The 50,493-nt window shown below is 37.6% G+C and overlaps 2 protein-coding genes across 10 annotated transcripts; one reads left to right on the top strand and one right to left on the bottom strand.

Moving 5' to 3' along the window:
• Positions 1-394: 394 nt before the first annotated feature.
• Positions 395-3,734, bottom strand: NDUFB3 (NADH:ubiquinone oxidoreductase subunit B3). 2 transcript variants are annotated; one of them, XM_079311540.1, is made up of 3 exons: positions 3,605-3,734; positions 2,195-2,336; positions 395-648 (listed from the first exon to the last, which is right to left on the bottom strand). In XM_079311540.1, the coding sequence occupies exons 2-3, from the start codon at positions 2,332-2,334 to the stop codon at positions 492-494; spliced, it is 297 nt and encodes a 98-aa protein (XP_079167666.1). In that variant the 5' UTR covers positions 2,335-2,336; positions 3,605-3,734; the 3' UTR covers positions 395-491. The 2 variants fall into 2 exon arrangements, with proteins under 2 accessions (XP_079167666.1, XP_079167665.1); XM_079311539.1 differs by lacking the exon at positions 3,605-3,734 and adding an exon at positions 3,346-3,569.
• A 140-nt stretch (positions 3,735-3,874) lies between these two features.
• On the top strand, positions 3,875-49,185 carry HYCC2 (hyccin PI4KA lipid kinase complex subunit 2). Of its 8 annotated transcripts, XM_079311498.1 has the most exons (15): positions 3,960-4,021; positions 4,512-4,555; positions 16,991-17,097; positions 21,694-21,796; positions 22,689-22,767; positions 23,830-23,931; positions 29,387-29,566; positions 31,243-31,323; positions 31,951-32,066; positions 32,805-32,900; positions 33,770-33,886; positions 34,566-34,653; positions 38,504-38,663; positions 39,828-39,995; positions 44,779-49,185. In XM_079311498.1, the coding sequence occupies exons 5-15, from the start codon at positions 22,717-22,719 to the stop codon at positions 45,381-45,383; spliced, it is 1,764 nt and encodes a 587-aa protein (XP_079167624.1). In that variant the 5' UTR covers positions 3,960-4,021; positions 4,512-4,555; positions 16,991-17,097; positions 21,694-21,796; positions 22,689-22,716; the 3' UTR covers positions 45,384-49,185. The 8 variants fall into 8 exon arrangements, with proteins under 8 accessions (XP_079167625.1, XP_079167622.1, XP_079167621.1 ...); XM_079311496.1 differs by lacking the exon at positions 16,991-17,097 and having other exon boundaries at positions 3,909-3,973; XM_079311495.1 differs by lacking the exon at positions 16,991-17,097 and having other exon boundaries at positions 3,945-4,021.
• Positions 49,186-50,493: the final 1,308 nt, after the last annotated feature.

Raw genomic sequence — 50,493 nt, 5'->3', positions numbered from 1 at the left:
TACTTCGAGGCAGTCTGGAGTTGGTTTTAAAGCTTTAAGCTAATATTTGTTTTTATTTAGAGACATAAGAGTGACTAGTAACAAACACTTCTTAGAGGTGAGAATTCATTCATTACCACTTACTGTGAAATAATAGTTATTAAATCTGTAATAAATATGGTACAAATTTTCTCTTAAGAGCAACAAACTTCTCAGTTTAATTTAACAGAATCTTGGCAGATCTTTGAAAGAATTGGTCTGATAGTTTATCTTGCTCACTCTTTAAAGTATAGTATAGCAAACTCAAGAGCCATCTTGGGTGGGTTTTTTTCCTCCAGATTGAAGCCAATTAAATGGCTCTAGTCATGTTTTTTGATCCTTCCACAAAAGTGTAATAAAATCAAAGAAACACAGGTTAGCCTGTGATAGACTTTAATATGCATAAGTACAGCAGCAGGCTTATGCATGCTTCATCTTATGATTAGTAAGTATTAAGGTGTCATATTTTATCTTCAGTGGTGGCCTCCATTCTCCTTTGGAGGAAACATTGTATATTCAATGCCCAGAGCTATGACAAAAGCTAAAGCTCCCCACTTGAATCCCCTGGTAAAGATCTCTGGTATGCCGATAGGTCTTGCAAAGCCACCGTAGTATCTCCACACTTCATTACTAGAAAGGAAAATGAAACCAAAGGAAAAGGATTAGTGGAGCCAAAATAACAAGAATTAACAGTGATACAAATTAACAAGAATATATGTATAACAGAATGATAGAAGTATTTCAATGAGATAGACATTGGGCTGTACAATATGTTCTGTCATTTAAGTATCAGGAATTGCAAGTGAAGTTCATGATGTGAACTCAAACCCTTACCATGTAACTTGAGATACAGGTACTGCCAGCAAACAACACAATTATAGGAACAGAATTACCCCCCTCAAAATCATTTAATTGTACTCTTCTGTTTTTACTCTGTAAGAAATCAGAGCCCACTAGCACTTGCCTGGATTGGGCTAACTAAAAAGGCTCATCACTGTGCTAGACAGTATGTAGCACAGTTAAATCTCACAATCCAGACATAGATAGCTCATCTTAGTGTGGAGGCACTTTCTGTTTCACAATACAGCACTTAACTATACGACAGTCAGATGATTTTAAAAAGAAAGACAGTGTTTAAAAAAAAAATATGATATTTAGCTTGAGCTACAGAGTATGTACAAACTTCACAGTTTTGTCTTGCTGCTTTCAACATCCATTGTTATTGAAACATTAGTCACTGCTCTGACTACAAATGTTTATTTATTTATGGCACAATCAGTGTAATCTATGGAGATGGGTGTAGTTTGTCTCTTGTAAGGACTCAAAAGAAAAGGAAAGATAACTAAACAATAAAATAAAAACTCATTTTGGTAGATGATACGGGGGTTAAACAAGAGGCAGATATTTATGTTCACAGATAATCTCTTGTGCAGATAGATTTTGTGACTTGGGATGAAAGCATATTGGCATGGAACAGTATCTTCTAGGTGCCAGTATAGGGTTACTCATGCAACCTTTCCAGACTACTCAGCACAAGACATTTGGTATTTTTATTCCCCAAGATGAAAGGGTGGTTGAATGAAGTACTGCATAATTCATGATGTGGGAGAAATGCATCAAGCCTTGTTTTAACAGCTGCCTAAATGCCTAAGAAGGAGATATTCATTGTAGAGTGGTAGCATGAGAGCCAAAAAGCTGATTCTCCATGATGTCATTCACAGTTGAATGCAATCCCACCCTGTATACATGTACATTCCTTCTTTTCAAGTAAAGGCCTCCTGCTGTGTATGAGGAATGGTATTCCTACTCAGAATGTCAGTGCAAGTTCCAACATCGTCATCAAGACCTGGGCACACAATCTCTTTGCAGAGGACAGGATTATTCACATGTGCAGAACCTAAGACTACTCAGGTGTTTTAGTAAATGAGGTGTTGGTCATTGTGCCTGGTCAGTGTCAGCATGAAACATCACAAAGTGCAAGGCTGCCTCGCAAGATCTGGAGACTGGTCAAGGTGATGCAAGGTGTGACCTTCATGCAAAAAGCAAATAAAGACTTAACTGAAATTCTGCCTAATGTTCACTGTTTTTGCTGAAGAAAGAATTATCTACAATGACAAGGTTTGGCTGATGTTACCAAATGACACATCACAATGATTTTTGAGGCTCCTGCACTTACCGAGCCCACGGATCCCTCAGGCCCCGTCTAGCCAGCATTCTCTGCACCTCCTCCAGGGGAGTTCCCTCCACCTTCCACTGCCTGTAGTCAGGGAGCTGCACTTTGTCATGGCCATGGCCATGGCCACTTTCATGTCCCATACCTGGAGGAAAAGTTGGTTACTTGGCAGAGAGAAACATCTTATTTTATACACTTGCAAAGAACAAGCCTCTGTACAGGAAAGATAGGGAGGCAACAAGAAGAAAGAGAACAAAGAGCTTTGTTCTGTAAAACAAAGAGCCAAGGGACTTTGTGCTGTGTTTCAGAGGCTGGTGATTACACACAGTAAAGCAAAATGTGCAGTAAAGCAAACTTAATCATTATTGTGTTGTAAGTCACGACCATCTCTACACTCATGGAGCACCTACATCAACCTTCTGTGCCAGAGAACAGTGTAAGAAAAACAATGGTTTCCACTGTCTGTAAATGCCCTTCAGCAACACCAGCCCCAACAACTTCCAAACTTTCCAGAATAATCACAAGGGTTCAGAATAAAAATTTCTGACTTAGGGGTGGGAAAGCTGTGATGGTTAAGCTCTGAAGAAACACCTGAGAAAAACAGACTTGGCTCCTCATCTCCTTTTCAGCTGCCTCCAGTTCAATCAGATATAGCTGTGCCAGGACAGATGCAGGGACAAGGAGATGCATCTTACCAGTTGCTGGATGAGGCTGAAAAATATATGCTCTTTACATACACCTTGGAGAACTATAAAAATATTAAGTTTTTCTTTAAAAACACGTGTGAAGCTGAACATTTTCAGTGAGATCATGAAGGACTGGAAGAAAATTATGGCTTTTAAGGCTCCATTTCCACAAAGCACCTGAGTCTTCTTTGAGCCAAGGTTTCCCGTTTTAACACATATCAGTTAGCAAAGAATAGATTCACTGTCCTTAACTTCTCGAAATTGACTGGAATGCAGGACACAGCTTCAAAGCCTGTAACTCTTGAAGATGACTCCAGGCCGTGAAGGCAAACAGAGAGATTTCGTCGCATGAGAAATCTTGGAGAGCAGCATTAACGCTGTCAATTACCCGAAAAGCTCCCCCCAAATTAGACCCCAGGCTCCAACCCTGCGATAGAAATCCAAGGCCTCTCTCCTACTAAAATTCACCTTTTACAAGAGAGGAGGTTATGCCCTGTCACGCACACGCCGCGGCCAGCGGGCTGCGCTGCAGGACCAGCCGGGCGCTCTCCGACAGCAGAACCAGCAGAAGCTGTGCCTGCCCAGAGGTCGGACGGAGCGGGGCAGCGAGGGCACACTCCGGAGTGACAGCCACCTCCACTCCCACCCCGCCGCCTGCCCTGCCCTGGCCGCACACGGACACCCCGGTGGCAGCGGCCGGTGCCGGTGCCAGCCCCGCCCGCGGTACCTGCCCGCTCCGCGACCCCGCTCAGGACGCGGCCGCCACCCGGAACCGGAACGCAGGCGAGGACCGGCGCCACAGGAAGCACGGGCCAGCCACGCAGGTTCCGGGAAGCTTCTGTTCCGGCTCTTGCCGCTGGCCTGGTGCGGACACAGAAGCCACCGAGGCCGCGGAGCCACTGCCCCAGCCCCTTCCCGGGCCGCCGCCTCCCGCAGCGCTGCCGCCGCGGCTCAGCGGGGCAGACCCCGCACCAGGAGCGGCGCCGCCGGCTTGGGCTGAGGGGCCGGGAGGGAAGGAGAAGCGTAGCGGAAAGCGGCCAATCAGTGCGCGGCTTCTTGCGGGGGGCGTGGCCCAATGGGCGGGCGCCTTGCTGAGGTGCGGGGCCGGCGGCGGCTGGAGCTGGCGGCGGAGGCGGAGAGCGGGGTGAGGGGGCGGCGGGGCTGGCGCGGCCGGCACCGGGGGCGGCGGGACTTGGGCCAGCGCCGGGAACGAGGATCTCCCACCCTTCACGGGCTGCTTTTCGCCGTCTGTCGCTTCCGGCGGTGCGGGCAGGGACGGGAGCCCCGCAGGGTCTGTGCGTGCGGGGGCGCGAACCGTTCCCGCCGCTCGCGCTCCCTCTCCTGCCGCTGGTGCTCTGCTCCTTTCCCGTGTCCGTTCCCGCTCCCTGTCCGCTCGGACAGCGGTCCCCTGTCCCCTCCCCGCGGTTATGTAAGCCCCGGCCCCCCGCCCTGCCGCGGGGAGCGGTGCCGGGGCCCGGGCAGTGCCCGCTCGCTGCCCGCCCTCGGGGCGCTTCGGCCGGGGAAGGAGGTGGGGGAGAAACCGGAGCTCCCAGCGAGCCCGGCTGGCGCCACGAGCCGAGTTTCGGTTTGCAATAGGTTGCGCTTTAAAAGAACATTGGTGTTTGTTTCCATAGGAGAAGTGGGGCGACGTCCCGAAATCCTGGAAGTGCACTGAAAGGTAAGTGAAAGTGAAGAATTCTTTTGACAGCTGACTCTTGAGTGAGCTGGTGACTTGGTTTCACCGAGCTCTTGTGTCGGGAGCTCGGCGTTTGCATGTGTGGCTATGTGACTGTGAAGTGTCAGTTGCCGTAGTGTCTGGTTAATCACAATTATTTTTATGTTCCTCAAACTTGAGCACATTATCTACTTCATCTGGAAAGAGACTGGTAAAAGTCAACTGTACAGTCAATGACTTATCAAGGCTTAAATTATTCTTTGGTTGTATATAATACAACGCTGTTTCTTTTTAGCAAAATGCTAACTTTATATTAATTTTTGATACTTTTATTAACATAAGAATAAACAGTACATCATGATGCCGACATAACTTTGGGATAGATTGTAGTGCCTTTTTGTAATACATTTTGATGGAAATCTACTTCTGGGTTTCAGGGTTTTTTAGTAGGGATATTGGAAGCGCATGAGAAGATTTCCAGGAGGAATGCCATTATCATGTTATTAACAGTGAAACTGTTCTAAATAGAGTGCCATCTGTTTAATCCAGACTGCCTCAGTCTGGTTTCAGCATTGCATGTTTTTTACTCTGAGATAAAGTCTGGAAGATTCAGAGCAGTCTTTTCTCAGGGTGAAAAGACACACATTTGTTTTTCTATAATGTGTTAGGGGGGGAGATGGAATTGTAGGAGTGCTTTTTATTTGTGAGGTGCTTAAATCCCTGTCTTAATAGAGAATGCAGTTCTTTCAGAGACTTGTAAAGTGTTTCTTGTTTCTTACTGTGCCTGAAAGCTTATGTGTATGTGTCCGAAGTCCACTGGTGTTGAGGAATGTGGATATTTTTCTCAGATTTTTTTTTTTTTTCAGTCACCTGCAGGCATGTCAGATACCAGATACCTTGGCTTTATTCTTTGAGAGAAAGATAAAAAGTCCTAGTTTTATTTATGTTTAGTGCTTTTTTTTAAATTATTATTTGTTTTGGGGGGTTGCTTTTGTTTATTTTGTTTTGTTATCTTCATGGTGATTGGAAGCCTGACTTGAGTATTATGCACAAAACTATACTGGTATTGCTGAGTCTGTCACCAGGGATGTTCAGTTCTGATCACAGAGCACACTGGATTAGTGTGATCTGTTGTGCATGAACAGAACTGTAGCAGAGGAGTGCACTTGCCAGGATTTGTCTTCAGGCACACCATTGCTTTCAGGGTTTAACAAGGTTTGGAGTAGCTGTTTTTACCTTCCCCTTCACCCTCCAAGTACATAAAAACTCCTGTTAAGAAAAGCTTAGTGCAGTCAGTTTATCTGCTCCACCATGTTTTGCTTTTTCTATTTCCTTTTCTTTCAGTATGGACCATATTCTTTTAAAAATAAGACTGCAAATATGAGGGATGTGATATTTTGGCAATCTATTAAGCTCTTTGATGCTGTATCTTCCAGTAAGTGAGTCTGCATAATTTCAAGGGGCCTACAAGTGTTGCTACAATGTGTTTTGAGAAGGAAGATTCCCCATAATTACAGTGTCAGTCTAGAGAAGTCAATAATATGCACAAGGAAATAACATAAAATAAATTTTTGTATCGTGTAAAAAAATCCCCAACAAAGAACTGAATGTCCTCTAGGAAGGAAAGGTCATTGAAACTGTGTACAAATAATCAGTACTTTTTGTGATTTATTCAGTTGGTTTTTGGTTTTCTTTTTAATTTTTTTTAATAAATTAATTCATAGTGGTGATAATTACTGCAAAGATTAGGTGTTCCAGGCTAAAGCTATGTTAGCATGTATGCTGCCATGCTAGTTATGATTTGCTGGGATTCCTGCTTGTGTTGTTAAGCTAGAGGAAGGCTGCAGGGTTTCTTGGATAGCTTTCAAAAGTCCATGTTTCCAGCACTTTGTGTTGCTGTGCATTCTGGGTTAACAGATTGTGAGATACATTATAGGAACCACTCTTCTCTGCCTGTGCATCCAATATTCTCTCTAGCACTGGACCATGTTTAGTGCTGTGCTCTTCATTATAGTTTTCTGGAGTAGAGAGCTGCGTGACTGACACTGACTTGAAGTGTTTTCAGTTTTGAGATGACAAGAAAAGCTTGTGGGGTTGTTGTTTTGGTTTTTTTCCCTTCAATATCAGAATATATATTTGAACTAGTTAAATATTGCATCTTTTTTCCCCCTGAAATTGCATGTTGCTTACTGTGGTGTTCTATTAGGAGTCAGTTATGTCATTGGAAGCCTCTTGTCATTTGAATAAAATGCTTAATGATGCTTTAATTGCAATAAGGATGGAAAAGATCTTTCTTTAGTTCACCTTGGTTTCTTTGAATGCTTTAAAAAATAAGCTGTGAATGGTGGAGAAAGAAATTATCTTCTCAGGCATCATTAGAGAGCTAAATATTTTATGGACAGTGTCATAATCACTGTTACACCTCTATTTTAGAGAAATGATGGGCTGGAGCAGTAGTGTTATTTTCTTTCTGTTTGTGGTGTTTGCTTGCTGGTGTGTGGTTTTTTTGGTTTGTTTTTTTTTGAGGCAATGCAAAGACCTTTCTTGACAGGAACAGCCACACTGGTCTGATCTGTTATTCCCACTTGAAGCCTTAAGCTGAGACCCTGCAGTGTTAAAGGATCATTGTTCTGAGTTCTGCTTGTCTGCCAGAGCTGAGCAGGTGCTCATTTGACAGCAGTTGCTTTATTCTTACACTCTTTTCTAGAATATAAGGTTACCCCTTAGGTCAGCTCTCCCAGTCTCAGTGGGGATGATGTGTTGTATGGATTTTTGTTTCATGGATATACTTCTAAAAATTTTGCAGCTACCATGTTTTCTGTCAGTAAGAGCTGCACTTCATGTGTGGTGTCAATAAGTCATTCATTCCTCTGTTCTGTTGTGAGCCTGTTACCTGAGAACTTCATGTGATACTCTCTATGTTCTGTATGAGGTGAGGCAGACCTGTTTGGTTCTTTACCAAGAAGTTTAATATGAGTTGAGAATATTTGAAATCGGGGTCATGTGTTCACTCAAAAACTTGTCTGGGCTGGAAAAGAATTTTTGATTCCATGCCTTTTCTCGATGCTTGTTTACATGTATTAAGATATGGATGGTATCAGGAAGTGAAGGTGGAGGCTTCCCTGGCTGAGTCTTCTTGAAGGACATCTGTGCTGTAGTAACAGTCATTAAAGAAATCCCTTTCAGGGAAAATTTATCTGAGCAGACACAGTCACAAGTAGTACGGTTTGACTGCTACTTCAGTCAGTTATTTTCATTTCTGAACAGAATAATTGTGAGAAGTGTTTCTTGACTTATTTAATGCTGTTTTCTACAGGGTTTTTTTGAGATCTCCTTTAGTGGTGTCTGTGTTGTATATGGTTTGTGAGTTCTTTAAATAGTTCCACGTTGCTGTTCCTCTGGATTCTGCTTAACTGAAATGTGTGACATGGACATTTGTGCTGACTGCATGACTTTAGTTTGCTGATTCATACGGAGTAAAATTGATATGTTTGGAATAGATTTTTGTTTCCATTCCCTATATTTAGTAGTTTATACATTTTAAATTGTGATTTTATTTAGGGTCGTCTTCTCCTCTTCTGCCTTGCCTTGACCCATGTGTGAGCTGGGAGAATTATTTGGCATCTATCTGGAAAGACAGTGACAAAACTTAAAAGAATAATCTTATTTTTCATGGCCATTCAGCTGAAAAGATATTTGATTGAAAGATAATGAGCTGAAATATGTGTAAAATTTGCTTGAGTTTTTTCCTTCCTGTCTTAATTTTCTTTTTGATTCAAATAATTTAGTTGTTTCTGAGAGTTCTGGAGTCTGTTTCTTCTTTACATCTCCTCTTCTTATTTTCTGTTTTGTGTTTTCTGTTTCCTTTAGGTTTGAGGATATCTTGAGCTTAAGGAGAGGCTGGAGAGCAGCCCCTCTGCATGCCTGCCTCTGTTCTGATTGGGAACAGGGCTACAAGGTAGGGAAATTGATTTAGAAAAGGCTACGAAGAAGTCCATAGTAGTTACTCGATTTTCCTAAATATCTTAAGCACAAGGTCTTGGAGACACACAGGCATAAGTGTAGCAGATTTTGTTGTAAAAATAGCTCAAGTTAGCTTGTATCTCTAAATTTGAATATTGTATTTGCTGCATGTGAAAAATTAGCTAGAATTTTAATTAATTTTAAAAACATGAGCTTTGTGAAGATGTGGTGTCTTAAGACCGCTGTGCCCCATGTATAAGCTACAGTGGTGATTCCACCATCCCAGTTAGCATTGTGATGCCTGAACATGAGGGTCAATAACCTTTTAGACAAGACATGTTTCATACAGTAGGAGGCTTTTATGTAAACTTAGTTACAAGGAGGTGGAGTTAGCAATTTATCAAGTACCCTGGTACATGCCATCAGAGTAGGGCAAAGAACAGAAATCTAAATGCTCAGCTTTGAGTTTTATTTTATTTATTTATCTATTTATTACTCTGGGTTAGAGGTACACCTTTCTGAAAGGATACTTGATGCTTCAGCATATCACTGTGGTTAGCCTTAGGGTTGGAAGCACACATCCAGTTAAAAATGATAATTAAAGAAAGCTGCCTGCATAGAATGGGTGTTGTACTGCTCTTTAGTATCTGCAGCAGTGAGATGGACAGATGATTGGTTAAAGTCCATTTACTGTCGAGAACTTACACAAGAAGTGATTGAGGAGTTGAAATGATAGTAATGTGCCCTTTTACATAGAAATGTAAGGCATGCTCACAGAGGATTTATCCCAGCAGAAGCTCATATTTTTTGTGTAGCAGTGGAGAACTTTCCATTACTTTTTTGTGTGTGTGTGTGTTTTGTTGAGCCGAAACAGCACAGAGTCATAAACTAAATATGGACACAGAGGGGAAAGCAAGGGGAGTTTAAATGTGAAATGGAAAACTTACTAGGTCCTTATGCCTGTGGGTTTGAGTTTTTTTAAGGTGCTTGATTCTTGTTCTTAGCATAAAACAGGACTTGGACAAAATTGCTGAGCTCCCAAGGCTGCTTCTAGATTGTTAATTATGTATTTGTTCTGTTTGGTAGTTATGTAATTGGCAAACCACCATACCCGATGATCTCCACTGTTGAATCTGTGCAATAATTTCAAATAGTAGTGTCCTTAAGCTTCTGAAATTGACTAAATCATATTTGTGGCAATTTCTTGGGAAGAGAGATGCTAATTAGACTTCATATGGGCCATTCTGATAGCTTCCTTCATGTTGGTGGACTGCAGCAAATTGCAGTGCAAATCTTGTCATGTCAGAGAGGCCAGAGCTTCTTGAAAATCTCTGAAACAGTTCTGTGTTACCTGTGGATATACAAATAGAGATAAGAGTCTTGGACTGGAGGGCAAGTTGAATGCAACTAGAAAAGAAATACCTAAAATACTCCATGGATTTAAGCTAAGCATTCATAAACTGCTTATCTGCACTGTTTATATTCATAGACATGAATATGGCAGCAACCTTTCCTTAAAATCACAGGTGGCACATGCACTGCATGTTTCCATTGAACAGGAAGGCTGGGAGCAGGCTACTGCCTTTTGTTTGCTTAGATCTGTGCATCTGCCAAGAGTTGTTTCATGTGTTCTGAGTCTTCAGCTTTGCCTTCACCCGTGTTAGTGTAAACACCACAGGAGTTTGAGAGGACTCTGTGTATCTGTTGAATAAGAAAACTTCCTAGCTTGTTTTTGTTTTCTGGTGGGAGAAGGAGGGAACAGGATTTTCTCCTTGCTACAATTTGTGTTCGAAGTTGAGACAGCAAATAAAAAATTACAGTTTAGGATTGGCTTGTTGTCAATGTGTCTCTAAAGGACCAATTGCAGAAATAGCTGAGATGCCCTTTGGCTTGCACGGGCATTGAGTGGACTTGGACTATGCATGGTCATGTTGCTGCCTTCAGAATATGCACCTTTTCTCCATCAGTGGTGAAAGTACTCCTGCAATCAGTCCTTGCAGAAATGAAACTTTGTGGATGTTGCAATTTCAGACTGTGTTGCGCTTGTCTCCTCAGCCATAGAAAAATGTTACTGAGGCTTCTGGGTGTTTAAGTCATTCAAATGGCAGCTGTGTTCCACACATACCCTGTGTTCCAGGAATCATGGCATTAAACTCTGAAAGAGAGTGCTTTGCTTTTTCCACTCTATAGGTTAAATCCCTTCAGTTAGCTACAGGTTTTATATGGTTTTTCACAGTTAATGTTACAGTTTACATGGTATAACTAAAACTTCACTCATTTTACTTCTTCATTTAAATTAAAATGTTAGCCCTATATATCTAGTTTTTAACTTGCCAAATCAGCCCAAAATTAAGCTCTGACAATTTTAGGGAAATGATTGAAGATGCTCTAGTAAATTCCATAATAACACTTGTATGTTAACTTTAATTTTTTCCCCTAGCTTCTTCAGTGTTTAAACTGAGTAAAATTAAGGATGCTAAGGCAGAAAAATAAATGTGCAACAGTGGGATTTCACGTGTGTTGTGCACAAAGTCCTAATCAGGTTAAGATTGTGGATGGATTCCAGATCAGATTAGAGGTCAGTAGCCAATACTAATTGGCATTGATGCTGCTGAAATTGTGTAATTGAGTATTGTGCTGATTGTCACAGGGTGTTTTGTGCCACCCCTCCACTCCCCCCTTTATTTGGCAACTTAAAATTTGCTAAATATTTGAATGTTAGTTTTGTTATTGCCTCTGTGCCCTTTTTCTTAGACTTGCAGGTTCTGGTGTGTGCTAGAAACAGAAAACTGGGTAGGTTCAACATATGAAAACTTGAAGAAAGCTCAAGAAAATTGAAGTACAGTGCCTGTAGATATTAATTTTGTCTAATAAGTGCAGAAAACTTAAACATTGTTGGTCAGTGGGGAAGTGAGAGTGCTATGCCTTTTTTTTAGTTTTTATTTTTTGTCAGCTGCTAGGAAAGAGCTGCTTCAGCACAGCTTCTTGTCATTTTACTGAAACATATTGCAGAAACCTTATCACACTTGGCTGGTGGAGATGTGTGTGGGTGTGATGGTCCATTGCCCTTCTCTGCTGATGGTACTCCCATGATTGCAAACTACTGTATTTGATGGCTTATTTTGATAATAAATTTTTGGTCTTGTGAGAGAGAGGAGGGAACAAATCTTAAATGGATATTACAGTGCTAATTAGGAAACCTTAATCACTGTTGTCAGCTCCATCAAGTTTTGATGTATTTCAGATTAATAATCCAATGGGTAGCTTTTGAAAGACAAAATCTCTCCTACAGGGTAAGGATGCAAGCTTTTCTTGGCTTTATGCAGAATTCTAGTAGTAGTTATTTTATTGCTATTTCTATGAACTGCTGGGGCATTCTGCTTTAGTAATGTGTGCTGACTTTGAACAGATTGCCATGATTATCTCTTTGTCTTCTGAATGCAGACTTTAGAGCTTCCTGAAATATGTAAGGTTGCTATAAGTAAATGCTGCATTTTTATGCACATGCGTTGCATCCATGGAAAGTGGAGAAGGTTTTTATTAGCATTTCCTTTTTTATTGCAGGGGAATGTATGAAGCTGCCATCTTCTTGGTTTTAATAGTTTAAGTGAAACAGATAGAACTGATTAGGGAATAAAATCGCTAAAATATGTTATAAAAATCTTTTCAAAGTGCCAGTTGGATAGCTGGCAGATAAAGCAAAAAGGGTGAGGATTTTACCCCTGAGTATGAAACCCTTGCTGCTCACTGAGAAGAAAGAATTATAGTGTAATCATCTTAACTTGCAAATCTGAACATAATTGCAAGTACAGGTTGTTAGGTCTGGGTTTGTATTTTGTACAGAACAGTTTTTCATGTGCTGAAGGAGTCACATGTGGACTGTGTGTTGGTTTTGGCTTGTTCCTGGGGGTGTGGGGTTTTTCTTCGGGTTTTTTTTTTCTTTTTTTGTCTTTATACCTGATCAGCCCTACTTTTTGAGAAGTTACTCTACATTCTCTCTGCAGGTCCACTGTGCATTCCAATGACCTCAGTATTTCTAAACCTTCTATATAAGTTGCCCTTGAATGACTGAGTTTTTTGGAGCATGCTGTATGAAAAATGAGTATATTACTTACACCAAAAATGGATAACCTAGCAATTTCAGGTGCCTGCTGCTTGAACTTTGGTAAATGCTGCTGATCCCTATCAGAACAATTGCATAGGGAAACAGAGCAGGCTTTTAATTAAGCTCAAGCTTTGATTAAAAATTTTTGATTAGGTGTTTGAAGAGAATGAACTGAATTTGCTCTTTGCCAGTATAACTAACAAAAAAGTGAAACATCATAAATGTTACCCAGATGGGCAGTACCTGTAAAAGATTAGAGAAACTATTTATGTTTAGTATAGTTCGTGTGGGTGTATTTCCATCTGAAGTGGATGTCATACATGGAATTTCTCAAAGAAGATTAATGTTGCAGAAAGCAGTAGTGTAACTCCTAACAAGTTTGCATGTAAGGCCATTTCTGGTCTTTTTCCAAGGGTAAATTTGTTCCAGAAACTTGAGGAAAGGAAAAGCACTGTTTACCAACTGCTTTTGAAGTTTGTGTTTTTTTAAGCGGGAGAACTATTCAGTATTACAAACAAAAACTCAGAGTATCTCTGTGTATGGATGAGGTTATGTATAAATGGCTGAAGATTGGAACATTGAGTCCTCAGTGAGGTTTTTTTCAATGCAATAAAATATGTTTGAAAACCTAGAACACTGTAAAGTTAACCATCTCTATATAAATTCCATTCCCCTGTCCACACAAAAAAGCTTGGGGAAGCATACCTGTGAAGCTTGCTGCATGGATTTTCAATGCTCCCTGTTAGATCTGTAACTTTCCATGATCTTGAAAGCCTAACATTTTCTGAATATATATGGGGACAATATTTGGCAAAAACTTTAAATTTTGTTCAGGCAATAAATAGAAAATAGTATCGTACATTTAAGATCTTGCTCTTGTTTCTGTGGTGTTGGGGGGAGGAAAAAAGGCTGTGTATTTCAACTGGAGTCAGCAACCACCTGTGGAAGGCTGTTTTCTTTTTGTGTCTGTTTTGTTTTGTTGTTTGTTGTGGGTTTTTTCTTTATTTTTTATCCTGGTCTTTAGCTTAGATAAATGAAAAACATTGTAGAAAATCTTGCCTAACATGGTGCATGAAAGATTGGGTCGATTTAAATTGTTTCTGCAGTGTTTGTATTATGTTCCTAAAGATACTATGTATGAAGTTTTTTTGCCCTAAAAAAATAGTTTAAGTTTCAGATTAAAAAGCATCCAAACAACTTCCCCAAGTCATGTTGGTAACTTAGTGTCCTCACTATTTTAAAAATACATGAAAAATGAATCATTTCACACTAAAATATTCATTAGTCCTTTCTTAGGACTGGTCGGTTTGTATTCTGTTGTAATGTTGGTTTAACAGTAGAGGAATAATGGTTGTAAACAATATGCTTTATGTTTAACTATTCAGCAGTGAGGATTAATTATTAAACTCACACCAAGACAAAGGGGGTACCTGGTGTAGTTGTTACACTAATTTACATTTACTACTGTTTTAATTCTCACACAGGTATTTCACTGAGAAGCAGCATATACTTCCAAGTAATAGGCCACAGAGTGCCAATTATAGTAAGCTGAGTTTCAGAGTTTCATGAGCTCTGTTAATAAGGTGAGGTTACACTTTCTTTAGAGACACTGTTTCTTTGTCTGTTTTCTGTGAAGGAGAGTTCAACAAAGGCCATGTAGTTTCCTGCTCTGGAGGAATCCTAGTGAGGTTAGTAGTAGGGTTGGTCATAAGCATCAAATTTGTAGCACAATCATCTTAATCCCTTGGGTCAAATATATTGGTCACTGATGTTCACACAGCTCTTAATGAATCATGCTATATAGAATTAACATGGTCAGGAACATGTTTTATTTCTTCTGTGTGGAAATGCTGACTTGTGCAGTCTGTCTAATCTCAATATAAAATTAACACTGGTTTTCTCTCTGTTTTGTGAGATTGTTCTTTGCAGTTTTTAAAACTCCTCTCTAACATTCAGAAAACTAGAGTGAGACTGAAAATGACTGACACTGAAATAATGCTGTGATGCATGCCATGAAGAAGACAAGTTGTTTCCTCTGCAGTGACAGTTGGAAGTGATAAAGGCACTTACAGTTTTAACTGTGAAAGTTGAAGCAGATCTTAGATTTCAGAATTCTTGATGCTACTCTGCTTTACCTCTGAATAGTGAGCACCCTCTGTATGTGACTTAAGTCCTACTTGTAAGTGTCTGTAGATTCAACTTGCTCATATATTCCATTAGGTCAAGCAGAAGAGATCTGGGCTGTTCTGAAATTGTCATCTTGATGAGTAGTGGTGTGATCAGTGATGCTTCATTTAACTACATTTGTTGTTCAGTTCGCTTTTTAAAGTCTGGGAACTTGTATTAGAAAAGTGAGACCAGCATATCAATCAGAATTAATTTTATCCTGGAAAACTGTACATCTTAAATGTGAATGAAGCATCTGAGTCACATATGAAATTCATGGCATAGTGCAATAAAACATTATGTCTTAATTCTTAAGTATCTTTATTTTAACTCTGCCATTTGAAAGTTTATTTTGGAACTTTGTATTCATACTGCATCATTTTTTTTCAAGTCAGCAGGATGACATAATTTTAGCTATAATTGAGGTAAATTCAGATAAATTTGGAGATTCCACTCATTTGAGATTTTGTGAATGTGTAAGTAAGTGTGTGGATGGGGGGAAATTTGTCACTTCAGCTTAATCTATTTACACTCCTCTTCCCGGAGGTGGAGGCTTTACCATCTGGAAGTTGGAAAGATTAGAATAAGGGATTTCATTACTTTCAGCAGAGGATCCTCTGGGTTAGATCGCTCTGAGAACAGGGTAGAAGAAAGGAGGTTAGGTAAATTAATTAATGAATATGTAACCTAAATTCCATTTTGTGTGAATTACAGTTGGCAGGGAATACTGCAGTGAGAAATATATACTGATATTGGGATTTAGATATTGGTCTGGAATTGACTTCAAATTTTTGATGGATATTTTTATATTATAACAGGCATTTATTTCTCTCAAGTGATGATTTTACAGCTCAAAAGTGGGAAGCTGCTTAGAATCTTCAGCTGGTATTTCTAGAACGTTTGTGCATGAATTTATTTCCTGATCACAGACCAGATAGTGATCTTAGCATAATGCTTGCAGTCTTTTTCCAAAGTGCTTACTGGGGGGGTTTTGGTGGTGTGTCTTTTTGTTGATTTGTTTTGATTTGGTTTTGAATTTTGTTTTGGTTTTGTTCCCACAGAAATTCTGTTTCACAATTTCTCTTAGCCTGTGTCTGTTCATTTTTAGTATTTGGCACTGAGTGCCTTAAAAAGACCACCTTCACTGTGATTTTGCAAGTGTTAGTTTGCTGAGGCTTTTTTTTTTTTAGGCTCCTTCTTTTACTGTGCATTTTGTATCTTTACTTATCTAGATTTAGTTTACTTCATGAACCAGAACCATGAATGAGAAGGTGTTTGGGAGAGGTAGGGTTACACGGAAAGTAATTTGCATGGGTAAGTAAAGAAGTTAATGCAGACAAACTAGCACAGGAAGAGTTATTGCATATGAACTAATGCAAAGGGAGGACAAACCTGTATTGTCTGGCGTGGGATGGGTTATCACCAGGATCCTGACAAGAGAATGTTTTAGGATTAGTGTAGGATGACTACGTGAAGTTGTTTCTAAGGAAACTGGTGCTGAGAGAATAAGGTAACATTTCTGTGGCTAACCTACGTGTGTGTGTGTGTATATATATTTGAGTGCGTCAGGTCCTTAGAATAGAATAATTAATATGTGTTTTGTGGTTTATTATTATTATTGTTATTATTATTATTATTTTATGTGAAGGCTGCAGGATGATGTCTTTATTGTTTCCAAAATCCTGTAAGTAATGTAGAGGAGTTTTTTCTTTGCAGAAGATAAGTTTCTTGTTCCACATTCTCGATCATCTCTACTCTTTTGTGCCTTTATTTGTTGCATGGACTCCTAGGAAAGGGATTTAACTATGAGTGTACAATTGTGTTTAACTCAGGTTCTGCTTATCTGTGTCTGTGAAGCAAATGGCACTTAAATTTTTCTCTGTAGAGTCACCTGATTTCTGTAGCTCTCTACAACTACTCTGTGCAATACTATGAAAACATCAGCCTTAAAGTAGTTTTTTAAACTGTTACATGGTGTCTGTTTTCAGTGTTGTATTTTCATTCCCACTGCCCTAATAGTTTGTCTTCAGCCATTTTGTATCTGTAAAGCACAGGTTCATTGTACGAATGGCAGAAAGAAGGTTGGCAACAGAGCTTGGTGGTGCTTGAAAAGGCACAGAAGATAATTTAGAGCTTAAAAAGACTTAGAGGAAGCTTTTTGGAACAGATGGGCTGTACCTTTTCTTTACCCCTTTTTTTGGCAGCTGCTGAAATTGATGTGACATTTTTGATAAGAAATGGATCTTACTGTGCAAGTATGGTATCATGAAAGTTTACAAGACTATTATCAATCATCTTTGACTTCTCTGTGGTAAGGCTTTCTCCCATTGTTTTCACATAACTTTCTTTGTTGCTGATATCCAAAACGAAAGCTTTTTAGCCTGATTATTACTAGTGAGTCAGAGTGGGCAGGGAAGAAATGTCTTATCCAAGTTGTTTTGCATGACTAAGGCTTGTCTAATAAGGCTGGCAACCTAAATCCCACATACAGAATACATCAGCATTTATATTTTAAAGTTGGAATGCCTGCCTGTCTGCTGAAGCTTGCAATTAAATTACCTAAAAACTAGAGTTGGAAGAGTGCTCTTTCTATTAAGCAGAAGGCATGAGCTGACAATAATAAATTAATAACCTGGAGGTGATTTTGTTTCTTTCTGTCTTTGTCAGTTTTTACCTTGTTTGTCTGTTCTGTGGAGCTGTATGGCCAAGAGAATTCTGGCAGAAGTTTGACCCTGTTTCTAATGGCAAGTTGTCATTGTAGATCTGATTTGTTGAGGATAATAGTTTTAAATTTATTATTTTATGTTCTTACCAAAATGACAGTTAATGTAAGTGTCTACAGAATAGGATTCTGGTAGAATAATATGTTTATGTATATGGATACAGGGAGATCACAATGGTATTTTGTACTGTATTTGTCATAAGAGATGTATATTAAAAATACATGTACTTTTGAATAAGTACAAGAAGTCATCCACCAAAATGGAACATTTCCAAGGCTGGTTTTATTTTTTCCTGGGATTAGATTAGCATAAGTGTCAGACCCTTTTCTAGTGTGGAAACAGACCATGCTGTGGCTATTTAATATCTTCTGGTATATAATTTTAGAGTAGCTGGATACACCTATATACTGAGTGGTTAAGCAAAGAGTTGTTTTTAAGAGAGGTTTTTTGTAAAGCGTACCAATGAAGTGCTAGTCTACACTATTGTTGTTTTATTTACTCTCCTTGTTCTACAACAGAAGTGAGTATGTAAAACAGGTGTTGCAATATTTATCTGTAATAGCTTCTTAGTGTCCCCATGATATTTTATGGTATCCTACAGTGTGAGAAACAGTACACTGTTAACAGTTTAAGATTTCTATCTTGGTGCATTCAAACACTTTGTTTTTTATTACTCTGTTAAAAGAACAAGTCCATGCTACCTTCTCAACCACTTGATTCCATGTGCTTCTAAGACAAGGAGTTCTTTATTCCTCTGTTTTTAAAAAATTCCTGTATCCAGGTTAGAAGTTATTTTTCAAATCCTTGTTCTTCAACTGCTTCTTAAACATTATTGTGCCTTACACATACTTCTTTTTAGGTTGTTTGCATCAAATGTAGCCCAGTATTTAAAATAAAATTATATTACCAGTTTTGTACATTCTACTTTCGTGTTTTCAGATTTACTTTAAATGACTTTGTGTAATCAAGCATCTTGATTTATTTTCAGGCTGCTGATGCATTCCTGAACAGATGCTTTCGTTCCATCATCAAATGTATTACCTAGTCTTTTTCCATTTAGTCTTTTACACCTCTGCATTCAGGAATAGCTCCTCACAAGAAGTTCAGATTGTGCTTTTGTTATCTGCACTTATCAGCATGCTGCCTGGTTTTCTTCCTCCAGAGTTTCCCAGTCTCGTTAGTGTGGGTGTGTGGTGGGGAAGCTTTTTTCCTGTGTGCTTCTGACCACCTCATCTTGTATTGTCTTCTATCTACTCTGCTTTCCAGGGTGTTAATCATGTTTAACACAGCTGCTCTTCTTACAGAGCTATGAGCTTTCTGGGATCAAAGAAACTGAATGTATGTTTAGTTCACAGTAAGGATGCATTCTTGATGCTTTCCATGCTGCTTTTTTTAAAGAGGCAGCATGGAAAAGTCTTTCTTCAAATACGTTTCTTTGCACGCTTAGTAATGAATTATAGATATGATGAGTGTTTACATAGCTTTGGAAAAAAAAGCTATAATTGATAATGGAGTTTTCTGTTTTTAGACCTGTCAATCCATAATGTTCCCTTACACAAGTGGCACAGTGAAGAAATCATGTAGCATGAAGTTGTATTCTTTTGGCTGACACAACTCAGGTTTTAACTGCAAATTATTCTTTTCATAGTCTTTAAGGTAAAAATACATTACATTTTCATTCATTGTGCAACTAGGACTAAAATTATGTTATATGCATCATGCCATTTAGTGTATAATGACCAAAACTGGACTCATTTTGAAGTGCATATCCTGTAATGTAATCTCTCTCATGTATCTTTAGACCAGTATAAACTACTGGCCTCTTTAAAACAAACATACAAAGAAAAAATCCTGAATAAAATACGAACCACCAACAAAAAACACTCTGCATACTTGCATAATCACATCTCCTTAAATATCATCAGTTATGAATATCTAATTGGTGACATTATATTTTTCTTTCTAATCCTCTCTTATAGTTGATAGTGTAGCAAGTGGTACTGGCTGAGATTATTTGGGTAATAATTTGCTGTTGCAGATTGATCTTGTTTAGTGGTTTAAATGGAGACTAGTAAATAATAATGTACTCAGTATTTCTTCTAAATATAATTTCTTTCTCTAATTTCTTTCTTCTAAATATAAGTGAAAAACAAGCTCTCTGATGAGCAGAGTTGATGAAACCCTTTTTTATTTCTTTTACTGTATTCAAAAATTCTTGGGGAGTTATCTGAGCTTTAACTTTCCTTAATCTGCTAGTATATTGTTTGAATAAACTTTTTTTCCAGACTTTTATATTTTCAAAGGCAAAAGCATTGAGAATGGTGAATTCACCATCCCTGGAAGGGTTTAAAAACCCATGTAGATGTGGCACTGAGGATGTATATTGATGGAATTGACATGCTCTGTTAATGGTTGGACTCCATGGTCTTAAACATCTTTTTCAATGAAGATGATTCTGTGATTCCATGATTGGTGTGCATACCACACTCTAGGAGAGTGCTCTGACTTGGTAAAATTCTGTTTACATCTTCACTTCAATTGACAGATGCACAGTGCAAGACTGTGACTTCCTTCAGAACAGAGTATTATGGCTAAAGATAAAAAGATTCCAGGTCTAATTTAACAGCCTTGTGTGTCATAGTTGGCTAGTTTATACCAAATGAGTAAGTTTAGGAGAAAAAATTTAAACTAGCATTTCAGGTGCTTTTATGGGGAAATTTTTTGCTAATTGACTTTTTGTATCTGATTTTAACATTGAGTGACTGCATTCCTAACTATAACTTTTCCTGTTCCATGTTCTAGTATGACTTCAAACTTGCTTACTTGTTCAGCATTTAAGAAATCTTCATCAGACCATATGTAAAAATATTTTAGTATGTTTTATTATTACTGTTACTAATAACTAAACTTTGATTAGTTATTATGGTTGCTATATATTATAAGAACCTTTGAATCATAGTAGAAAAAATATAGTATTTTTTTTAAGTAAACATGAGAAACCTCTTATACTCCCTGTACTTTGTTTGCTTTGGGGGAGATGTGAACACTCTGGAAATGAAATTCAATACTCTTGGTTCAGGGTACTTCAACCTTGAATATATATGCACAGAGCTTAATGTATTGAACCAATTTACTGTAGGGACACACCCACACAGTGTTTGATGTATTTATATATAAAATATATTTATATTTTTCCCCCTGAAGGTACAGCAAACCAGGGAGTGAGTGTAAGCATGAGGTGTGCTGTCCAGATGGCCATTTGAAAATCCCAAGAGCCATCTGTGTGAGGCTGAGCCAGCCCCACAGCTGCTGTGCTCTGAGCAGTGTCCAAGTGTGCCCAGGGCATGGGGTGGGATGGGGCAGTGAGATGGGGGCTCACCCTGCTTTTCACCAGTGCTCTGTGCAGATTGTGCTGGGAGTCCATCAGCTGCCTGGCTTCCTTCTGTCTACAAGGCCTTAAAAATATCCCAGCAGATAATTTGAGAGAGAGAGATGATTTGCCCTAAAACTGAACCAGCAGTGACTATAGCCAGAGTAGATGTGAACTATTTGATGCAGCAGCTGAGGTTCTCAAGCTGATTTAGACTGGTAAAGAAGTTCCCAAATAAGGCTTGCTTGAAGCTCAATGCATGACAAAACCATTAATATACTTAGAGTTGGTTCTTTTGGGTGTTGTTTGCCTCATGCTCACTTTGAAGGGATTCTTCAGCAAAAGGTGAACTTTAGTCTAATATGTGATTTTCATAATGACACTGAAATTTTGTCTCTGTAAGAAATATGTACTAAAGAATTTATAGTATGGGAGAGTCTTTAATTTATTTAAGAATTACATGTTCTTCAAAGTCAGGGTATGAATTCAGTTCACATTTTATAAATTTATTACTCTTCTTTCCTCTTATGCTGTTTTTTGTAAGTTCTGTGACTGTGGTACTCTGCACCACTAATATGGAAGGATTTTCTGTAGGAGTGACAAAAGCCTTTTTTTCATCCCTTCCTCCTGCTAAAACACTGAACCTTTTTTTTTCAATGGCAAGTTGCTTTATTGCAGAAAGATTCACCTGGACTTTGGAGGATTTGGCAAACTTCAATTTGCAAGGCCAAAAAAAGTTTACATTAATTCTTGCTTTAGTTTACTATACTTTTTCTTGATTTTGTGATCACCCTACCTTTTTTTTATCTTTTAGAAAACGGGGCAGTATTTGAAGGCTTGACAAATGCATCCCAGGTTGAAAAATTTCTGCATTCCTTCTCCTCTTCCTCCTTTAGAAAACTGACTTCTTAAAAGAGGTAAAGTTGAATGCTGTGGGCTTTTTTCTAGACAGAGTAAAATAGAACTCATCTTCTTGTGTAGCATACACTATGATGTTTTAAATTAAATCTATGCATGGCTCACTCTGACATGGTATCTGTTTCCCTATATCAAAAAGGATGTCTTTGTAAACTTTTGTTTGCAGAGATCTCAATAGTTGTTCTCATTACTTATTTCACAGAATTATTTTTCAGTGTTTCTGCTCAAATATATCACTCAGATGTTACTCAAATTTAAATTAATGTTGTTTCTGAATTTGTTGTACTTTAGGACGTTTAAAAATACTTTAGAAATCTGAAGTAGTTCCTTACCCCCAAGAGAGTTGGTATCCTCCTAATGACTTCCTGCCAAGGGCCATTGAAAAAATGATACATTAACTCAAGAAATGTGTTGGAAAGCCTTTTCTCTTATTTTACTCGACTTTTTGTTTAACAGTTACTGATTGTTCTTCAGTACAAACCTTTCAGAACTCAAAACAAGTAAGTTCTAAGAACAGAGTTGGTGATTCCAGTCATGTAGTCTGGCTATTAAAAGGTCATTTATCAAACGACTTCCATGATGTAACTTGTATGTCAAACATGTAATTTTTTTGTTGAACCTAAATAATTTTCAAGACACTTAAAACTGGCCTGAAGCACTGAATCCTTCTTTTCCTTCCTTCCCCATTCATGCAGAGCATTTTAGACTAAGCAAACAGTTAAATTACGCTTAAATAATGGGACTGATGGTCCAAAATGCAACTTTTAATTGTTTTATATAATAAATTCTATTAGAAAGATATTAACAGCTTTTCAATGAGTAGGATTGTAAAAACCAAAATTTGCTTACCATTACTAATATTTAGTAATATTCATTTCTTTTCCTCTAAAGGTAAGAGAGAAGCAAAAGAAGTAAGAAAATGCTGGGATCAGAACGAGGTGTTGTGGAAGAATGGCTGTCAGAATTCAAGGTGAACTGAGATGATGAATGATATCTAAATCTTTGGCTTAGTGCCACCAAACATAGTAGTGGGGTTTTTTAATACCAAATAAATAACATTTTCAATATCTATTGCTTGATCTTTCAATTTTTTTATAAGTACATAAAGTATGCAAATGTCTGTAATTGAGTTGGCTGGTACATAATACATAATGCATAGTTCTAATAGTATTTTGCTTTTATTGTTTATTATTGTAGAGCAGAATACTGCAATAGCAATGTTGCCTTTTAAATGTATATTTTGTGTAAGTCAAGCTGATATAATTCAAGTAACAGCTGGATAACACTGCCCAGATTTCCAATTGAGGAACTTTTATATTTAAAAATAATTAGTATATGTTTATTTCAACTTCAATAAAACATCAAAAAAAACTATTTGACTTTCCCCCACTATGGTCTGCATAAAATTGTTTTGTCATGAAGAATCTGAAGTATTTTTAAGCTATTTTACATGTTGATGATTATGCTGAGTGAAATGCAGCATAATGTATAAACAAGAAAAAGGATTTCAGGACTGATAAGAGATTAGTCTGTTATTTAAATTAAGATTTAGTAGTTCCTCACATCATTGATGATAGAAAGTCTTTATGTGCTGTCATTGGAAAGTTTAAGTTCCAAAGATGCAAAATCCACAAGCTTGGTTGCTTGGGGAAGACTCGAGGCTGTCCGTGCTCATTCTATACTCTCCACACCTCTTAAATGAGTTGAGTTGATTTGATAAAGTCTTCAAAAAGAGCCTGTTAAATACAGGCTATCAAGAAAAGAGAGTCCTCATATCAAACTAGAGCAAATGACTTACGAATCTGAAGTGCTTTTGGATATAACCCTGAAAGTGATGAAATGCTCCCCAATGCTCTTTGTATGGAGAAGGACTTGTACTCAACAGTTAGGTTACAAGTCTGAAAATGTACTGAACTTCAGGACTTTTCTTTGATGTTGAGAAGAGACTTCATTATTTTGTGGAGATCTTGAATACTTGGAAGCATTTATTTGTCAGGGTAATCTTTTTTTTTTTTTTTTTTTTTTTCTTTAGGCATTACCTGAATCCCAAATTTCCAGCTATGCAGCTACATTGCACCGAAAAAAACCACTGGTACCAGCTCTTTATAAGGTCATTCAAGACCCAAATAATGAGGTAGGAGGCTTAAAAAAACCTATTTCTATTCTCATTCCTGGATCTTTCACATCTACAACTAAAACTAAAGTAATGGAGAGGAAGATTGATTCTTTTTTTCTAATGTAGTCCAACATGGGTATCATCCCTATTTTTAGACTCTTGTTTTTTGACAGTTACTTTAATGACTTTCTAGTAAGACACAATCTCATCTGCTTCCAAAAATACTTCCAATATTTCCAATGTTTTTGCTCTCTGCTAGATTGTCCTTGCCACAGCTGACTGTTGTGTTTTATTTGGCACAAGTTGGTTTTGGTGTTTTGGTTTGGGTTTCTTTTGTTGGTTTTTTTTTTTTTTTTTGAGGAGGATTTGAGTTTGGAAATATTTTAAAAGTTAGATTTTTTTTAGTTCCCTGAAACCACCTTTCAGTCTTAACTGAGACAAATGAGGCCTTACAGTGAAACTTAGAAAGATCAGTGTACTTCTTGTGTGGTAGCTTATTGCAGTGGAGGATGGAATAAATTTTTAAATGCCATTAAGATAACAAGACCTTCTCGTGCTTATACTAGTATCACTTTTGTGTAATTTGGTTTACACTTATAAGCAAGAGCATAACCAGGGCCCCAAAATATAAATAGACACAATGAAAACTTAGCTTACCCTTGTACATGATTTATTTTGTAAGTGACATTAAACTGAGCTTTCTAACCCATTGGCTTCTGAGAGGAGCATTTCTGGGCAAGTGTGTGAAAAATAACTTCTTGAATAAATTGTGCAAGCATACCATTCTCTGACATGTAAACTACTTTAGGTAAAATGCTTACAAATACTTGATGTATCATCTGTGACTTCTCATATATTTATAAATTAAATGGGTAGTGTACATAGCAAGGAAGTTCTTTATTTTCCCAAGTACAGCTCAGCTGTTTTAGGAAGCTGAATGCTTGATTGAGCTTCAAGGAGATTGCATAATGCTCATGCGATTTTTTTTTTTAAAAAAAGGCTTCATAGCTGTCAGCTTCATTTCAGTATTATAAATAACCTGCATAGTGACCTTTTTCCTTGTAATGAAAAGCTGCTGTTATTCTCTCTTCAACCTGAAGCCACCATTGCTGCTGTCCATGTATTTGTGTTTGTGTAGATTCCTGAAAATGTAAAAGCTTCTCATTGTTTGAGAATAAGCATTTGATTTTTTTTTTTTTTTAAAGAGCAAAGAGCCGGATTTGGTTCTTTGCTCTTTAAAAAAGGGTATTTTTTTAGGGTGATGTTATTGCTTATGATGCTAGTCAAATATTACTCGTTGGAGCAGCTGTTGCTGTTTGGGCCTGACTCTGATATCACGTGTAAGATAAGCAATCCTAGACACAAAGATGTCCAGCTTCAGGTCCTACCTGTTAAGGCAGGATGTATTTCCTTGTTGCACTTCTTCCAAAGCTATTTGTGTGTGAGAAATATAACCAAAGTGAATTCATGACTTTACATAATTCTGAGTAATACTTCTCCCTAACTGAGAAGGGTTTTTAAATATGCATTATAGGCCATTATTTGTTGGAAGGGTAATTAATGGCTTATGAAGATTAAGCATATGTAGTACACTATTATAAAAATACACTTTCTGGATTCTTAAACTTGATGGACAAGTAATTCTTTAGTACAGTTCAATCATAAAGTTGACAGATTTTTAAAACTTCTGGAAAGTGGCAAACTGTTTAGGGCAAGCATGAATTTTTCTAGAATCACATGATTCTGTCTTGGTAAGACCAAGATGATTAATTTAACATGGAATCAGCATGCTTAGGAACCAAACACTCCAGTTGTTTCTCTCTCTTGGCAGGTGTCTACTAGTTTGTGAGCTATTAAATGAAGGCAAACATATTGACAAGTTAAATACAATTGTTACTATCTGCCTTTGGGGAAGTGCCCTGGCTTTTTAAAATATAGAGATAAAGATGACTGGAGCAGAAATTTGCATGAAGTGTAGAGTGATCTTGCTCATAAACAGCTAATTTAGTTGAATAATATACTGATTTTTGTGTAGTATTTGAATTCAGAAGTAAAGTGCTTTTGAAGTACTGTTTTTCAGATAGTTTTATAATTTTTAGGGGTGGTTTATGGCTGTAGACAATACTCTGTGGATGTCAAGTTAATGTGATACCGAAATTCAAATTTTCAATATTCATGTGGGTCTAATTAGGTTTAACTCAGGGCAGTTGTGAAACAGTGAGATCACCTTTGCAATGCCAAGCAATCCCAGACCCAGTACTCTTCAAATAATAAATGTTATAGTTATGTTATGTTATAGTGAAGTCTAAAATAAGCACATTTTATTTTGTACAATTGAATTCTTCAAAAAGGCAAGGATCTCCAATATTTGTCATGCGTTTTATGAAACATTTTATTTAACTTCAAGATATGACTCTTAGGATTTGGCAAACTTATAAAATAAGCCCAAGGAAAGCTATTCATCACCTTCCTTAAAACATGACTGGTTTGCATCTCTGTGAGGTATAAAATGAAGAGTGAAAATTAGATCATTGTCACTGCATGTTTAAGCCAATAAAAATGTCATTTGTTTTTTATGCTTACTGCTGCTTGTGCTAATAGGAAAGCTCCTATAATTAAAATTATTTTGTTTGTTAGGAAAGAGAGAGGATTATAAGAGAATTTTACTGTGTTATTTTTTTGCTGACTTCTGTACTACTCAGTTTGCATGGACTTTGGACTGAAAGATCTTTGGAATTAATAAGTATGTTCCAGTTCATGTATACACCCGCTACTGATGACAAAAGCTCCATTTCCTCTGTTTATCCAGTGTCTTCTCAGTATGTGTATTCAGAGAATTACTTGGAAGAGGTTGTCTCTTTGGAAAGCTAGATAACTAGTATGCCAGGGAAACATTTATTCTTTCTCAGGGTGTCAAGTTTTGTGTTTCCAGGTGGGAGAATATCATGCTGTACTTTGATTAAAAAATCCTGGGTGTTTGTGCTTTTGAAAATATTGGTGTTGTAGCATCTTTGTGATGGCAACTTTTTCTTGTGGAAAAGCTTAAAAGTTTCTTACAGTTCTGAGCACACCAGAAGTGCTGTAGTAGTTCCAGGTTTTTACCTAAATGATTGCAGTTGTTAAACATTTTCCACAACAAATATGACAACTACTAGAAAAAAAGAGAATTTGAATGCTTACATCACCACTGACTGGATATTGCTTTTATCTTTCTAGGGAGCATGTCTCCCTAGTCTTTACCTTAAAAGACTAATTTTATGAAATTTTTGTTTGAAAGCAGTTAAATAAACTTAACTGCTCTGGTTGAATGTCATCTCAGTTGAAATAAATTTTTCTTTTCCACTGTTTTTAGTGGGACTTGAATTAGGCTGGCTAATTTCAAATAGAAAACAGCTTTGGGCTGCTGTCATTTCTAATCTAATAGAAGTACTATTTATAGCATTGCCATTGTATGTAACTGTTTTCTGATAATATTTTTAGCTTTTCTTGCACTTGTCATCTTTTTGCAGATATGCTTGTATGTTCTGTTTTCAGAGATTTCTTTTTCTTCTTTCTGTTCTCTTCTTTATCGTATTTTCTTTTAAAGGAAAAGCTACACATTTATTTAGTGATGTCTGAGTTACTTAGTAACCACTCTTTATATTTGAACATCTGAAATGTATACATGTATATAAATATAGATGTGTATAGATAGACAGATTTATCTGACTTGTGAAAATCCATTTGTTCTAAATGACTGGACTTCTCTCATTCTGTACCAACATTATCAATGTCATTGCTCTTCTAGTAGTGTCTCTCTGCTTCTGCTGTAAATGCTGGCTTCTAGCTTAGAGTAAAAGTCTGTCAATCAGAAGCCTTGTTACACAAGGTACTTACACCAGAGCCTTGTTTAAGAAGAGATTTCTCTGGCAGCTGAGTTTTATTTTACGTAAATGTCGTGTCATGGCTTACGTAATCAGTGGTTAAATATGGTGTGCTACATTGACCAGAATGTTGTGTGTTGGAAAGGAAACTGTTTCCTTGGTGATGCTCTCTTAAAAGATAATTCTGTCAAATTTGTGTAATATATCAGTGTAAAATATTGAAGTGTAAGTAGAGGTGTGTGAAATTGTACATTCTTATGTACAATTATGTACATTCTTTATGGCATTGCACATTTCTAAAACATTCAAATTCACTTGCAGAAATGTTGGTTCCACTGCTGTTAGCAAGGGGCTCCTAAGTTTTTTAAGAGGTGGATGGTTCACATTAAACCACAGAAATATATCTTTGTGCAACATAGCAAAAGTGTGACCCTCAATTCCACAGGAAATTTGTGGTACTATGATTATGATGAATAGACAAACTAATGAAAAAATAATGCATCGAACTCCATGAAATATGCTGCTGATGCTCTGGAAGTCCTAAGGTGCATATGCCTGGGAGTGAAAGAGGGGTCATATATGCCTTATCTAATCTATATGTCTGTATGCACGAAGCATGTACTGTTAGAAGAAGGCTTGAGATTGTGGCCTCTGTTTTCTGACTCTGTGTAGCTCTTCTATAGGAATATGGATGCCTTAGGTTAAATGTATGCCTCTGTCTTTTTGGATTGTGAATCCCATAAATATTTTCCTCGTGTCAGATCATCCCATTTGGTACAACACAATATTAGATTGTGGTCACAAACCTTACAAAAATTTGTCTTGGAAATTTCAAATTTTTTTCAATTTTTTCCCCACATCAAGTTTTGATTTTGGTAATAAAAACTTGACTCATCATGGGAAAGAATAAGACTGTTTAGTGTAGTTCTTCCTGCTTTTTTTCCTGTTCCCTAAAAGTTCCATGGATATATCTTGGGTATTAGTTTAGCATTGTAAGCTCTTAAAATGGCAGGCTTACCTCATGCTTTTATCACACTGACATGATATGATGACACATGACATGATGACTTTTTTTCATTCTTACACTGGAACCTGAAGTGCAACTCAAAATGAAAAGATCAGTTTGTGTTGTAATGAGCATGCTCAGTTATTGGTTTTGAGACACAAGAGTGTAGGTAAGAAATTAATTCATTTTTCTGTCAATGGACTTGTCATTAGCAGCTGATCTGTAACCTTTGTACTTTCCTAGACCTTACAACTGCACTAAAGTTTTACGGTGCACATAGTTCAAACCATGTGTCAGTCACACGCCTGAAATTACTATATGTACAGAAAATAACTCTTGTACTGACAAAAAAGAGAGAAAAATCTCCAAGCACACAAGGTAGTGGCTGTAGTGGCCACATGTCCAAATACTGTGTAGGCCTGTCCCTGTGCATCTCCTTGAACAATTGCAGATACCAGTGTGATTCATTCGCTCGCTTGCCATCAGGGAGTGCAAATTTTACTGTCTGCAGTGACTCTATGATATAGCCCTTACATTTGTTGTTTCACTCTCCCTTATTAGAGAAACCCACCAGTAAGTGATTAGCTTTTTTGCCTTTCTGCAGCTCCTGGAGCCTGTTTGCCACCAGCTCTTTGAACTTTATCGGAGTTCTGAGGTTCGGCTCAAGAGATTCACGCTGCAGTTTTTGCCAGAGTTGATCTGGGTTTATCTGCGTCTCACTGCCAGCAGGGATAGGCAGAGCAATGGTTGCATTGAAGCACTGCTGCTTGGCATTTACAACCTGGTAAGTGAGATGAGTGGGGAAAAATAGCTTTTTTGGAAAAAACATTTTCACTGAAAAGGATCATCTTATGGGCTTTCTCAAACTTTTATATACTTCTGTTTGTAAGGAAGTTAGGGAGCCTTCCTTAATGTTGCCAAAAATTACTTCTTATTGATTGTCAGGCTCATATGCTTAATCAGTCTTGATATGTCACTTCCCCTGCCCTTCCACCTACTCTGAACAGGGTAGCTTGAAGGTGAAGCCACTCTGCATGTGAGCACTCAGATACATGCATGTGTGTGCATTTGAGTCAGACAATTGTCTTGAGGGGAACTGTGGTTTTAAGAAAAAGTAAAAGTAACTTATTATTAGATAAATTATTAGATTTGTGGATGTAAAAGTGGTTTTTTACATCCTTCCCCTAGCCTGGAAATATTTACTTTTGTAGTATTATGGAGCTGTTTGATAAATTCAGTAATACTGCCATGAGAGCCATTCTCTAGTGGGAATTTCTGTGGTATAGGACCTTAAACCATACTCTACTGAAGTATCATCCTTCCCTCTAATGCTGTAGTAAACCCCTCCTTTAAATTGTGGTTTGTATTTCTGCACATAAGACACAGAATAGCCAAACTGTGGTTCTTAAAAATAAAATGTATTCAAGTTCTGTGTCTGTAGATCAGCTCTAACAGCTGGAAGATGTAGTTATTTTAGATTTATTCTGGTAGAAAAAAAAACACTGGAAGCTCCTTGGAAATGGATTTTTTATACTGTTTATTGGATTGAAGTACCACGTTTATATTTTCTCCTTTTTTTTCATTAATGCTCTGCTGTTCATTTGAAAGTCATGTTGGTGAGTCATATTTTTTAAAGACAGTAATTTCTCCATTCTCTCCGTATTCAGAAAGAGACCTTAAAATGAACAGTGGCTTCCACTATTTTTTATCTTTAATGAAGCTGATATTTTTCTGCATATATACTGAGAGTGAAGTAATTTTCTGAATACTTAGAAAGTGAAAGGGATAAATTAATCTTTTGTTCTGATAAATTCTGTCAGCCATCCTCCTGTTATAATCCTTGAAGCCTAGTACTGTGCTACCTTGGGCTAAACTTTTACATAAACTGGAATGACTGGAGCTTATTGTTTGAAAATTTGCTGTACAAAGTGCAAAGCCAGGATTTTAGACTCCTTTTTGGTGTAGTCTTATATAATTGCTCCTAGGATATTTTCTTTAAAAACTGCAGGGTTTGTATGCAGGGTTATGTAGTAGCCTAGCAACTACAAAATCGGACCAGTTTGAAAGCCTTTGAAGAAAACATTGTGTGTGTTTCCTCCTGAGAAAATTTTGCAGTCCCCTTGAGTTCACCTTTTCTCTGTTGCGCATTTATTATGAAATATTACCCATTGTCAGCAAGTGACTCATCAGCCCTTCTGTGTCAGTATCTTAAGTCTCACTGATTAAGGAGCCAGTGCTGGTGTTTTTTTAATTCTGCAGAGCAGATTGTGATAGAGGTCTTTTCCCACTTATTAAATATGCATGTTCATATTGTTGATATTTTGCAAATGCACAAAGTCCTTGGGGTGTTAGTAGTCTTACCAGATCAGGACATCTAACTTACTTGTTAAATTCCTTCTAAGGAATTCCAGCTCCTGTCTCCTTACTTCTGTTTGAGTTCTGGTTTTGTTTTCAATGCAGGAAATTGCTGACAAAGATGGAAACAACAAAGTTTTGTCTTTCACCATCCCTTCATTATCTAAACCCTCGATATATCATGAGGTAAGAGAGCTGCTGTGGTAAATTAAAATAGGATCTATTAGAGAAATGGAAACTGGATCCATTTGATGCTATTTTAGATGCATCTTTTTACAGTATGTTGTCATTGTAGTTTGCAGTTAGTGTAATAGAATGCAATAGAATTTGTAAAAAAACAGGAATATAAATGTTAAAAAATCTTTGCTGACTGCCCATTTTTAATAGAGGTTAGTTATGGTGTAGTTGCAACTGTGTTTTTTTGCATCTTATATGCTAGCATAAAAGTAGCCTTCCTTGTAACTCTTCCTTAGGTCAGTTAGAACTTGGAATTGTGTTTTTCTTTCACTACTGTTCCTGGACAAAAGGTCTGTGTGATGAGGACAAACTTACTGTACATGGATATGTAAGAATCAAAATTGAAATTCGCTCTCACCTGCTGAATTACTTTTAAGTGTGTACCCTTTATAATAATGAAACTAGGTAATGTTCTTAGATTTATTGTATTCTGAAGAAATCTTAATTTTTACAGATCACAAGATAAGTGTGTCTTTTGCCTTAGGTAGCTGGAAGTTGTAATGCTTTTAGGGAATTTTTACTTACAACTCAACTTCTTCCTGCTGCTTTCTTCCTTCTCCCACTACCTACTTCTAGCCCTCTACCATTGGATCCATGGCTTTAACTGAAGGAGCATTAAGTCAGCATGATCTTATCAGAGTAGTTTACAGTGATCTTCATCCTCAAAGAGAAACCTTCACAGCACAGAACCGGTAGGTGGATGTACACTTAATATTAAAGGTGCTTCACTAGGAAGACAAGTCCTTAAACAAAAGAATTTTGTGATCAGTCTTTTCTCAGCATTAAGTGCTTGGAATTTAATCTAGAGAGCAGCCTTAGTAGTCTTGAGGTATAATTTTCTTTGTTCCATCCTAGTGTGTTCTTCTGCTAGTTAATTTTGAAGTGTAATTTCTCTGTCATTGTGTCTGCAAAGAATATTTTTGGTTTTATGGTTGTCTATTCAATTTTTCCTGGAAATGTAACAAAATTCAATTTTGGATCAGGAATTGTGACTCCTTTTTTTACTGGAAAAAAGGAATGGAGCTAAGTGGATGGACAGAACCAGGAGTGAGAGAAATTGCCCTGCTGTTTAATGACTGCCAGCTTTACCTAAAGATGGCACTGGGAAAACTGATAAAATAATTTTGAATGCGTTGGAGACATTTCCACTTCTCTAACTATCCAAATATTATGCTATATCTTGTTTTCTTCATAGTTTCTGCATATGCTAATGGCTTTCCAGATTTTCGGGATAATAAATTTAAGTGTTTATAGTGAACCTTTGATAGGCTGTTTCAAGTTAGTGAATTATAATGAAAGAGGATTAAAGGATTTGTGTGTTTACTTCTGACACTTCTTCCTGTGGGATGCTTTTTGAGACTGAATTGTAGATTTCTTGTGTTAAGTTAAATATTAAGAATATAAACAATGCAAGATCTTTCTCTTTTCAGGTTTGAAGTGCTGAGCTTTCTTATGCTGTGCTACAATTCAGCTATTGTCTACATGCCTGCTTCTTCTTACCAGTCACTTTGTACAATGGGTTCCAGGTGAGACACTTGCCTTTGAAGTAGTCTTCAGGGTCATATAGACTTTTAAATATTCATCCAGTAAAGAAAAGTGCTTTCTGATTGGGATGGATAAGTTCTTGGTGTGCTTCCATCATTTTCAGTTGAGTTGTGCCTATGCTAAATTTGCCAAATACATTTCATTTTCCTGCATCTGAAAATTAGATCTGTTCTTTGAGTAGAGAAGCAAGACAACATTTTGTATGCAAGGGATTTCTGTTGTTTTGGAGACAGTGCCACAGTTGCTGTGTATCAGTGGCCATGTGTTGCTTCCATGATGAAGATTAAGATAGTAAATTGATGCAATAAGGATATAATAAATTAACCTGTTTTTAATGTAGGCAGTATATGGGAATGCAGGCCCCATTTTCAAGGGTCAGAAATATTTCTTACAAGGTAGCTGAGAGCAGTTCTCAAACACTATAATATATCTGACTTTAGGTATAAGGTGACTGCATGCTGTCATCATACATTTGATGGGAGGTGACATGCTTCTCTTCTGTACCACTGAAATGTTTCCTTTAAAGAAACTTCCAGTTACTGAATTTTAGGGAGAATCTCCTGGTTAGTACAGAGCATCTTGCCACCTTGTTCTTTAGAAGCTGGTTATGATTTGAGGAGAACAGGTGGAGTTATTGGCTACATGGGAGTAACACTGGACTGTCAGGAAGCCATGTATCAAGGCACTGCTACAAAACTGCTCTAATGATGAGGAATGCAACATAGGAATGTTGCATTTATGTGTATTTATATTTTTAAAATAAATTCAAAAAGAACTAAAATCTCTGTGATATGAAGATATTTGTAGGCTCTGTAGAGTTAATACTTTCTTGTAATGGTGCTGTTTTTAGGCTGTGTGTGAGTGGATTCCCACGGCAGCATGAAAAACGCTGGAAGGAGCACTGTGGTAGAGTGGTGTTAGACCCTGACTTCATGGTGCAGCTGCTCACAGGTGTCTATTATGCCATGTAAGTAGAACAGGGTTTTCTTACTTGAAGAGAAAGGTCTGCTTTTACATGAATTAAAATATAAATGTCACTTGTTTTATAATTGAAAAAAACCAGTTCTAACACAAGTTTGTACTCAATTAGTGTATTTCTCATTACTTGCTTATCAGCCAACAGATAATTTGAAAATATTTTTGTCAGCACTGAATTAGGTGATGAAGGGCCAGCAGTAGATGCTGAAGAGAGTTAGGCTTCTGCTTGCAGCTTTTTTCACCTTGCCACTACCACAGATACCTTCTGTTCACAAGCATAATGAGCTTGGATGCCAAGATAAACTGATGAAATGCAGACCTCTTAAATGTCAGTAGCATCTGAGGTAGCAAGAATATATTTCTGGTACAAATTCAGTTCTACTAAGTAACATTAATGTTTGCATATTGACTCCATTTTTTTAAAGTTTGTCCTGATTATGGCATCAATTTTGCCTTGTTTGGAGGGAACATGGAACAGCTTTCTTGTTACACCAACAATGTAATAAAATATGTTGTACTGTCAGAAGAAGTGAAAGTACAATGGGGTGTACGTACAGTTGATGAATTTTCTTCATAAACTGAGAAGTGCAAAGCTGGATTTGTGCAGAAAAAAGGGCAAGTTTGTATTCATAAGATGTGGAAGATAAATGCCTGTCTTTACTTTTTAGATATAATGGTCAGTGGGAGCTTGGCCAGGAGGTATTGGAGGACATAATTTACAGAGCACAGCTGGAACTCTACTCACAGCCCCTGCTGGTAAGAAACAATCCATTGTAATTTATGGCCTTGGTTAAGAGGAGTATGGATGTATTTCTCAAGTGGACTGGTAATGAAAGCTTTTGTGTCCATTCACTGCACTATCAAATGCAAGTGATTTGTTAACAGCTGGTGTTTGCAACATAGCTATTTATACCATATTTTTTCTGCTGAGTATTAAGTCAGGGTGTTGGGATCTTCTGGGACTTTTTGAAAGCTAGGATTTTGCTAATATATTGCAGTTGGCTCAAAATATCTGTGTTGATTTGACATAAGCTACTGATGAGTGGTTCAAAGAAGCTTAACTGAATAGTTGTATGTTTCAGGGCATTGGTTGCAAAAAGGTGTTTTCTTTGCTTCTAGACCTTCATCAGGGTTGAGAATAAGCTGTGGGTTTTAACTGATGAATAAATAGATAAAGCAACAGCAGGATACAGCTGAAAGTGAAAAGGAGCTCCAATCTCAGAGTCAGTACCAGATTTTGTTTGATAAAAGTCACAACAGATCTTAATCTTTACCTTGTTTGGAGAACAGCAGTAAAATGGAGTAGTTCTGATTGAGGTGGGGATTTTTTCAGTTTTCACTGTATTTGCTGTTCCAATCATGAAAAGAGGGAAGAGAAATGGGCAAAGTGGTGAAACTGGGCTGGATGCACATGGATATGATTGGGAAGGATGAGAAGGTTGAAAGAGAGAAAGGAGAAATTTTTGTAGGAATGTAGGTGTAGGAATGAGAATCAAAAGAGAGGGAAAATTAAGGAGAATAAAGGAAATTAGATTGCTGTTTCAGTTTCTGTATCAGAATTGTGGCTCGAAGCTTTTAGTCCTCCTCTGAACTAACAGCAGTAAAATGTCACTGCTTTTTACATAACTGACAAAGGAGCAGATTGGCAAAAATCTTTTTATGTGGCACTGACATCACTCTTTTCTGAACTAAATTGCATAAAATTATTCTCCAAATGTATTAATATTGGCTGTAAAATTTATCTACAGGCTTTCTGACACTGCTGCATTTAAAATGCCTGCTATCCATTGAATTATTGTAATAGTTGGTTCCTTTTGGAAATGACTCATCACTCCATCAGATTGAAAGTTTCAGATTAAATATTGAACCTGCTGAATTGGGCCATCCTATCAAAGTACTACATTTGAAAGTGTGTGGGAGGATCTGGAACTTGATGATGTGACAATTTTTAGTTTTCATTGTTTATTTTTAATCACTTTGTCCTTAGAGATTATTTCTAATTGTAAGAATCTTCTAGAATGTCTTTATTTTTTTCCAAAGCTCCATTGATTCTCCATCCCATTGTTTGGTGACATCATGACATCACCAATTTTTACCCATCCTAGTTGTCAGGTTTCTCAGTTTCTCCTGCATATGCATGCAGGCCTGTTGGGGGAGGGCTTTTTTTTTTGTTTAGTTTTAATACTATGATCATTGTTTACTTCCTGAATTGTTTTACTAACATTTTTTAAAAGTAGCTTGAAGAAGTTGTCCATTTTAGTAAAAAAATTACCTGCATGTCTTTGCCCTCATGCTATATATTTAAGCAATATGACTTTTTCTAAGATTGGAGCCCTTTGTTCTCCTTGCTTTCTTCAGGATATGTATATAATTTAGCAGCATTGTAAAATTCTGTATTTTAAATCTAAAACTACTGGCACCAAATAAATACCATCTGGGATGCTTCACAGGTTATTTGCTAAATTCAGTTTCTACCTAGGATTTCCTAAGAGAAGCAAATTCTTTGAAGTCTATTTAATATTCAGTCAAATACCCTCATTAGGATTATTTTTAGATACCTGTATTCAAGTATTAGTTTGTGCAATTATGGGAATATCATGAGTCATCATTACAATGACAAACATCATGATCCCTGTGTTTGTTTCTTGGAGAAACATTTTTGACCATTTAGTAGATGTATGCTCTTATTTATATAGGGTTTTAGGTTTTGTTGTCTGTAGGGAAAAAAAACACCTAAGCTTAAAAACTCCCAGATGGAAAATGGGCATCAGAAAGCTGTGAAATAGCTGTAAATGTAGAAGTGGTCTTCTGTCACCCAGAGACTGCAGTGTAAAGGGCAGGAAGTAACACAAGGGAAAGGCCTTTTCTGGTTGAAGTAAAGTATTTCTGTTAACAAACATTGGGTACTGGTCAGGAAACCTGAGGGGTTCTACAGAGCCAAACTGATCACCAAGTGTCAGAATTAGTGGCACCTTGCAGCTGGGGAGCAGACTGATTCCAGTCAGTCTTTTCCTCGGAACAAAGAGCTCTGCATGTTTTTCAGACAGAAATCCCAATCTTCAGAGCAGAGACACACAGGCTTTCCAAGGCCAGTGCACAGGAACCATGCATCAGCAATTCCCTATTTTGACAGCAGCTTTATCCAATGTATTTTATTGATGTGCTTGCTGCTCTTATTGAATGTTCTTTCCTCAGAGCTCCTTTCTGGTAGGCAAGAGTGGATGTCTGGCCTGAAACCAACCTTCCTTTGTCATTGATAGCTCAGACTTGGCTTGCCAAGTCTGAATTGTGCTCTGTGTTTGTTTTCCTGCCTTTCAGTGCTGGATTAGACATCATGAGCAAGTGTTTTTGCATCCTGAAAAATCGTGGTTTTGAGGGTGTTTTTGTCAGACAAGGACTGTGACTCATTCAGACTGGTTGTTTAGATTGTTTCAAAGATCTACTGTTGCATTGATTTTTATCTCCATATGGTTTTCCTCTGTCCCCAGAAGTACAGTTTGTGCTGCTAGATAGGACCAGCTGTTAAAAGGTTCAACAAGCAGAAATGCTCTGTCACGATTCTGATCATGGTGCAGAAGTATTTTGCTAAGAATTTTTAGATTTTTTTTTTTGGTATACTGACAAGGGTAGAGATTCAAAACAGGTAGCAACTCCAGAGAGTAGAAGATTTTGGAAAATCAAGGTTCATTTCATGGGTTGTGGTTTTGGGGGTATTTTGAAGCTTTGAGTAGTACTTAGGGTGCATCAGCTTTGTTACTGTTGAATATTGCACATGCCATAGAGAACCAGTTTGCTTTTCTGGAGCCAGTACACAAGTTCACTTTTGTTGAACAATTAACTAAAGTAAGAAGCCTTATGAAAGTTGGTTTTGTCTTTTTTTAAAAGTAAACTTCTAATCCCAAAGGCATTTTATGGGAAACTTAAAGAAGCAATTAAAACATCAAAGCTAAAAGAAGTTACTTGTTCTCCTCAAACCTGCAAAACATCACTTCTGACTTTATAATAGGTTATTACAATAAAAAAGTAGGTTTAATAAAGATGAGTGTATTTTAATAACTTGATGCTCATTGCTTTGGTTGCAAATATTTTTTTTCCTAAATAAATCTTGCAAGTACCTGCAGCCTAATCCCCTTGGTTAGCTTCTGTTGGGGTTGTTTTTAGGGAGGGGTGGAGAGTGGTATGGGGAAAGGTGTGGTGGAAATCAGCCCCCTCCCCCTGTGCAAAAGGCCACTGGCTGTTTGCATTGGCTTGGCTGTAGCTTAGTTTTATTGATGTTCCTGTCATAAAACATAAATGGTATTTGCCTTGTCATATTGCAGTCTCTTTTGGATGGAGACCTTCCTGTGTGTGTTGTTAACGTCTGTCATTACAGATGGCAAAGACAGAACAAAATTAATTACCTCAGAAATAAGGAGAAAATTAACTCTGGTTTTCAGAATAGGTTTGTGATGGGCTTTTGAATCCTGGGCATGGAGTCCTCCATCTTGAGAGGAATCTGGCATAATTACCAATTCTTGCTTGATCTCCTTTCTGTATCTAGCAAGAGCTCCAATATTACCATTAGTGTAATCAAGGATAGTAGTACAGCATCTTACTTTTGTCTTAGGTTGCAAATGCCATGAAGAATTCACTGCCTTTTGATGCTCCTGATGCATCACAAGAAGGCCAGAAGGTACTGAAAGTAGAGGTAACTCCAACAGTTCCAAGAATTTCTCGGAGTGCAATTACAACAGCTTCTATCCGTCGTCATCGCTGGAGGAGAGAAGGTGAGCTTCCTCTGCCAGGAGCACATATTGCAATGTACTGTAATCATCATCATCACTGTAAGCTGGCTTCTGACTTTAAATGTTTATAGAACATTGGGGGGGCTTCTTGTTTGTTTTTGAAAGTGATACTCCATAATGGTATATAATATTATACATCTTCAGAGCACTGCATGAACATTTTGGGTGTTTGTTTTGGTTTTGATTATGTGATAAACTGTGAAGTAGATGAGGAAATGGAGAAACTAAAAAATGTTTAATAAGACTTCTTTTTTCTCCATGTATCACAGTATGAAATTAGTAGGAGTAAAGTGTGGCTTAGAATTAGAGTGTTTTATTTAATCTGCACTAAAAATCAACTGCCTCCCATTGTAAATAGCTCAGGAAATGAATGCTAACATCTAGACTTTAATAGGATTCAAGCTGCCTGAAGCTACAGATGGCAGTTGGAGAGAGTAAAACTGAGCATCATACCTACCATCATATGACCCAGTTTATTAGGAGCTATTAAATAGGTTGGGATAGTTTATTTAGAAGTAGTCTTTCCTCAGTGAGTACTTACATCGTATGGAAGTGTGCTTGGCTGTATGAAGAACCCTTTTCCTTGATGTGATGACATCCTCAGGGTAGGTCTAGCAAAAAACTTGCTTTGAAATCACTTTGTCTACTTTAAAAGCTTTGTTACTTCATTTATAAAACATTAGTTTAAAAAAACTGCAAAAGTCAGTGAAGGTAAAAAGGAGACTAACATAAGAATCAACTGAGAGTAAAAGGTCTGAAAACAGGAATTACATATTTTCCTGTGGTACATTTCTTTCCCCTTTTATTTTTTATTCTTCTTGGTCACGTGCAAAAAGATTTGCTGACCTCTGGTCTTGAGCTGAATCAGGATGTTCAGGACAACAAGTAGCTGTCTCCTGTTTTCAGGACTCTGCATCGTGTTTGTCTTCACTGTAGTTATATTCAGCCATTATATTCATTTGCTGGTCTCTGGTCTACAGTACAGCCCACCTGTCCCTTTCTGTGGGTGTTCTACCACTTCTAACTAAGCATGGGTAGTGTTCTGTGTTTGTTCCATGTCCGTCTAAACTTTCTATTTTCCCTGCCTGGGTTGGAATGCCAAGCAAGGAATAGAAAAGCACTAAAATGTTATATGTTGAATCCCAGATGGCTTTGACTTCTCAATCGAGGCTGACTCAAGCATTCCTGGCTCACCGATCCAACACGGCTGCACAGACCTAGGGATCAAACGTGAGCAAGAGGGGGAGGTGCTGGTGCGCAGGACCCCTGAGCATGGCTTCCCGGAGCCCACCCTGGCAGCAGCCACACCAGAGGGTAGGACAGACATGAGGAGGCAGAAGTCAGTGAGGCAGTTGCTGGAGGAGGATCCTGGCTCTTTATCCCCAAGCAGAACTTCTTTCCATTCTAGTGTGTGTTTCCGCTATCCCAGGGTGTATTAGCTTTCTTTGCAATACACACATCCCCTATATACCTAACATCAGGTCAGAACTACCTTTTGTTATCGTGTGGGCTGGCCTGGGGCTTGCATCTGTGTGGTGAAACACTGCTTGGCATGGCACAAAAAACAAAAAAAACCAAAAAACAAAAAGACAGGGGTAATATCCAAGAGCTTTGGGATTGCTTGGAATCTTTCTATTACTGAGCATGTTTAATCTGATATTAAGAAGAAAAAATATGCACCAGATGAACATGAATCTAGCACTGAGAAATAGACAGTACAGAGTATAAATAGATTTGATTCCATCTTAGTTAAAATAGTGTCTTGTTAGTCTGCAGTTCTTAAATTTTCAAGAATGAAGTTTCCTGTTGCAATTAGAAGTCAAGCCTATCTAAGACAAGTATACAATTACTGATATTTTATTTGGCAGTCATTCTTTATTGAAAATTCATATATGTACAACTCATTTAGAGCTGGCTGCTCTACAAGCACCAAAAAGGTGCTCGTATTTTCAGGATGAAATGAGTTTGTCATGTTTCTAAAAACTTTATAAACAGTTACTGCTTTCTTTCTCAGTTGTGCTGTCCACCCAAAGGCTGTAGGGCTTCAGAGGTCTGCTTGGCAGCCAAGAATAGCAGAGAGAGTAGGTGGTAAAATTTTATTTTACTTAAGTTCATCTACTTTTGAGTAAGATGATTTCCTTGATGAGAGGCACAGTTTCAGGTACTGAACTTGAATCATGATTTCTCCTCAGAGATGGGAATTAATTTCTTACAGATTTAGCTCAACATATTTTAAAGTGATTTCCTATCTTAAACTTCTCTATGTTCTCTATGTGAACATTCCTTTGGTGTTTCCAGCCTCTATAAGGACATTAGTTGATCATAAATGAGATTTATTTGCACATTCAGATATGAGCTACATTTGTTCTTCAGATTTGTTCTTCAGGAAACAATAATCTGGAGAATTTGGAGACTTAAATGTTGTGTTACCACTGAAGTGTTACACTTAAAGTTGCTATCAAACAATAAGATCTCATGCTTTTGTAGAAGAGAGTGGCATAAAAATATTTAGTGCAGGTTTCTAATCTACTTGGTGCATTGTGAATTTGAGCATGCTCAGTAAATGATCCTGTCTTCTCTTAAATTCACTTTTCACTTGATCTTACTCCGTTTTATAACTCTTTGCATGTGCATGACCTGAAGGATATAGAGAAGTCCTGAGCTGCAGAGAACCTTCTGGGACAGACAGGAACTAGGAAGAGAAGTTGATAAAGATGATGCATTTTAGTCTTTTTTGAAGCCATTGATATAATTTGGCATATTCTTGAATAAGGCATCATTCCACTTTCTCTGCTTCAATACAAATGGACTGAATACCATTTACTTCTGTAACGTTAGCAATGTGTAATTGCATTCTTGATCAAACTGAGTTCTCCTGCTGATAGCATCTGGGAGAAAGCCAAGGAAAGGAGTTTGGCTTGATTATCAACATAAAATTGTGGGTGTATATCCAGGGGTCTGTTCATTTTCTGATGCTGATTTCACGGAAAGCTTCAGCCAGAAAATTCCCTCTCTTAAATACCAGTTTGATGTCAAACAGCACAAGGAGAGACTGTTCACTTCTAGTGATTTTTCAATCTTCAGGTGTAGGAAGGATAAACATGCTAAAAGTAATTTTAAAAAGGTGTATAAAACCCCTTTCTTCAGACCAGTGTTTTGACCCTTTAAGTAGAAAAAGACAAGACTCCAGGAATGACTCAGTAATGCAGTACAAGGTATTCTGCTTCTGGGTGGTTGCAGCTGCGGTTACGTGCACTATTTTGGGTCAGTGCAGAACACTGAGTCTGTATCTAAAGTCCTAGTTGTATATATGCACAAATAGCAAGTTATTTGAGGACAGATTTATCCTGATAAGGAACAGTGAGAGTCCTGAATACACACTGTAGTGCAATGGATATGATTTCTGTTGGGTTGCACTGTCTCTCTTTTGGCCTTAAAAGAAAGAATATTTGGAAGGGAGTAGATTTTTAGTTTTTGCTTCTTTTTGAAATTGTCTTATTGGTCTATTGGAACATAACCAAACATAAAAACATATTGGAACATAACCAAAGCAAAAACAAACAAAAGAGAGAAAGAGAAAACTTTGTTGTTATGTCATCCTGTTTTCCTTCTCAGAGTGTGTAAGAATTCAGACATTTTTTTATTATTTCTGAGGGCACTTTTTAGAGGAAAAATAAGATGTATTAGGAAAACAACATGTTTGCTGAATTGCTTTAATCCCATTGGGAACCTCTGTGGGTATGTGGGTCTGACTAGGCAGAAACTCTCTTGCATGTTATCTTCTCTATCTTCTTCATTTTTGAGCACTGCTGAGCAGCTTGGGCTTCTGTATAGTTGCAGCATCCAAAAGCTTGCAACAACCCCTCTCAGGCTTATCTTAAAATCCTGTGCCTAAAATGCCACTTTTTCAGTATAACTAGTCTGCTTCACTGTCCCTCAGTAGTATATCTGTTTTAGCATCCTATTACTCTGCAGAGTTTTAACATAAACTTTGAAAACTACTGATGTTCCTGTAATAATAAAAACCTTAGCAGTGTTGTCTGGAGATACCTTCTTACAAGTTCCACATCTTTCTATTGAATAAGAAGGGCTTGAGAGGGGACTTCAGCTGCTTCTCTTGCTGCTTGTAACTGAACATGCTTTCATCCAGCTTTGCATGGTTATATAAAGAAACCTAAATGTTGGTTAATTGAAAAAGTGGTCTTGCTTTTGGTATGTTCCAATAATGTCTGATTTTTATCAGTACCTTTGTGTGTGGGAAGGCTGGAGGGGGGAATGTCGATGTGGCTTGTGGATAAAATATGTCACTGTCTAGTGGAAGAAAAGACAAGTGTGTGTCAAGGAGAAGAGGAAGACCTAGTTTGACCAGACAGGGTGGTCAGGAAGTGGGGAAAGTACATGCATTTTAAATGTGGTTGTAGGAAGTTAGAGCAAGTAATGCAGCCTTCATTTTAATAATTGCTTTGGGAACCTAAGGATATTCTTTTTCTAAGGCAAAAGGCTTAACCAAGGAAGGAAGACTGCAGTAACATGAACTAAATTATTTTTCTGTATCTGGGAGGCTAATGAGTCAAATAGAACTATGAAAAATTGCAGAATGGTAATTCCAAGGCAAAGTTTCCTGAGAAGAAGTAGTAAATGTAGAGCAGTGTAATGAAGCCTCCATATAAAGTTTTGGTTTTGCATTGCACCTCAGAAATGTGAAATTGGATCAGGCCATATTTCTGATACACAGAGGTGGCAACAACGCCAAAAGCTTTTTGTCTGTTCTGTTTACCATGATGTAAAATGTTCCTTAGCTAACACTCAGCATGAGAGGGTGAGCTTCCACTCAAATGCTAGACTCTCTCAGATACTTGCCACCATGTTTCTCGCATTCCACAAAAAAGATTTAAACATGTTTGCTTGGTGGCAAGCTGGGTTGAACAATCTTAACAGTAGAGCACCACAGCAGCTTTAGCTGGGTCTGTATTTCTACCAAATAATCAGATTCTATAGCTTTTACAAAGAAAAGCAAAATTCTTACAGCTTGAGTGACTCCTTTTTTGCTAGCGTGGTGAAAATTTATGCCTTTTTCCCATTGAAATGAGATACATGGAACAAAAACTGTAGCTCCATTTTCAGTTTTGAAATTTGAATGCTGCTCAGTTTTCTGCTAAAACAAAAACAACTTCTGAGAACTTGGAGCTTAGAAAAAGACTGGAATAAGGTTCAAAGAAAAAAATATTTGTGTGCAGCCCTAATCATAAGGATAAAAATAAGGATTTAAGAAATAATATTATAATGCTTTTATTTTCCCTCTGAGATTCCAGTCAAAAGCACAGTGCTTTTTCTATAACATAAAATGTTTCAGATTTAATTTCTCTTAATGCAGGAGTTGCCTTTTTTTCCCTCTGAAAAATTCAGATGTTGAGATAAAAGTAAATATGGTAGAAGCACCTGGATGGGATTGCTATAAATTCAGGGAGGGTTGAGTTTTGGGGAAGGGAGAAATAAGAATTAGGTTATTCTCCAATAGAAAGTATGGTCAAAGTGCCAGCTACACACAAGAGAAGCCTTCTGCCTCTGTTGGAACATTGATTGCTAGGCTAGGAAGAAGTCTAATTCTGAAGCTTACTGAGCACTTACCAGAATTTACTCTGACTGGAAGAGATCCTTAAATCTTGCCTCAAAATAGGATAAAAAAAGTCTGAAAGGGTGGTGGGTTTGTTTTGGTTTTTTTTTAATGGCATGTAGTAGGAGAATGGGTAGCAATGCTTGTAGACCGAGCTAAAACAAATTAACCAAATGGGCCCTAATTCCTGCTTATAGATGAAGTTTGGAACCAATATTCTGACTGATAAAAGTAATTATAGATGAAAGGCCAATCAAGCTCAGGGAGCACTTTCTGTTAGACTCTGTTATCCTGCTAAATATGGCAGGAAATTTGGCTGAGAATCAAAAAAAAAAAAAATTAAACAGGTGGAATCAAAGTGGATTAGCAAATGAGGTTTGTTTTGATCTTCTGTGCACATCTTTGTCTTCAGGTGACTTGAATGCATTCTGTGTTTTCTGATTGGTTTGGGGGTTTTTTGGTCGCTTCTTTTTTTCTTAATAGATACTGAAGATGTAAATGGAAGAGAAGAGTCTGTGAACCTTAATGATGCAGATGAAGGATTTTCATCGGGAGCTTCCCTCAGCAGCCAGCCAGCTGGGACCAAACCTCTATCCTCTGTATCCCAGAAGGGCAGCTTAAGGAAAACAGCAAGTGGGCGTTCCCCGAAGGAGAAAGAAACCTCTTCTGCAGCAAAATCCAGTGAGAGCCCTCGAGATTCAGTAGCTCGAAAGCAGTACACGCACCAATCCTCTGACCTGGATGGAGATGTGATTGAGATGACACCTACTAAGAAACACCTCAGCCTGCCTGCTGGGCAGGTGGTGCCAAAAGCCAACAGTTTGGGCCTGATCAGGACCGCCAGTGCTTCCTCCAGTAAATCATTTGACTATGTCAATGGCAGTCAGGCAGGCTCCAGTGTTGGAGCTGGTACAGAGGGTTTTACCAGTCTGGCAGCTGGCAACACCAATCGGTTTTCAACTATCAGCCTACAGGAGGACCGGCTAGGCCAAGCTGGGGAAGGTAAAGATCTCCTTTCCCCAGGAGCTCCCCTAACCAAGCAGTCTCGATCTCCAAGTTTCAATATGCAGCTCATATCCCAGGTGTAACTTTGACTCCCTTCCTTAGTAGTCCCTCTTCCCCCTTAATCCCTGGCAAGTTCATCTTTAGGCAAAACATGAACCATCATCCCATAGTGTGAAAATACTGACTGTTGTGATCTCGTTTGATTTGGTTTAGCTATCATACTGTATTACTGAAACAGCAATAATTCTTCCCTCACCTTTATCCTCCTTCTCCCTTGTAAACATGGTTGTGAAGCAGTATATTATGTACTGTATGCCTTTTTCCATGCCTTCCTTTCTCCTTGGGTGATGTGCAATCCATCGTAGGCTGATCAGTCCCATTTCAACACTGTGAGACTGGAGACACCGGCAGAAATGGTGAATGTGATCCCTATGAGATGATGCTTTGGCTTTGTTAAGAAATAGAAACGGGTTTGTTTTCTTGGTCTACAGTACTGCAAAGACTACTGGATCCTGACTTGTCTTTCTCAGAACCAGGAGTGCCTCAGAGATTCTAGTGTGACTTTGGACCTCTCTGAGTCTGTGCAATCAATTCTGGGGAGGGGATTGTCATTGCTGCTCCTGGCTGCCTACAGCACTTTTTTTCATTAAAATGAGGGTAGTTTTTTCTTGACTGCTCCCAGTCTCTCATCCCAGAAGCTTTTGATGTTCAGCAAGTGAGACATGCATATTAAGAAACTGTTTTCCCTCAGAGAGAGGATTCTAGGTTGGTAATGTAGGTTACAATGCACTTCTGATGGCGTTGTAGCCGTTTGTAATGTTACATGTCTTCCCCTCCAGGACACAGGGTCATTCTGCATTTAGACTAAAAGTTAGACACCACCATGCTGTTAAATCAATTTGGTTTGTAAGTGGGAAGGGAACACTACTTCCCCAGGAAATAATGACCAGCTCTGCTTCATTTTTGTTGTTGCTGTTGTTGAGAGGTGCTGATCACCGAATTGAAAGGTGTATTCGGGTAAAGAGTATTTCTCAGGCTGCTGTCTTTTGTGTCATGGCTGTTGGGATACCCCCACCCCTTTCAGCTGCTTTCTCAATGTCCCTGAATGCAATGATGGAGTCATTTGAGGAATCCTGCAGTCCAGACAGGCCATACTGTCAAGGTGCTGTCTCAGGGATAGAGACAATAGTTTGCCAGAAACACTGAAGCTTCAATGTGAAATGCTTTTCTAGCAATGCCGTTTGTGCAAAGGGGTACCGACAGTCCTTTTTTTTCCCCCAGAAGGATCACACTTCATTGCCTTGGTATATATAATCTTTTGAGGTTTTTTAACCCTTATTTTCATTAATTCTCCCTTCTCTAGCAAATGCAGAACTTGTGCCATTGAGCCAAGACTCGAATGTATATGACTGGTGTGTGGGCACTGGCTGGTACTTATATTAGATGATACTGCTTGGAAGCACATTTCTGGTTACACTGGAGAATGTTTGGCATTCTCTCTCCATCCCTGTATCTCTTTTTGGATTAATGGAAAAGGGGAAAGTTCATCCTTTCTGCTTAAGTCCTGTACAATATCCTGGAAGTTTACGAACTGTAAACCTGCAGGAAAGAGTTACTCTTTTTATGTGGGCACTTTGGTTTCACTGTCACTGTGAAGGATAAATGTAAGCAGTTACAAACAACAGGCTCTCTTTGAATGATACTCTTTAAGATCTTCAGAACAATGAATGACACAGTGTGATATTGCTGATAGTTGAATTTGGTGGGGATTTTGGTTTTTTTAAGCTTTATTTAAAATAGATTTTTTTTTTTTTCAAATTTACATTAAAAGTCATTAAAATATTTGAAGGTTTTTTGTGGTTTGATGAGTCACTTTGGTAGCCTAGTTGTCATATCATACATTCATAAAGTGAATTCAATGGCATCTTATGTAGAAATTCAGGTAAAGAATAAATAGGCTTATCAGGAGGAAAACCTGACAATTTCTAAATGGAAGCTAAATTTTAAGGACCACCAGTCATGCACAGATGGAACTAAGGCAAAGCTGAGATGAAGCTACAAGTCTTATATTTCTGTAGAAATGTCAAAAGATGTATATGGTTAAGCTCTTCATTATGAAATAAAATTTTCCTAGTGGAGACAAATGGTAAGTCATGACTGGAAGTACCAAGTTTATGCTTTGTAGACTATCACAAAGGAAATTTGCTTAAGTATTTGGGAAAGAAAAGGTCAGGAGTGTCAGCTGATTTTCTAAGAAATACTTAATTTTAGTATTTTAAAAAGTAAAGTTGTTCATTAGCAAGGTTATCTACTTTCTATATTTGTCATGACATGCGTTTTAGGACACTTTAATTGATATCCAGTCAAATTTTACAACCTTTTTTAAATGCTGTTTTTTTGTGTGGAGTCCCACACTGTGAAAACTATTTCAGCAAAGTGAAACAGCTTTACTGGCTTCAGGTTGGGAAGTCAGATGTACCTGTGTAAATTCAAATTGGCAAAAACCCCAGTCAAATTACCTTTTAAAATACTTTTACATGTCTCATTTTGATCATGTGCCTTTTGTTATGTTTCTTTCATTCATTGCATTTTGTTTTGTTCTTGTGTATCTATACCTACTCCATATCAGTCTTTTTAAAAAGAGTTCAAATTTATCCCTGTAAAAAAAAGTTATTTTCTTTGTTCTGAATGTTGTACATCTGTGACTTCTCACAAATTGCCCTTTTAATGCAGTGTTTTAGTTATGGGAGCTTGTTTTGTTGTTTTTCAGCCAAGTACTGTTGAAGATTTACCTTACAAATCAGGTCATCACAAGTACCTACAAACCAGCTGTAGTACCAGACTCTGCAGTGCTGTGCATCGTGTTTATCATTAATGCTTCTAGACGTGTCTCAGACTATGCTAAGGTGTGTCAAGATCATAGCAAATCTTTATACACTGTGTTCAGTACATTCCAAAGTGCTGTGGCAGAAATAAAATTACAAGTGTCTGGGATATGGGTGGAGGAATAATCTGCTGGGTTTCTGATTACGTATGCTAAATACTAAACAAAGTACAAAACATACTTAAATTTTTTGACACCTGTGACAAATGTTTAGACTTAAATCAAACCTCCTTATCCTAAATTCACTCTGCTGTCTTCTTTTAGAACATTTGGTACTCGAGGCACTAGATTTAGATTTCTGCACTGTTTGAGTGCAAGTGCAGCATTATAAAAGGACAAAAAGCAGAACACTATGATTTTTTCCCTCCATATATGTGCATTCATGCACATACTTGCAATTCTGAGGTGAGGAAGGGTAGATTCAATATTCTGATGTATGCATATACTTCAGTAGGGAAAAATGAAATGCTCCTTGATGCACATTACAATACGCTGCCATTGTACAACTCATTTGTTTGGACTTTGTAATTTTAAGAAATTACAGAATGTTGGGAGTATGAACTCTAGCTTGATTATCCTTTTCAGGGATTTATTGTGAGCAGCTTTTTGGCTGAAAGGTGTTTAAAAGGTGAACTATATTTTCATTCTGCAGAGAGCAAAGGGATGAAGTAAAAATACCTATTAAATTATTGTTGCAAGATGCCCCTTTAAATTGCTGTATAACTCCTTTAATTTTCATTTGGAAAATTTCATAAAATTGATACTTCCGTATCACTGTCCAGTTAAAGTGCAGATTTATTTGAACACCCTTTCTGATGTGAATTTGAAGTTTTTTAATGGTATACTTCATTCTGTAATGCTGAACATCATGTTGCAGCCAATAAGCATTAGATCTAGTATTTGTAGTTTGCAAGTGTGTTGGTCTCAAATGCATTTCCAACATACTCCTGCTAGCTTTAACGTAATTAAAGTCATCAAAATAGTGAGAAAAACAAACAAAACAGATGTTTTCTGACAAAATATTTATTTGCACTACTTATGAATACTGGAGTTTACTGGGACAGGGTTTTTTCTCACCATGTGAGGTTTACTTGTGTGTGAGTAGGTACATACATTTGTCACGTGTTGACAATCAATTGCCTCAACTGTGTGTATACTGTATGTAAATAGGAAAGTATTTTTCAAGATTAAGGGGGAACCTGCATCTTTGTGGTGGTAAAGCTACTCTGCAGTAAGGTGACCCCAACTCTGCTTTTTGTCTTCAGATATTACGTGGTTTATTTTACTTCTTTAATGAAGTTTATTAGTGTTCTTGGAAAATTGTAGCTCCAGGGAAATTTTCCTCAATATTTAATGTATAACATGTTCAGAGAATTATATTTTGAAAAATTAATTTTGGAAGAGATAATTCTATGCTATGGCTCTATTTTAACCTAAGAGTTTGAACTTGTCCTATTTTATCATGAAACAATGGCTATCTCCTTTAAGTGTTCAGCGTTTTAACTTTGGTCACAAACCAGACATTAATTTGAAGACTAAGAGAGAATCAATAATAACCTTCTAACTAAAATCATAAAAATCAAGCTGTACAGTATAGGTACTATGCTCATAATCCTAGAGGACATGTGGAAAATATAATGGAATAAGTTTGAATGAAATGTATGTACTGCACACAAAACAAAAATACTTTTATGTTAGTAGGTCTAATAATCTCGTCCTTAAATTCTCTCATTGCCAAATATATTGCTACCTTGGCATGTTTAATATAACATTAAAGCCATTAGCTAGGTGTCACTTGTAACAAGCATTTATATTATAGGAATAGTTTCAGAACAGTAAATGTGCCTCTTTTATTTCAGTTTTTTGTTTAAGACAATTGCAGGATTAACATTGCAAAATATTACTCCTTTTCAAGTATGCTAAGCAAGCAAGCCACATCCTCTGTACTTGCATCACATTCTTGATTCATATAATTTTTCAATATTTTATATTTTCTTGTTTTAAATGCTTTTTGTTTCTAGCATAGGGGCCTTAATCTCTGTTCTTTTTTTTTTTTTTCCTCACTGGCACTTGGATAAACTTTGCTGTTTAAAGCTTTTCTCTAGGTGATCAGGGTAGTAAATCATGACATAGGTATTGTGTTAGTGAATACATGTATCAGTCTATCAAAATTTCTGTCATGACCAGCTGAAGAGACAAAATACTTGCCTGCCTCTTCCATAGTGGTGGAAGATGATGGTGAACTGTAAGCAACTTGGTTTGTTCCTGAAAACAATAAGTAGATTTTGCAAGACTGATACTTACGAAGT

The sequence above is a fragment of the Erithacus rubecula genome (genome assembly GCF_903797595.1).
Source record: "Erithacus rubecula genome assembly, chromosome: 8".
In the NCBI taxonomy this organism is placed as follows: Eukaryota; Metazoa; Chordata; class Aves; order Passeriformes; family Muscicapidae; genus Erithacus; species Erithacus rubecula.
The sequence above is the reverse complement of the archived record's forward strand: the minus strand, read 5'-3'. Positions and strand labels throughout refer to the sequence as shown.

Bases quoted from the DNA above. Each gene is read 5' to 3' on its own strand.
- NDUFB3 (XM_079311540.1), bottom strand. From the start codon at position 2,334: ATGGGACATGAAAGTGGCCATGGCCATGGCCATGACAAAGTGCAGCTC. The intron at 649-2,194 runs GTAAGTGCAGGA...TTTCCTTTCTAG, and splicing joins CTGAGGGATCCGTGGGCTCG to TAATGAAGTGTGGAGATACT.
- HYCC2 (XM_079311496.1), top strand. From the start codon at position 22,717: ATGCTGGGATCAGAACGAGGTGTTGTGGAAGAATGGCTGTCAGAATTC. The intron at 32,067-32,804 runs GTAGGTGGATGT...TTCTCTTTTCAG, and splicing joins ACCTTCACAGCACAGAACCG to GTTTGAAGTGCTGAGCTTTC. The intron at 34,654-38,503 runs GTAAGAAACAAT...CTTTTGTCTTAG, and splicing joins TCTACTCACAGCCCCTGCTG to GTTGCAAATGCCATGAAGAA.